The sequence below is a fragment of the Cryptomeria japonica genome, chromosome 2 (genome assembly GCF_030272615.1).
Source record: "Cryptomeria japonica chromosome 2, Sugi_1.0, whole genome shotgun sequence".
NCBI lineage: Eukaryota > Viridiplantae > Streptophyta > Pinopsida > Cupressales > Cupressaceae > Cryptomeria > Cryptomeria japonica.
In genome coordinates, this window is record NC_081406.1 from 385,816,347 (window position 1) to 385,888,435 (window position 72,089).

Here is a 72,089-nt window from a genome sequence, read left to right on the forward strand (position 1 = left end):
TTCACAGACGCGATTCGGGATCACAGACGCGACTTTCGGAAACCTGCAAAAATAGAAAATGACAGAAACACAGACGTGATAAAAGATGTCACAGACGCCTCTGAAATACAAAAACGTGATCCGAACACTCGCAGACGCGAAAAAAAAAACCTAAAATGTCGTCGAAATCGTCCGATCTGCAACTTCAAAAATGCAAAATCTGCAACAAAATGTTAAATGCAAAGGGACAAGAGTCCCACCGGGCGTGCCAAAATGTATATGGTGAAAATGGATAGCAATAAACAACAATATTGAAAGACTAAAATGGATTCAACCACCAAACCCTAGCCTAACAATGAACAAAGATCCACCATAACATATGAAGATAACCTAAGACAATGCAAAATAACTCAAAAAATCACAAAGATTATACCATCACATGTCCACTAGGGTTTTTGATCTCCATTCTTCCTATCTCCATTGATCTTGTTTGATATGCTTGCTCTCAGATTTTTGTATGCACAAGAGCTCAACAAAGAATGGAATGTGGTTGCAAGTAGGATCGTAGTGTAGCCAAGTCCTCCAAAATTAGTCATTAGGGTTTTGGTAATGAAGAAAGCATCTCCTTAAATAGAAGACACAATAGAAAATGGAGGGTTAAGATTGAGAGGTGTAAAAAGAGAGGTCGGCTAGGATTAGAGGGTAGGTATAAGAAATACCAAAATAATGAAAGGGGTAGGTAGTGTAGGAAATAAGAGATGAATGACATGTGTCATGTGTAGAAAAGGTTAATGAATTAATTAAATAAATAAAGATTTATTTAATTAATAGAAGAAGTAGGGCAATTAAATAAATAAAATATTTATTTAATTTAGGAAAGGGATAATTTAAATAAATAACTGTATTTATTTAAATGAGAAATAAGGCTAGAAGAGGATAAATGAATTAATTAAATAAATAAAGATTTATTTAATTAATAGAAGAATTAAGCTAAAGTAATTAAATAAATAAAATATTTATTTAATTAGACATGACAATTTTAGGTGTCTACAGTACTATTTTCTCATCATTGAGTTATCACACTTCACTTGCTTGTTCATATCCTTTTCATGATCCTATCTGTGTTTACTCAAACTACATATACTTCATCCGGTTTGGCAACCAGACACTCAACTGAAAATTTTCCAACTCTGAAACTAAACAACTCATCAACCTTATAAACAAATCAATTAGGTCGGTAACACAACAAAAGCATAATTCACATAGAGATTAGAAACAAGTCAGTTCAAGTATGATCATTGGATTACATAACAATCTCTACACATCATTCAAGAAAGCCTCAACTGCTCCTTGATCACCGCTTCATCAAACTTAGTAACTCATCATGTGCCTTGCATTACATGCAATATACTTGCTCATTCCCAAGACAAAAAAAACATTACCTCAATGTGCCAAAATCACTTTGAAAGTCTCTTCATACAATATGCACACGTGTCATAATCATTACTGTTCATCATTAGATCAAAAAACAATATAACCAATTCACTAGACTTAATTGGTTAAAGTTTATCAAAACAATAGGTAGGGTTTACTAGTTCAACTCTCCAATACTTAGCAATACCGGTTCACTCCACAAACTTACCTACAAGTTATAGTTTCATTCACTTAGCTCTTTGTACCGGTTACAAAACAACATTATAGCAATATCGTTATCGGTTAAATGACATCAATGAAAACATAGCATCATTAATGCAATCTTCATGCAAATGCCAACAGAATTCACCATTGGTTTTTATGAGGTTGATGAATGGTGTGTTCAGAACCTACTTGGATAGATTGTGCTAGTATTTATGGATGATATTTTGGTGTTCTCAAGATCAATTGAGGAGCATGAGGACCATTTGATACATGTTTTGTAGTGCCTATAGGAGAATTATTTGTACACCAATATACCGAAGTTAGTTCTTCTAGTCAGAGGTTTGGTATCTTGGTCATGTGATTTCAGGAGAGGGTATCATAGTTAATCCCTCTAAGATTCAGGCAATTGTTGATTGGCTAGAACCTACTAATGTGGGTGAGGTTCATAGCTTTATGGGTTTTGCAAGATATTATCACAAGTTTGTTCAGGATTTCAGGATAGCCCATCCTATCACTTCTCTTCAGAGGAAAGGGAACAATTTTGTTTGGATAGAGAAGTGTGAGACAACATTTCAGATTGTTAAGGAGTGTTTGACTAGTGCACCTATTCTAGCAGTGCCAGATCCTTTGGGAGATTTTGTGGTGTGTACAGATGCTTCTTTGGAGGGTCTAGGAGCAGTGTTAATGCAAAATGGTCATGTGCTTCCATATTGTTGGCTTGATGATGATTGTAATGGATGACTTCATGTGCTATCATTGATGGCACATGTATACACACACATATGTTCACATTGTCTTAGTCATCTTAGTTAAGACAAACCGGCATTACTCCTAAGTATTTGTATTGAAAAATTGGTATTATATGTATAGTGAGGTTCAATCAGTTTTGAAGGTGTCTAACCGATATATATAGAGAATCAGTATATGCAGGAATGCAATGAAGATCATCAAAGAAGCAATTATAGGACAATCAGTCTATGAGTTGGAAGAGGTTAACTCTTAACCGGTATCGATGTTCCAATCAGTTTCATTGATTGTGTGATGAGTTATCACTAGTCATGATTTGTTATCCCTAATCGACATATTTGGTGACAATCTATGATAAGTTATGTTAGATTGTCTAGATACACAACACCTAGGAAATTGTGATGAAGTTCCTAAGATGACATGAAATCTAATGTCTATATAATGACATTGTCATGAATTATTTTTATGATGCAAGATATAAGTGTTAATTTGTTGTGATTTACTAAAGGCATTGCAGAGTATGTTGGTGATGCAATTTTGAGTGAGCATAAGAGGATTTATTCAAGCAAGTTGTGCTACTTCTAGATCTCACCACCTATTATTTTTTTATCACTACAATATTTAAATCCCCTAACAGGGTAAAGCTCTAACAAGGTGGTCCATTAGTTTGGGTTTGAAATCCTCTACCGAGGTTACTCCTAATAGGGTACTACCTTTAATAGGGTATAGCTCCTAATGGGGCTTTGGGATCTTTAATAGGATTCGCTCCTAGCAGAGCACTTTGTAGACCCTAACTGGTCAGTTACCTATTAGTGCAAATAGTTAACTTATGAGTCCCATCTCATCGTGGTTTTTCCTGGTTGGTTTTTCCACATAAAAATACTTGTGCTATGGTGGATGTTTTACTTGTTGTGGATGCTTTAATATCATTTTGGATTGCATGCATAGTATTAAGTAAACTAGTTAATTGTCTTTACCGGTCTGTGTTTAAAGTGGTACTGTTTTTTATGTCACTGATTCACCCCCCCTCTCAGTGCTTTATAATTCTATCAATTGGTATCAGAGCTAAACTTCCTTGAGTCTTAATTGCTCGGAAGGAAACCCTAAAGTCACCATGGGGGATACGAGTTATTCAGAGATGGCTAGAGTGCTTGATGCAACCAAGGAAGAGATTGAAAGCCTAAAGGTCATATTTAAAGCTTCACAAGTCAAAAGGAGAGAGCTGACTGAGCAACAATTGGAGATATCTAACAATAGTTATTCAGATGAGGCTGAAATTGATGCATTAGCTGAAGAAGTTGAAAAACTGAATGGTGAAAAGCTAAATCTGAGGAAAGAGCTAGAAGCCCTAACAATTCGTATGAGCCAAGAGATTGAAGCAAGAAGGGCAACTTAAGACCTAATCAAAGAAATAGATCATGAGATTGTTAAGATCAAACAAGAGAATGCAACTTTGCATGAGCATTAGCATGAAGAGAAGGAAGAGAAGGAGGCTTTGCAACTAGATCTTGAAATGGAAACATCTCTAAGAGATACCCTGACAAAACACAATGAAGATCTTACCAGAGAGCTCACTGAAGCTAATAGAAAGCTTGAAAAGTTCAATTAGAGTTCTTCTATGCTAGATGAGCATATCCAATCTCAAAGGATGAAAGGTGACACATCCAGACTAGGTTTTAGTACATCTAAGAAAGGAGAATCTTCTGGTACAAAGAGCAATATACAAAAAGGTAAAATTGTTCCTAAGGCTAACAAGCCTACTGGTAAGAAATCTTTTAAACCCATTTTCTTTATCTGTCACAAACCTGGACATACTACTAATGTGTGTAGAAGCAGACCTAATGAGAAATGTTATAATTCAAATGCTAGGTATGTGTCTAGGAGATTTGAAGGTCATTATTTCACATGCAACATGTATAGACATAGATCAGTTGAATGCAGATATGGAGCAAACAATCCGGCATCTCACATGAATCCAATAGCTAATGGTGACTGGAGAAGAACCTATGACAATCGGGGAAACATGAACTGGCAGAAACCCTATGTCAACCGGTTTAGTCTATATGAAATAGAAAAGGTAACTAATGTGGTTTGCACCATTTGTAATAATTATGGTCATGTGGCTATGAACTCTAGAAGCAGAAATGGAAGAGGTAATGCAAGACATTGGAGATCATCTGGGATGGCTTGCTATCATTGTCACAAACTGGGACACATGGAAAAGTTCTATAGAATCAGGAAGAACAAATCGGTTAACAACTTTGAAGATCAAAATGGTAAGAAGAAGGTCGATGTTGAGGAAACCAGAGCAAAAATGAATAGACTCCAGAAGAAGAAGAGTGAGGACAAGCCTGGAGAAGAATATAACCATTCACCTAGTGTGGAGAATCCTGCACCAGTGAATTAAGCCTTTCAATAGGACTAAGGGGAGCATAGTAGTAAATCTACTTCTGGACCCCTTGAAGAATGTGTGGAAAGAGATTTTTGCATTTTGAGTTATATTGTGAGAATTCTTGATATCATTGTCTATCGGTTTTTCAAAAAATTGTCAACCGGCTATATACCTATCAGTATTGGAAAATTTTTGTTAAGTGGTATACACGGGTTTGTTACGCTATCGATTAAGTAATTAATGTAGTGGGTAAGTTTATAACAGCAATTTTTACTATGTTATTTTTACCCTAATTGCATTCGAAAGAGAGTTTTCGAGCACCTGCAGAGCAAAAAATGAGAATCGCTAGTTGATTGTAGACAGATTTGTGTTGTGGATCTAAATATTGAATTGCATTCAAAGATCAGAGAAGGTAAAATGGGTATACATTCAAGAGATCAACTAGAAACCTTTCCAACACAGAGTAATTTAGGTATTCTTTTGTTAATCTCTCTCAAATCGAGTTTATCCAGAATGGCATTGTCGTCTAAGAAAGTAGAGAGACTTATGATTACTATTGAACCTATGGAGTCTATGGAGTCAAACAAAATAGTATCATATAATGCATTGTCTCAAGTTCCTGATGGTGTTATGATCAAAGGTGATTTATCCAGTTACATTGACTATAAAATTGAAGATTTAGGATCATTTTCAATTCATTCTCAACTCAAATCCTTGTGTGATAAAAGTGGCAAAATCAAATATGAGTACATTAGGGTTTATGAAAAGGGTTTTCATAATGCGACATATTTCCTTGAATATTTTGAAGAAGAGCATGTTAGGATAATTCTTATTTGTATACATGGAGAGAATATGTATCTTGACAGGTCACACACAGTCACGAAGGAAGCAATTCATGTAGTGACTAGTTTTTGGCAAATTGATGAAGTTCCAAATCTGAGGAAAATATCAAAAGAGACTGTGGTTACACTAACTCAAACCACCTCTGACGATCATTCATTTTCAGTCAACAACATTAAAGACCCAATAGTTAGACTTGCAACTATGATCATTGGTTATAGGATATTTTATTCCAGCAAGATGAACAATGTGCCATCTGCTGCTATGCATGCAACTTAAAGGATTATTGTTGAGAATGTAGATTATGACTTATGTGAGGCAATAAGGAGCCAATTGATGTTGAACTTGCAATCAATTAAGAAATACAATAGTCAAAATTTCAAATTTGGTCAACTATTGATTGGTCTATTCTTCTATTTTCAAAATTTCCTACTGAGAATTGGGGGCATTCAATGGTCAAAGGACATACCAATAAATGCTCAAATCAAGAACAACATTAAGGTTGTAAAGAACACATTCTCTGCTGCTATGAACAAATATCTTAATGAGTTCCAAAAGAAGATCAGAATGAGGTTAAGGCTACCTGAAGATGTAGTGAAACACTTTGCAAAAGACATCTATTTCACAGTTACCACATATTTTTGTCTTATGGAGGCCGTAGAACCCAGGAAAGATGAGATGGATGAAATGAGTTATGAATTCAAGTATGACTTATTAATCGGATATGCCAACAACCTTTTGGCATCTCCCAAGGATAAGAAGAAGAAAAGACTAGGAACATACCAGGAAAGAAATGTACCTGCTAAACCTAGTACTGCCAAAGAGAAGAAGAAGAAAGTTGAGCAAGAACCTTCAGTGACTACCACTACAAGGGTGACAAGAAGTGTTCAATTAAAAAAAGGAACCAGAACCCAAAGTATATGCTAGGAAGAAAACAGCAACGAAGAAAAGATATAGGCAACTCATTCTTTGAGCATAATCTGAGGATACTGACACTGAAGAGGAACCAAAGAAGATGAAAGCAATTGGTAAGAAAGCCAAACCAGTAGGAGACACTTCAAAGCATAGTATTCCTATTAATGCTTTATCTTACAAACCTATGACTAATTTTGAGAGAACTGTAAAAACATTAAAGAGGAATAGGTTTGATAATGTGAAAAAATGTTTTGATTCAATTGATGATGATCAGAAGCAACAAATTGTTCAAGAGGTAATCAACCACTTGTGTCAATACAATTGGTTGCCTCAAGATATTGAAAAGGATATTTTCGATTATTTGTATTCTATTCTTGCAAATAAATGGAAAATGGTTGTAGAACAAGATCAACAAATTATTGATAGTATTTTGATTTAATATTTTCTTAAATTAACTCGAGATGAATTATTAGAATTGCTTGATAATTTCAAAGGACAGTTTCATTCTAAGGCAAGAAGATTTAAGTTATTGAGTGGAAAGGTTCAATCTGTTGAAGTTGAAACTCATCAAGTATCTAGAAATATTCAAAGGATGCATTAGTAGATGAAGTCTCATAAAACTGATCAAATAGAGACTGGAGCACAACCAGAGTTAGATGAAGAAGAAATTATTGCACCAGATATTGTCTATCCTATTAAGCATAAGAATGACACTACTTCTCTACCGGTTATTTTTGTAGATGATATTGATGAAATCCAGGACACTATTGATACAACTAGAAATATCATTGAACTAGTTATGGAACCTTTAAAGCAACTGATCATTACTGTTACACAGGAAGAAGTTAAAGAACCAGTCATTGAACCTAGTGTGGATATTCAACCACCACCAGAAAAAGAACACCAAGTGGAAAATCAACTACCACCGGTTACAACAGATACAAAGGAGAAATAAACAAAGACAGAAATAGAGAAAGAGAAATCTGAGAAAGAAGTTGAAGTGAAAGAAAATCAAAAGAGAAAGGAGGAAGAGAAAGAGAAAACAAAGGAGAAGATAACAGATGAAAAGGAAAAAGAAAAGATAAAGCAACAAATTGATGATGAGGATGATTCAATAGGAATCAAAGGGCCTATAGATGTAGACAATATGAGTGCATCTGAACTCATGGAGATTGCTACAATGATGCAATCAAGGGCTCAAAAGAAAAGATGGAAAGAGTAGAGAAAGGAAGCAGAAACAATTCAAACTCACATGAGTGCAACTGTGGATCAAGTTAGGGTCCAACCACTATCTCTTACACTCCCATCAGACACATAAGGTATGCTCAAACCTGTAAAACCAGGTGGAGTTGATACCTCGTACCTACCTGGTACTTGTACCTACAATGTCCTGCATCAACAAACCACACATGCATATAGATGAATATATAATCAGACATGACACACACATCGATGAAGGAGAATCTTGACATTCCCTGTCTCGCCAAAGTGAGTGAAGGAAAATCATCCCCTCGCATCCCATACACTTGAAAACATGCAACATATAAATAACACATCACATATGTAAGGTAAAAGTGTCAGTCCATGACAATAATCCATAAAAATAGCATTTATCATAAGTACTGAAATACTGCATGAAAGCATACATCACATATCCATTTAAAGCATAAAATAACATCGCATAAAGTCTGAATCAATATACAATAATGTATCCACGGAATAGTCAATTGAAGTCAAACATAAGTCCAAAAAGAGTCTGATCGAGGAGGGGTACTATAGTTTATATTTAATGTACATGGAAAAGTTAAAATAATATAGGAAAAATTCTGAAAAATGTATATGCCCTCCATATTGGTGTCCACGTTTCAACAAAAATAATAATTTGGACACATATAAAACAATTATGCACTATGAAATAATATTATTTATTATGATTAATTAGAATTAAAATTTAATAATACATAAAATATACAACAAAAATGATAAAAATTTCAAGTTGGCTACCTCTACAAATCCTTTCTCAGACCATGGGATGAAGTCAATTTCTACTCAATAAAGTATTTCTTCTTGGAGGGGAGATACAAGTGTGTTATTTTGTATTGTTCCACACTCAACCATTTCAAGCACCAATGGTTGGTAAGCTTCCCTTTCTACTTACTAATGCCAGTTTAATAATCTAGTTTTTATGTTTGGTTTAAAAAAGTGGAGCTATCACTCCACCAAAGGGCTTATTTATCTTCTCTATCAACCATCTAAAGCTAAAATTGTGCCTTTGTAAATCCTTCCTTAGTGATTTTAATCGAATGAAACCAAACTAACAAGCCTATTTTTTACCCAAAAGTGGTTTGGATATTACCTCCCTAACTTTGTTACTATTAAGACACTTAGGGTGAACCTCCTATCAAGAGACCTTCCACAATGGATATTTTAAAGGGGGCCTCGAATAGCCACTAGGGGTTCCTTAAGGGATAAGGGTAAGGGTAAGGGAATTATATGATGATTTTCTCTCTTGGATCCACCACCCAAGATTCCAAAGTCTATCAAAGGAATAAAATTGAAATATCAGTAGTTGGGTACATAATCAGGATGACACTAAAAATGGATTCCCTGTAACGCTCCACCAAGAAACCCTAAAGGATTAAACTAAAACACTTAAAAAAGAGTGCAAATAATTTTTTTTTTTAAACATTACTAATCTAAAAGGTGCATTAAGATAAACATTGCATTTAATTTGCAGAAACAAAAGACTTAACTTAAACTCATAAAGGGTTTCCCAACATGGTTTACATAATTAAACTAAACATTGCTTAAGGTTAATTAAGCCACTTAAGATAAATTTAAACATTAAGAACTTAATTACACTAAAAAATGATTGTTCCATACAATTGCATGTGATATCATTAACATTACTATGATTCATTCATGATAATACATTTATTCAAATTACATCAATAATTATAATAAAAGGTATAAATCCTACAATCTAATTCTTGTCATAATACATTGCTTTACATTGCAAGATTAAAATAATATTGCATTGCATTTTAAGCACCAAGTCTCATAAGAATACATAATCAATACATTAAAATTACATCTTGCCATGAAGGCATACATAAGAAAATCATACAACTAACTATATAAGGTCCACAAACCACAAGAATGATCCGAGAAGAACAAATAGGATCCAACTAGAAATAAGAGAAGCTCGAATCCAAAAGAGCAATTAGAACACCTATGAAGCCAACTCTCACAGGAAGGAATGAATGAACACCTGATGGAAAGTGGCATTGTTGGTGCCTGTTGGGACTTGTTAAATTTGAGTGAATTTAAGAGGCCTATTTCGAAAAAATTCTCTGCATTTCCAAATGATCATAAAATGAGTCAGTTTGAATGGCCTAGTTAGAGAGAGGGTAAAATGGAGCCAATTGATTTTCGAAAGGTAAGGCTTGGGAAGTGTGTCCTACACCTTTCATTTGGCCTATGCAAAGATGTGAAATTTTTAGTTTTCAGTTTGGATTTTTTTATCAGGTACCCATGTCAAGGGGTGAGCTGAAAGTGCATTTTAGGTGCAACTGCATATTTTACCAAGTAGCCTACTTTGAGTGCTTATATCTTTTTCCTTATTGATCGTCATGGTAAAATTCAAAATGGATTCAATTTTATGCATAAATGTGAGTCAACATGCAAATTTTCAAGTCTTTATGAATCCATTTGCTCAGTTTTCAAAGCTCAATATGTTTGCAGTTGGTGTTGTTTGACAAGTCCCTGTTTTAGCTGCTAGTCGGAGCCCTGTTTTGCATAAGTGTAAAAGATGCCTCGGTGAATTTCATGTCAGAATGTTTGTTTCAGGCTATTATTGGTATGAATGACAAGCTATGTTTCCAGTTTCAAGCTCCTGCCAATCCGTTTAATCGGTTTTCAAAAGGGTCTCTTAGGCCATCTTTTTCAGTGATCCGTACTTTCATTGCCGCATCAGTTAAAGTCGCTATTTTCATGAGCACACCATTTGCACTCACTTAGAATTTTGGTCAAAATGAGTATTCAAATATTTGATATGTATTTCAAGGTACCTATGCCTCAAATTTGAGGGTCTACGGAGGTCGTTTGATATTTTTAAGAAAGGCATCATGTGTTGCCTACACATTGACTTCATCAGGTCCGTAGTGTCGACAAAGCCAGTTGGTCATTTTTGACAGTTAATATCTCTTCACTTGGGATTTGTCTTGAGAAACTGCTTAGTAGAGTTCATGCTTGTATATTAGAGTACATGCCTGTTAGATGGTGAGGTCTAGAAAAGTGTTTTGACCGGTTTGAAAATTACGTCTTTGTGATTAAATGCGAAAATATGACGCAAGTGCCTTAAAGTTGCAAAACTCAGTCCGATGATTTGAAAATGGTGTCGATCGATTCCAGAGGTACATTCAAGGTGTCTGAGGCATTTCAAAGGTCCACTGAATGAAAATGAAAAAAAATTTAGTCGGACCCACTTTGGGGCCAGACTTGACCTGTAGTTTCACGATGTTTTTTGAATCAAGGTTTAACAATATAGCTCAAATGAAGGAGATCATTGTCATATAGATTTTTCATAGTCTATAAAGACATGAATGATGTGTATTGGATGCTCCCTATTATCATAGTTTCACTTCTACCTGGGGTTTTGAACCCTAGATTTGCATTGTGTGAGGCCCTACCCCGACCCATCCTATCTCTTCAGTTATTTTCATATTGGAACTATTATGGATGCTAGTTTTGACACACTATGGATATAGAACTTTATATGGTCCCATGATTTTGGTAATATTGATAGATATTGATGCTTCATTTCTATGCCTTGTGGTTATAGAATATTATATGATTCTAGATTAGGGTAACATTGTGATGATGTATGTTATTATCTGAATTTTAGGATTTGTTATAATGCTAGAAATATGTTTGCATATCTTGTAGATGGATCAAATTTTGAGGATTATGATGAATTGCTTTGATTTGTGACAAATCGTATTTTATAATGACAAGTCTTTGCAGAATGAATGTATTGTATTCTAATTATGTGTTTTATATTATATGAGGCTATTGGGAAGTACTAATGTTTAAATTGAGATGTGCAGGAAATTATCCATGTGACCATGGAAATATTATGGAGAATCAAGCCTAGGCCTATGTGCGTTCGTAAAACCAGGGGTTGTCTATTTGGAGAGGCAACACCCCATATGTATTGTGCTTTATTCGTAAATGTAAAATGTTGCATGAGTGTAAATTGTATTTATTGAATTGTTTAAATCATTTAAGGGACAATTGCCACGTGTGTATTATGATGTGGAATTATTTTGTAGTGTCAATTGACACCTATGTAGTATGTTGTGTTGTCATGTCACCTTTTTGGAGAGTTTTATTTTTGTTAATTGTTATATCTCCTAATTATCCTTGAAGGAACCAAGAAATCTAGGTTAGTGAGCCACAAGGAGGGTCAACTCAAAGTTGACCCGTAAGTTAACTTTAGGTGGACTTTCTGAGGGTCAAATCAACTCCTAGAGTCAATTTTAGAGCATTTCTATTAGGCCTCATGGGGTACCTATGGGTGAAGGTCAAAATTGGCCATGTGTCCTTCCCTTAGGACTTGTTTAACCACCCAAAAAAGTGGTTTTCCCAAGATGGACGAATTCCATCTACAGGAGTGTCATCCTTGGTAGGATAACCTTCTTGATGGGAGTAATCCCTCTTCCCCATTCCATTTTCCTTCTCTAGGTACCTAGGTTTGGGAGTGTGTAAGACCTAGGGAAGACCAATCCAATGGGGGATCCCTCACTCTATCCAAGAGGTTGGAAGGAGTGAGAGAGGCCTTCTTAGGCTAGGAATGGAAGCTTAGTGAGCTAATCACCCACTCTCCATCCTTGGAGATTTTTGGAAAAATTTTGGAGGAAAACCAGTTTTTAGGGATAGTAAATTGGGGCTAAGGAATTGCAGAAAAAGATTGAGGATTGGGCAGCTCTTCATCAAGCTTTCCCCTAGATTTTCCTTGGCAGGTCAAGGTTGGTGTTACTTTTCCCTCTTATGTAAATGCAAAAATGTTCTAGAATGCTTGAATGGAAATTGTTGTATTTCTATATTTGTGTTGTACTTGTTAAAATCTATGTGATTTCTTGCTTATTTCTATTTTATGTATTGTTGGGTTTGGGGAGTGTTCAAGACCATCCTTTCCTTGGGAGGAAAGATTGGTCTTGGGGGTGGAAGGAGCTTGACAACCCTTAGGGTGAGAGGCTCTCATTATGAGAGTGATCTCAAGGGTCTGTCTATGAGACCCTTGCTTCTTTCTTTTGTGTTATTTCACTTGGGGGTCATAAGGGGGAGCAAATATGGCATGTTTGCCTTTTTGGGGGTCATAAGGGTGTAGGGATTAAGGATGATTGTTGGTTATGCTTTCATGGATGCCATGAGTTGGCTGTAAGTTCTATCTAGCAGAACTCTCCCCTAGGGTACTTGGTCCACTTCCACCCTAGTAAGACATCACATTTTGTGATGGAGTTTCAGCTTGGGAAGGGATGTGTCTGTTGTGTTGATTTTCCCCTTTGCTTGTTGTGTTGCTTGGTTGTAACCCCGTCTAGGTCTTGATTCTCCAAGCTCGGGGGTGGCTTTTGGTAAGCCTAGGCTGGGAGGTGAGCACCCCATGGTCACATCCCTAAAATTATGTATGCAGGTTGCTTGGAAAGGAGACTAGGAGTTGCAGATTTGTTTGGTTGCAAATTTTTATTTCGATATAGATTTTTATTCAGATGCAGAAAAGCAAAAAGGAATGATACCATGTTTTGTTGCAGAAAAATATTATAAAGAGCCTTGTGTTGTTTTCTTTCATTCTCTGTATAAAGAAATGTATTATTGTACTTGAGTCCTCATTATTGGAATGAGGGAATCAGTTGGGTTATTCCCTCCCATTGTAATAGATGATTTTGTATTTGAAATTACTATGAGAAGAGTGCATTTTATAAATTTCTGAAATCTACAATGTTGTTGTAAATAAATTTAATTCTGTTTCATAATGAGTTCTATATTCAGTTTATTTCTGCAATTTTAAGTAAAGAAATATGTATTGAAAAAAAAGAGAAGATGGGAGAAATGAAATGTGTGAATAAGTAAATTTCTGTAGTATTTGAATACTGTTATTTTGTTACTTTAATCTCTATTTAGGCATAGCTGAAAACTAGTATTTAAACAAAGCAGATAGTTGTAGAAAACATGTTGCATAACTGTTTTTAAAAAAAAAGAGATATCTTCTAAATGTTGCACATTAAAATAATACACACCTAGGAAATGAAATATTCAGTCAAAGCATAAGCTGACATTATTTTAACCCTTCCTGTAAAGTTTTTAAATATAAAAAGAAAAGTAAGACTTATACATATTGCTGTTAAAAGACTAAGGTTTGCATGCTTATGTGTTAAAATTATTCAAAATAAGCTCCCTAACCCTATTAAGTTGATATATATATATATATATATCCCTGCATCTAAAAACATACTCAATGGATACTTAAAAAAAAATATATGTATGTATTCTGGTCATGGCAGTGAATATATATATATATATATATATATATATATATAAATATACATACATATATATATATATATATATATATATATATATATACATACATACATATATATATATATATATATATACTTTTATATTAAAAAAATATATATTATATAAAAAAAAAACTAAGAAAAAAAAAAGGAGGAACTCGGGGGTACCGACCGAGCCACTGTGTTAACACAGTGGATAGCTCACGGCAGAGCCACTGTGTTTACACACAGTGGGCAGTGCAGGAGGCACCGCACTGTGTGTAGACACAGTGGAACGGTCGCGGCCGCCACTGTGCTACACACAATGAGCGGCACCTCGCCACTGTATGTATACACAGTGGGCGGCAGTAATGTCATCCACCACTATGTGTGCACATAGTGGGTGGCGCTGCCCGCCACTGTGTGTACACACAGTGGCATCCGGGGGAGCCCACGCCACTACCTCCGCTCCTTCCCTCTTCGAAACCCCTCCGCTGTCCATGGCCACCGTGCCCTAATCCATCCCCGTACTTGCAATCACACACACACACACACACTCTAAACAAAAAAATGTGGTATAATAAACCCTAACCCATTTCGGGTTAGGGTATAAATTATTAAGAAATAAAACAAAGTGGGTAATAAATAGAAATGCAACCCTAATCCCAATTTCGGGTTAGGGTTAGCATTTTATGAATAAGGGATTTCCTTATTTAAAAGAATTTTGGAATTTGAATTTGAGTTTTAATATTTTAACTAATAATTAGGGTTATTTAAATAATTGAATTATTATATGCTTATATTCCTTAGAGAATTAAAATTTTAATATAGTTATTTCAAAGGGGTTTAAAATGAAGAGATAATGTAGTTGGATACACTATACACTTAATCAAATTAATATATTTAATTAGTCGATAGATTTTCCTCGATTTAATTGTGGGCATTAGGTTATATTGTAAATGGGGAAAATTTAATAGGGGAGATTGTAAATTACTTTTATGAACCATAAGCTTTTGAGACCGGCATTGGCCGGATTAATTAAATCGTCAAAATTAAGGGTTTAGGGAAATTAGAACTGGCTTTAGCTTAATATTGGTTTTAGTGGGCAAATGGCATTATAGGAATTCGAACCCTTATCAATTGGATTTAAATAATAAATTTGCATGTGCATCAATTAATTTATAACATTATCATTTTATGGTCGAGAATGATTTAATACATTTAGATAACCAATTAACCCTCATTTTTAATTAGCGACAACTTAATTAAGGTAATTGAGCTAGCTAACTAATCTGTGACACTAATTAATCTCCACCAAATAAAGTCGCTCGTTCGAGTTGGTTAATTAACCCAACCTTAGTAAACAATTTTATTTACATCCTAGATAAGACAAAACTGTAATAAAGTTATTATAATGTAGGATATGTTGCGAGTTCATGTTGTCAAAAAAAAAAATTGTTGTTCCGTTTTTTGCCCAAAAGTTTGGGCACGACACATTGTATGTATTCCATTGATCATGTCTTATATCTTTACAAGCCCTTCATGGTCCCTAAGAACCATCAAATATAAGCTATAATATACAGAGATAGTGAAGTCAAAACTACAAAGTCATTTACACAACAACACAAAAGCAAATCAGAAATGGAATGAGTTTGAAAGTCTAATGATTGTTGAGAATGTATAGCAGTTGGATGAGGCATCCATGCTTGACAAAGGTTTATGAGGAACAGTAGAAAATTTCAAACAAATGCAATTGGTAGTGTTAAAAGGAAATCACCAAATGCTCTTACGTAGCATGATGTAGCTGCATGGTGGAAGGAGTTGAAAGAGGCGTGGAGAATGAGGAAAAGAAATGAATTTCCAAGCAAAAGTAAACTCCAAGCAACCTTCCCTGCATGGTGGGTGAGATGGAACGTGGAGTGGAGTTGAAGGGGCTATAGAAACTTTCAGAACACTAAAGAAAACCAGCATTTTCCCCCCTCCCACGTGGAACAGACAAGGAAGGCTACAAAAGCTTTTAGAAACGTAGCAAACACCAAATGCAAAATGGGAGCCCTGCGTGGATGATGAAGAGGGCAGCGTTGAAATCTTGAATCAAATAGCAAATTCACATGGTTGAAGGGGTTGTAGAAACTTTCAGCAAATGCAAACAAGGTGCAGATCCTCTCTCTCATGTGCACCCCATGTTCTCCCCTGCCATGTGTTCTACGTGGTGGGTATAAACCCCCCAGTTCCCCTGTCATGGTAGTAAGGAAGGCATGAAATAAGTCTTCAATAAATTGTACATTAGCAAGCATAAAGCTCTGCGTGGTGGGTGAGATGAGGTGTAGGAAGCTTGATAGGCATTGAAACTTAGCAAACACCAGTTCAGCCCCTGCATGGAGAGTAAAACTGAATCAATGCAATTGTTGGGCACTCAGCCATATTCCCTCCTCTTGCATGGAATGTGGAGTGAGGAAAGGCATTGAAACTCCAAAATCCTCCCTTTTCGTGGCTGGTAAGAGGGTTTGGTAAAGCATTTTAGCAAATGCACATGGCAGGCATAGTGCCAATTGCATCACCTTCATCATCTCTTCCTTCTACGTGTGGTATGGAGAGCACAGAAACATGAGGTAAAAGGAAATAAACCCCAAAGCAATAGAAAGCTCAAGCACATGCATTTGGCACCATTAAAACTCAAGTGAAAAGATCAGAAAAATGTTACCAGGCTAAAATTTATTATCCCACATTTGCTGGGGAATGAAAAGTTTTGATATTTATAAGCAAGACTCCACACTACCATAGTGTCAAAGCCTTGGAGGCTTTTGATGGATGGTGTCGGTTGGGCACCCAAGCAGACCCCATGTGCATGGACACACTTCCTGAGGTGACCAAGGAGGCTGAGTGGCGACCACATGGACCCCATGTAGGCACGGATCCTGAGGAAGGCGAGTTTTGCAGAGAAAGGGCGATTTAACTAGCGAGAAAGTTGCAGGAGATCTATGGTGCGCGTTGATTTGTGAAGGGAAGATGCTCGAAGAATACCCTTCACGAAATGGCAAAAATCTCAGGCAAAAAAAAAAAAAGTGTTAAAAACCCTGCAGGTTCAAGAAGATCCGACGGCTCACGTGATTTCGGAACCCAAAGATGCACGTTGGTTAAACCCTACGAAATGGCGAAAAGATCAGGGGGCAAATCAAAGGTTAAAGATCGAGCATGTTCAACAAGATCGATGGCCAACATGATTTCGTGAGCCGAAGATGCGTTTTGCAGAGAAAGGGCGACTTAACTAGCGAGCAAGTTGTAGGAGATCTACAATGCGTGTTGATTCACAAAGGGAAGATGCTTGAAGAATACCCTTCGCAAAATGGCGAAAAGGTCAGACGAAAAAAAAACAGTGTTAAAGACCCTGCAAGTTCAAGAAGATCCTACGGCTTGCATGATTTCAGAACCTGAAGATGCACGTTGGTTAAACCCTATGAAATGACGAAAAGATTAGGCGGCAAATCAAAGGTTAAAGATTGAGCATGTTTAGCAAGATCAATGACCATCACAATTTCGTGAGCTAAAGATGCACGTTTGTTAGCCATTGCAAAATGGTGAAAGACACATGGCGCACAGGTGGTAGGTCCAGCTCACGGGTCCGGCTGACATGGCAATGACGTGGAATTGAGGTGGCAACAATGTGGTCGACAAGCAAGCAGACAGGTGGCGTACATGTGGTAGTGATGTGGCAAATTGATGAGGTGTCATCCAAGGTGGCACCTAGTGGACACTATCAGTGAATCAAAGGCTACCATGTGGCACGGCATCAGGCCAAAAAATGGATGAAAAATCAAAATTAAATATATAGTGCAGACTATGTACAAAAATTGAAAAATTTAAACGATGTCCACATATGAAGGATTTAATTCACCTAGAGTCTCATTGTTGCCCGAAATATCAAGTATTATATACTGTTGGAAAGCTCTTGGGATGAGAAATGTAGTAGTAGAGGTAGTTTCAAAAAATTTAGGATATTTTGAGAGTAGTTTCCATGGGAAAGAGAAAGGAAAATGAAATTCAGTTGAAAAAAAAGACACTTGGCAAATTCTGATGAATTCTAATATTTTTCCCTCCTCTTCTTATTCCCATTTTCTTCTCATTGTAATGGTTCCAAAATTTTTGGAGGAAATGCTCCAAATTTCATGGCTTCCAATTCCGAGTCCTCTTCAAGATTGTACAAGGTAGTGCTTTTCTTTCAGTAATAGAGTATCTTATTGCTATAAATGTTTTCTGTTGTAGGTCATGTATATGTAAGGCATATATATAGTTTATTGGATTGTCTCTAAGCATTCTCTATTTTCAATAAATCCAGTCTTCAAGGGAGTTTGGGTTTGTCCTCTCAAAGTGGGAGTGTAAGGGTTGTTTTCAGGTACTCTTCAAGGAAGAGTTTAAATTATATGAGCAATCATTTTGGATTCAGGATAAGTTCTGGATATGTATAATCCTCTGTTTGAGTTTAGAATGTATTAATGTCAGGCATTAATATAGGGATATCTTTCTTAATAAATTGGATTTGCAATAAAGGTTTTCATTTTTCAATTTGATGTATGACTCTATTGCCCTTGGATAAGGCACTGATCTTGCACATTTAGGGGTTTTCTCAGAGATTTAAAATCAAAAATCAGAATGTATACCTTTATTTTATGTTCTGTGGGAATGTTTCATCCATCTCATGCTTCAACTTAGTTGAGATGTCAATGTGGATCTAGCCCATCTACAGTAAACTCCTAGTTGTTTTAGCCTTGTGAGATCTATCTGCTTTGTTGATGTTGTAATAGGTCTGTAATAGGTTTAATTTTAAGCATCAAAGGTATACTCGCCTAGGTTTTGCAGAGCCTGAAGAGTAGAAGGATTCATATCCTTGTCATGTTATCCAAACCCTGAGGCTCTTCATAGATTGAATTGCCTACTTCATAGATCAATTGCAGGTGTACTTGGGTTAATCAGTTTTGATGAACAACAGTGCGCAAAACCACAGATTGGAAAACTTAAGAGTTTGCCAAATCCTCAACTAATCCAACTAGCTTTCGCTAATGAATAGGGATGGTCGAAGACCAAATCCATCTGCACTTAAGGCTCCACTGACCCTAGGTGGGTATACCTCTCCCTCTCAAGCACAAAAAAAGTTATTTAAAGTGGATTTAAACTTTATGGTTAGCAAATGCAAAACTGGCAAATGATTTTTTTGCAATTGTGCTTTATTATGTGCTTTAAGTAAATGCCTTTGAAAAGAAAAGAAAATGATTATGATAGTATATTAAAAATAAGAATTCTTTCAAGACTTCAAAGAAATATGCAAAGATTAGTTCATATAGAGTTTGGGAAGAATGTTTCTCTATCAAGGACCTTAGATGCATGGCCAACTAGGAATTTAAAAGATAAATAAGAGACCGGTGCCTCTATCCAGGGATATTTATGACACTTTGTGGACCAAAGATCTTATCAACTACTGTGACAATATTACTCATCAACTATGAAGGTTTCAGTATGTGTTACACAAACAATGAAAACCCACTCTCATATTTAATGTAACAACATGTGATGGCACATCATAGAAAATCAAATGACAGATTAATCAAGAGGACAAAGACAACTCATCAACACAAAAGTATGCACAATATTTAGAGAAAGAAACAATGAACCTTGTATATTAATCCTTAGGAAATGATTGCATACATAAGCTACACTTGAAAATACTCCATTATAGTCTGTTTGCACAAAAAGATACTTCTTCCTCCTATAGACTTCCCTAATACATATAACTTGCAGTCCTTCCAGGCAGTATATTTTTCCCCCTGAATCCTCTATCAAAGATTGAACAAAAAATTTCATAAATACATCTTCATGAGGAATCTCAAATTCCTTGATGATATTTTTTACATTAACTACATGGTGCTCTATTGAATCAACTTCATTTCCTGATAATTTGGGGATTGCTAATCTTAAATCATTAGTGATCTGATTTGGATAACCAACAAAACCAGTGAAATCCAACTGTGTATATCTTTCAATGATTAAGGGTTGTGTGCCAATATGATGGTTGCTTTGATTTTTCATAATTCCTCTATTGAATCCACCATTGTTGCCATGATTTATGTTGTTCCCATTGTTTCCACCACCATTGTTATTGCCATTATTATTACTATTATTATTGTTTCTACCTCCACCATTGCCACTTCCATACTTGCCACTGTTACCTCTATTATGTCCATTATTTTGATTGTTGCCATATCCATTATTTCCTACATGGTTATCCCTATTTGTGTTAATCCAGTTTCCATCATTTCCCCTATCTCCATTCCTTCTTCCATCCTCCTACCTCTCTTCACTTTGATCCCTATGCACATCCCTCCATCTTCTACTTTCATTTACCAATGGGTTATCATAGGTTACAAAAGGCTGGTCCATTCTTCTCATATGAGGGAGACTATATTTTGGAACTACTTGTCTACTTGTTTCATCTCTCTCTTCTCCTACCTTGTTTGTCTTGGGGCTTGAAATATTATTTCTCTCTATTCTGAGTTTTTGTAACACCTAATGTGGTTGCCTTTTAAGTGCCCTCGCCATCTTGACTTCATCGACATTCATATCAGCCATCCTAAGAATAAGTTCATCTCACTGTTTTGCTTCTTGTTCCTTATCAATCATGATCTCATCATGGCTATGTCTATTATCCTTTGCATTTATTTTATAAAAAGGATTTTCCTCTCTATCCTCAAATTTTCCAGCAAATGAAGAATCTTCATCCCTACTAGGAAATCTCTTATATCCTTCAAATGCCATGTTTGATTTTTTCCCTTTGTTCCTTTTCTTGGGACTCAACTAAACAAAATCTTCTTGTCCATTGTGCAGAGACCTCCTCCCCTGCATAAATCTTATTGACAAATTCCTAGGGGTTTCTCTTATTTTCTCAACATACCAATTATTATTCATGTATTAAATGTAGATTCACCACCTCCTAAGAGGAAGTATTACCAATTTAACTGATCTTTTGGGATCTCCCCTTGAGTAGAATTTGAAACAAACTACCAAAGATTCTGAAAACTTCGCATGAACAACTCCCCAGCAAAGTTGCCAATCTGTTGTGTGACTTGGATGGGGAGAACAAAACTTATCAAATCTTCAATGAAAAAATACCAGAGCTTCTAGGTGAATGTCAAACTATGTATGACAACTCCCTAGTAGAGTCACCAATCTGTTGGTGCCCAAAACCACAGATTGGAAAACTTAATGGTTTTCCAAATCCTCAACTAATCCAACTAGCTTTGGTCAAAGAACAGGGATGGTTGAAGACAAAATCCCTCTGCACTTAAGGCTCCATTGAACCTAGGTGGGTATATGATGTGGAGCTTCAAAGGACCCAACTCAAACTTAACAATACAAGACTATTTGATGATCAAGTTGACACAAATGGTTTCATAATACTCAACCAAGAGAAACACGACCCTTTGGGACTTTACAAACTACCTCAATGCATTGACAAAGAAAAATCATTGCAAAACTACCACCTTGCTGCCATATTGATAGACCCTTACACAGTCACCCATAACTTTTGCAACTGAACAAATTTATTCAATCTCTCTAGTGAATTTATTTGTAACTTGGTTATACAAAACATATCCAAAAATCAGAAAAATCCAACAGTGGAAATGTAAGATATGGCCCCCGTATTAGGACTGTATTTTCTGCAACATTCAACCCCTAAAATTTCAGACCTTTACTCCCACAATGCACATGCCATCTTGTGCATGGCCTCCTGAAACCAAAAATTATGAAAATATACAATATAATACACCATAATACCCATTTTTGGGGTTATATCAATCTAGAAATAAAATATTAAACATTTTCATGCTCACTATTAACCCTAGGGCAGGGATATTACTATTTTCACAAGAAATTAGACATCTTCACCAAAACAAAACCAAATCACTTCAAACCAAAGCCAAAATAAACTTAGTTAATTATAGAAACATCTCCAACCATGAAGGAATGAAAACTAATTCATAAAAGCACTCAAAACAATGGAAAATCAGACTGTTCTACGTGGAAACCTGGAAAATACACATGAAAATTAGATTTTTATTGCTTCAAAACTCCAAACCCGATCAAAACACCTTTACCAAAAACCAAAAAATGATTCAATTTCATCCATTTATAACCCTCAAGGCCTTCTAGGCCTAAATCTAACCTAAAACCAACTTATAACTAACTTATGACAACTTTTTACATTCTTGACAACTTTTTGAAAACAAAAAGTTGCTCCAAAGTTGTCAAGTTTGACAACTATGTATGTCAACTTGCCAAACCTATATCTAAACCTTCTAAAACATTACAATGGTAATTATATGACCTTATAAACATATTTTATCCACCTAAACACACTTCTACCCCATTAACCCAATTTTAGCCTTTTCTAGGCCTAATTGCTCAAAATGGCAATTTCACTTTTTGACCATTACATTGCATTTCACTACATTTTATGGCTCACATGGCCATGTTATATCATTTAAAGACCTTATAGGTCTTGTTTGTCTTCATTTTTCATCAAATCATCCATAGGGCCTATCAGTGACCCTGCTCCACCTTGTCTTCCTGGGTGCTCCTGAACCATACTCCCGAGGATAAAAAGAATGCAAGGTCCCCTTGCATGGCTGCCACCTCTTCCTGGTTTTCCAATTCATTAGAAATTGCATTGTATTCCCTACAAAAAATTGTACATGCTTTGGCAACTCATGGCACCTCCTCTCAAAATAATGGTACTCAAGGTAAGCACCTCCAACATGATCATCCTTGTAAACACTCAGCAAACCTGCATACAAGACATTAGGATAAACAAAAACATCTTCTTCATTGATTACAATATCATCTTTTTCCAGAAAACCCATTGAAATCTATTCATATTTAAAATGCCATTCTCCTTGGCATGTCACCATAACCTCACCCATCATCAAAGCTTCATCATGAGCCTTCTTCTTTGTTGCAACTAGCCTCTTCACAAGCCAAACTACCTTCTTGTGTACCATCAAGTGCCAAGTCTTTGTCGTACCCTCTAGGTTTTCCAATTTAAACTTCATTTGTGCTTCCCTAAGTTCATCTTCCTTTCTCTTTTTCTCTAGTTCCTCTTTAAGCTCCCTCAATCTTGCTTTATTTGCTTCTAAAGCCCTTCTTAAACTTCTCAACTCATCTCATTTCTTTTCTTCTTCTTCTCTCTTCATTATTTCTACTTCTTGTTTCTTCAACTCTTCTTTCCACCAAACATTAGTTCTTTGCACTTCTTGTAAGAACCTACTATCTCTTTCTTAGATTTTGTTAACTCCATCTTCACCCCTATATCCCAGACCTTTCGCTTGCTCTGATACCACTTTGATGCGGAGCTTCAAAGGACCCAACTCAAACTTAACAATAAAAGACTATTTGATGATAAATTTGACACAAATTGTGTCATAATACTCAACCAAGAGAAACACAACCCTTTGGGACTTTACAAATTGCCTCAATGCATTGACAAAGAAAAATCATTGCAAAACTACCACCTTGCTGCCATATTGATAGACCCTTACATAGTCACCCATAACTTTTTCAAATGAAAAAATTTATTTGATCACTCCAATGAAATTCTTTGTAACTTGGTTATACAAATCATATTAAAAACTCAGAAAAATCCAATGGTGGAAATGTGAGATATGGCCCCCATATTAGAACTGTATTTTCTGCAACAATCAGCCCCTAAAATTTCAGACCTTTACTCCCACAATGCACATGCCATCTTGTGCATGGCCTCCTGAAACCAAAAATTATGAAAATATAAAATATAATACACCATAATACCCATTTGTGGGGTTAGATCAATCTAGAAACAAAATATTAAACATTTTCATGCCACTATTAACCCTAGGGCAGGGATATGACTGTTTTCACAAGAAATTAGACATCTTCACCAAAACAAAACCAAATCACTTCAAATAAAATCCAAAATAAACTTATTTCATTATAGAAACATCTCCAACCATGAAGGAATGAAAACTAATTCATAAAAGCACTCAAAACAATGGAAAAACAGACTGTTCTACCTGGAAACTTGGAAAATACACTTGAAAATTAGATTTTTATTGCTTCAAAACTCAAAACCCGATCAAAAAACCTTTACCAACAACCAAAAAATGATTCTATTTCATCCATTTATAACCCTCAAGGCCTTCTAGGCTGAAATCCAACCTAAAACCAACTTATAACTAACTTATGACAACTTTTTGCATTCTTGACAACTTTTTGTTTTCAAAAAGTTGCTCCAAAGTTGTCAAGTTTGACAACTATGTATGTCAACTTGCCAAACCTATATCTGAACCTTCTAAAACATTAAAATGGTCATTAGATGACCTTATAAACATATTTTATCCACCTAAACACACTTCTACCCCAAAAACCCAATTTTAGCCTTTTCTAGGCCTAATTGCTCAAAATGGCAATTTTACACTTTTTGACCATTACATTGCATTTCACTACATTTTATGGCTCACTTGGCCATGTTACATCATTTAAAGACCTTATAGGTCTTGTTTGTCTTCATTTTTCATCAAATCCTCCATAGGGCCTATCAGTGACCCTGCTTCACCTTGTCTTCCTGGGTGCTCCTACACCAGTATACCTCTCCATCTCAAGCACAAAAAAAGTTATTTAAAGTGGATTTAAACTTTATGGTTAGCAAATGCAAAACAGGAAAGTGATTGTTCTGCAATTGTGCTTTATTATGTGCTTTAAGTGAATGCCTTTGAAAAGAAAAGAAAATGATTATGATAGTATATTAAAAATAAGAATGCTTTCAGGAGTTAAAAGAAATATGCAAAGATCAGTTCATATAGAGTTTGCGAAGAATGTTTTTCTATCAAGGACCTTAGATGCATGACCAACTAGGACTTTAAAAGATAAATAAGAGACCAGTGCCTCTATCCAGGGATATTTGTGACACTTTGTGGACCAAAGATCTTATCAACTCCTGAGACAATATTACTCATAAACTATGAAGGTTTCCATATGTGTTACACAATAGATGAAAACCCACTCTCATATTTAATGTAACAACATGTGATGACACATCATAGAAAATCAAATGACGGATTTATCAAGAGGACAAAGATAACTCATCAACACAAAAGTATGCACAATATTTAGAAAAAGAAACAATGAACCTTGTATATTAATCCTTAGGAAATGATTGCATACATAAGCTGCACTTGAAAATACTCCATTACAACCTATTTTCACAAAAAGATACTTCTTCCTCCTATAGACTTCCCTAATACATATAAGTTGCAATCCTTCTAGGTAGTATATTTTCCCCCCTGAATCCTCTATCTCATTTATATACAAAATGACTCATTACAAATACACATGCTAAGAGAAACGAATGAAAGGACACACCCTTTCATTATCCTAAACAACTAACTAAACAACAACTAAACAACCTAACTAAAACATCAATTGCACTACAAACATAAAACTAAACAATTAACTAAGATTTTCGATCCAATCGCTATCCGCACTTCTGAATGTGTCGCAAATAAACCACATCTTTATAGGTTGTAGCATTGAATACTGCATCCCTGGTTGCGTTCTCGATCACTAAAGTTCTCGAACTGATCGGCCGTATCATTCATATCAAGAATATCCATCTTGACAATGGCTTGGGTTACACTAAGTAAAGACTTACACTCAGAAATCCTTATAGTCTTATCCTTAATTGCACCTGCATCATCTACCAAACTAGGAACCCCATGCTAAACAATTTGCTGGCACTCGTCAAATTCAGATTTCAATTCCTTCATAAATTCATCATGTGTGACAAGAAAAACCTGAACCTTTTTCTTCACCTTTTCCCTAGTCGATGCATCTTGTAACGAGAGGTTGAGTCTATCTCAAATTCTGGTATTAGAAACCATATTGCCCATGTTCCTCTGATATACATCCCAGAATTCATCCAATGCCTTCTACATGTTATCATATCTTTTAATCATCAATACACAAGCAGTATCAGCCCTGATGCTCTTCATCTCCCTCTTCAACTTAGTGTTCTCATAAGCTATTTTTTCAAATATCTTCTTCCAATGGCCTCTTGAATCAGTAATTTGAGGGATTGGATGCCCACTCCTCTTACGGGTTTCCTCATATAAGGCCTTATATTTATTTTTCCCTGCTATCTTGTGTTTCATCTGAGCCTTATTGAATTTTGAGATATTAATACCTATGTCAGTAGTGACCATAGGATCTACCTCTCCAACTTTCAGGGTCATCATGTGACCAAAAGCTTTATCCACATCTATGATTTTTGGCATTTTATTTGGGGGGTACAATGCCCATAACCACATTGCTTGTTCATCTGAATCATACCTCGATCCAATAAATATATCATTAACCCCTTTGACATTCAACTTGAAGTCCTTATTGTCTGCATGTAATAAACTATCAAAAATGAATGATGCACTCAAATCCCATCCTAGGAAAAGAATAATACTTGCCTCCATTAGCAACTGCCTTCTTCTCTGAGGGATCATTGTCTCCATTTCTACATCAATATCAGCTTTAAGCTTCTACAACATTTCCTCCTCATTCTCTGGTGTGATATTTGGCATTGCTTCCCTCAACTTCTTCCCTTTGAAGTGGTATAAGAAGGATTTAAACTCTTTAGACTTGATAAATTGATCATCTGAAACAAATGAAGTGTGCTCTGTCATCCTTTCATCTGTTTCTTCATTTAGTGCAATGAGGAGCTTATCTTGTGCTTCTGGCTCCTTCTCTTTCTCTGGTGCACGGATCTTGGAAACTACTTTGTTCTCCCCTAAATCACTTTGATCTGGGTCTCCCTCCATGTTTTTTAGTCTCTGTCTCTTCTTTCTTGAGTGGATGTAGCCCTCAGGATCATAATGCATTCTAGATATGTGCTGGAACAGGTTGTATTCATCCACCAACTTCCTGTCAATAGCCTCATATGCTCTAGTAGATACAATTTTAAAATCCAGGAAATGAAGTGTGCTAGGGAGGAAGGCTTGCTTGAGTGCACCTCAAAAATATTTGGCATTAGAGACACTTAATTGCCTTACAATTTCCAAAAAAGCAATCCTATCTGGTGCAGGCTTTAGTAGCACATAGGGGTAACCTTCAAATCCATAGCATTGAACAAAAGTGAAGTTTTGACATGAGTACCAATCACCCCAATTGTGATTAACCTTCAGATTTTTGTGCTCATGAGGCCTAAGAAACTTCTTTACATACTCAAAAAATGATCCCTACAAAGGCTCACCAAAGAGCAAGAAAATTGTCTTAACAAAGAATTCCTCAAATTTGAGGTAATGAGAATTTACATATCTGTAATCCCAAAGAGAAACCCATAACTACACTGGTTGATCCTATCCATTCTTCCCAAGTGTATTTACATTCAAATCTTCTAGCCATAACCCTCTAAATCTCCCATAAAATAAAATAATATGCATTAATAGCGAATAATGCTTGAGATGCTTGTCTGGATTTTCTTTCAAGTTCAGGAAGCCTTCATGAAGTCTATCCACCAGGTATGAAGCAAAATCAAAAGCTCTAGGCTCATGTCTCTAAATATCTGCTGCTAAAACCAATGGTCCTATGTTTGCCACATCAAGAGATTCAACTCCTCCAACCTGACCACATACCATATATGTATACTATAAATATTTCTTGAAAATAGTGATATCATAAAGAGGACCATCTTCCTCTGTAAGCCGCCCCTTCTTTTCTTTGTGGATAGCGAGGTTCCAACCCTGGTATGTAGTATCCATTTTTTTGTATTCCTCTTCCAAATCCAAAAAAGATAAGGGCGCATTCGCCTCCAGATCTACTGCAAAAAATTTCTGAATTGTGGCTACTGCAAAGTGAACTAAAGTAGTCCCATCGGGCAACAAAATGCATCGCTTGTTTGTATCTGTAGACATCTAAAAATGGTCAACGCTTGCAGAGTCATACTTTAACATCTGCGCATTGCCTTATTTTAGGGTTCTTGCATTGCATTAACATTTCTTCTATGTTGCACACTTGGTCTTTATCATTTGCGAGCATCAAGTCCTTCTTCTGCATTCCACATTTTCATCACTTTCAAATTAGGTCTTGTTGATAGCAATCTTCAATCATGATTTTGGTCGATCTTATCCTATTGCATCATGGTGCGTGCTCATTTATCATCATTTTGGACATCGTCAATCCTAATCGATGATAGAATTAGGGTTTTGTCCTCTTGTCAATCTTTCGATCATCTTTAGCTTGTGAGTAATCATTTGCGATTATCAACTTGTCAATCTCGTCATCTTGAGATTGATTCGTCATCGATCCTCATCCTTGTCAATCTTGTCATTTTGCGATCGATTCGTCATCAATCCTTGTCCTGGTCAATCTTGTCATTTTGTGATCGATTTGTCATCGATCGTTGTCCTTTTCAATCATGTCAATTTGGATCAATTAGTCATTGTTCCTCATCAATTGGCACCTATCAATTTGATCTCTTTGTCAATCTTGGTCAATTTGTCAACCAATCTCAATTGTTTATCAACATTGGTCCTTTGTCAGTCAGAATCATGATCGAACCTACATTAATTTCTTGTTGTCTTGACCTAATTCCTTGTCCTCTTATTTCTAGGGTTTTATGATTTGATCATTTAATCCTTTTCTTCTTCTTTGAGGGTTAAATAAATCTATTTATTTAGTCCTAGGTCTCTTTCATGAATTAATTAATGGATGAAAACCTATTAATTAATTCACCTAATTTCTATTTCATCTTTTTCCTCAATTTTCCAATTTACTAATTTCTCCTAATTCCTAATTTTCTATTTCTCCTATTTTCTTCAATTTTTCTAATATTTCCCCTAATTTCATGGGAATGGCATTTCAATTTTGTCATAATTTGTCATAATTTGTCATAATTTGTCAATCAATCAATCTTGCATGTCAATTTTGTCATAATTTGTCAATCAATCAATCTTGCATGTCAATTTTGTCATAATTTGTCAATCAATCAATCTTGCATAGAAAATGTCAATCTTGTCATAATTTGTCATAATTGTCATCCTTGATTTGAAATTTTATTTCAAATCTCTTCATGCTAATCTTGTCATCTCTCCAATTTGTCTATAAATTGGATGACTTTCTTCAATCAAAGTGAATCAATCATGCTTCTAGTATCCTTACGCTGCCATTTCATCTTGTCAATCTTGCTTTCATACTATGTTTTTGCACTTGTAGGTGAGATCCACAAACAAAGTATTTTGAAGGAGAAATAAGGACAATGGAGAATTATGGAGGAGATATTCGCGTTTGTAATGGTTTGCATTTGGTTTGATTATCTTGTCTTCATATCTCTATTGATTGTAATTAGGATTTCTTATCATTGCAATCTAGTTTTTGTGGTTGAACTAGTTTAAAGTTGCTTTTGATGCATTCCATTTTCCTATCTACATTTTCTAGTGAACTCGATGTGAATCTTAACCCCTTAACCATGTTTTTGAGTGCTTTTGAGCTGATTTGCAGGTGAAAAACTCAAAAAATAGGGTGACTCAGAGCTTTCTGGACATTTCTGCACCTGTGTCAAAGCATTTTGCGCCTATGTCAGGGCATCTTGCGCCTGTGTCAAAGAGATCTGCACCTGTCTCAAAGAGATCTGTCCCTGTGTCAAGGAATTTTGTGCCTGTGTCAAGGCATTCTGTGCCTATGTTGAGAAATTTTGTGCCTGTGTAAGGCCAGAAACAGAGGTGAAGCCAGTATTTTTACTTGCAAATTACTTTGTTTTCATTTTTTTTTTATATTCTGGTTTTTCTTTGGTGCTAATTCTCTGTGCAACACCTTGGCGTTAGGTGTGATGAAGACTAAAAATAAAACTACTAACGAATCTTATGCAGGACGCATTCAAAGATTCTCACTAAAACATCTTGATTTCAAATTTTTAAAGTAGTTGCACATTTAATTTCTTAAAGGTTAATGAACACCATGCATGCTCTGTTTGCTTTTAGTTTGATTGCATGTTTTAACCCTTAGAATTGGGCCTGCCTCCTGATCTGCCTGGCACTTCGCATAGGCATTGGTGAGAGGGAATGACCCAAAGTGGTGACGGCCTAAAGCCAAGCTCTTCCGAACCACTCTAAATAACTGTGGATGCAATGAAAGTTGTAGACAACGGGTGCTGGAATGGTATTGTGATGATTTATTTGCCGGATCAATACCCACTCGAATGGATGCCCTTACTAGAATCTCTTGTTTTTAGAGGCCAAAATCCTTCTATCTATTGGCTCAGGCATTGTGATACGTGCATGTCGAAGACACCTCTCATGTACTCCTTAGTTAGAGATAGAAAGTTCTTGGGAAGTGATGCCCCTTGAACTCGAAGCTTGGTATGCCCGAGAAGTGAGTGCACTGTAAGGGGGAGCCAGTGCTACCAAGCATCTAGCTATCCGGCTGAGTGTTGTATTTTGGTTAGAGGATTCAATAGATATTGCCCTTGCCAGCCATAGGATTTGTTGTGAATGTGCTTGATTGTCTTGAGTCAAAGTCAAACAAACATTTTTGTCTTTCGTGATTGTCAAAAGTTAAATCAAAAACAAACTTTCAAAAGTGCTCATAATCAACTTGGGTTTTCAAAATCAACAACCTTCAATTCAAAACAAAATCCAAACAAAAGTCCAAATTTGTCCAAGTATTCATCCAACATTTGAACATGGCTTGTCAAGACATTGAATATCTTTGTTTCAAAATTCATGTCACTTTAGGCTAGGTTTTGCATAGTCCAACTTAGGTCCTAGGACATATTGTCATCTCCCTTCATTGTAGTCCTTTTCATTGCAAGCATCCTCATTTTGCACTTAGGTTCAAGATCATTTTCCCTAAGTCTACATTTCATTGTCATATCGAAGATAGATTTCCATTTAGGTCACATTCCTACATTATCCTTGTCATGCTAAAATTAGGTCTTGCCTAGGTTGCATTTTGCATATTCCAAGTCATTGGTCTTCGCATATCCTTATCATTATATTGTCATCTTGTCTTGGCTTCATCTTGTCATATCATATCCTTAGATCATTTTCATGTCATATCCTAAGTCATTGTCATAATCATTGCCTTCTTGCATTTAGTCTCAAAAATTTGGTTTGTCAAACTTGCAAAATCAAAACTTTGGATGATACCCTAAGTTGTTGTTAAGGAGTCTTGACCTTGTCTAAAATTTGTCCTTTCATTAATATCATTTTTGTCAAACCTAGCTTAGTATCCAAGCATATAGGTGAGACATTGTCAATTTTCCCTATTGTCATTTGGTCCTTTGTCCTTTAAGGTCTTGACTTCATTTCAATTTCCCAAGGTTGTGTCTTTAGCTTTGTATTTCAAAAGTTTGTCTCCAAAAATTCAAAAAGTCCAAAAACATTTAGTTGCATTGTCATCCTTTTAGGTTGCATTTGTCAATCCCATTAATTTCATTGCATAGTGACATGTTTGTTGAAATGAGGTCTCAACCTTCTTACAAAGCCATGTCATCACAATTGAGAAATCAATCATGTCAATCCAATCTCTACATGTCTCAGAACTTGGATCAAACTTATCATGATGATGTAAATGTCCAAATACAAAAACTAGAGGAGAAACTAGCTCAAGAAAAAGAGATTTTGTGTAATGCCCCGCCAGGAAACCCCTAAGGGTTTAAGTTAAAAACACTCAATTAGAGTGCAAAATTTTATTTTCTTTTAAATAATAATTAAGAGCGTTAATGCAAAGTTACAACATTAAGATAGATTGAAGTTAACTCAATTCATAATTAGGCACGACATTAAAATACATTGGAGTTATCTGTCAACTTAGATATCACAGCGGAAGGCTCAAACAATCCTAAGGAGTTTCCCAACGCGATTACATAACCTTACACCTAACTCAACTTGCGTCATTAGATCCATTAAACTGGATATCTTAATTACGGGGTAATGCATAGATCTTGATTTAATATGTGTTCAATGTTTTGACAACTTATAACTTTAGGAAGTGTTCATTTACTTTAGTGGTTAGGAGGCCATCGAGGAGTTATTTATTCAATGCACTTAATTTCATAATTACATTAAGAGGTCCCCAAAAGGGTTCATGCGTTTTAAATATAACAAAGTTCATTCATTAGAGTTTTAAAATAACCATCCACACTTGACATCATCCTTTAATGCTATAAATATGCTTAACAAGTTTCATTCGTTTAGGGTTAAACTAAGATTAGTAGAACGAGGATTCCTTCAATTGATTTTAAAATATTCACCCACATTTGATATATATTTCTTAAATATTAAAAGATATGGTTGATAAGAAAAATTCATTCCTTAAAGGTTAACTACAATTAATAGAGTGAGGTCTCTTCATTTGGTTTCATGCATAGCCAACTGATGAGTTGAAGTTCTTTTATGAAGGTAAAATGTGAGTAGCCATAGGATACATTTGAAGTTTTAATAATGCAAAGAGATGGACTAACTTCATTAAGATGGATATGCATTAGGACAAATGGAAGCATTCTTTAAATCAAAGTATCGTTAACTAGATGACATTCATCTTTTCAAGATTTGAATAATCAGACCATAGTGATGTTCTTCTATTAGGATTAAAATACAATTATCTTTTTGCATATCTCTTTTTATAAACAAAGTTAATATGAGATGGTACATATATTAAGATTAAGGTTTAAATAACTATACCAAAACTTCCCTTTTTAGTCCCATTTCAGCATTCATAAGGGATTCTTTATTTAAGGTTACAAATATAGATACTAGTTGAGTTCACTCTTGTATGAAATTAACCTGATAAAGAATATTTGTTAGGATTAAAATGTAAACAACTAAGTAAATTCATTTGATAAAGTGAATTACAATTAACATGGCGATGTTCATTTACAAGGGTAAGAAGGTAATTGCCTAAATGAGATTCATCCTTTAGATTTCACTTAGAGTTTATAACATTAATTCAACTTTGTTTCCCATTTCTCATTTGATCAACTTACATGCTTATTAACAAGTTAATCCATTGATGTAACCTAGCAAGAATCTTTCCATTTTTTACTATGTTTAATTAACCTTATCAAAATACTCCTTTCCACAACTTTAATTACAATATCTTAAATATTTTGCCATAATCATAATTCACAATGTTTTATAAATCTAAATCACTACATTCCTCAAGATGTCTGATTTTGTGCATTTGACTTAAATTCGTTAATTTTCCACCATACACTTATGGAATGCAACCATACATGATAATTTAAAACATAAAACAAAGTACGCTAAAACATCGCATAACACAGGTATGATCTCGGAGTTCACCCCGGATGGGCTACATCTCCGGGTCTGCTCAACTGCAAGACCCCTCTGGCATTTAATACAGTTAAGGTTACATAATTACATGTCTTACAACTCTGCCTTTTAGGCGAACACATACACAATTCAACTTCTACCTCGATAGATTATTACATAGTGATCCCTTTTAAAAGCGGGTCAAATTGAATCATAACAAATAAAAACAAACAAACCTAGATCCTCTTGTTTGACGGTAGCCTAACTGGGGGTTTGACCGACTTATGACCAAAACTAGCATATCAAGTCTTACTACAAACTAACCAACTTAATTGCAGCACTTTAAACTGCAAGGACATCACCCGGAAGAGGCATTCGTTTATCCATATCATTTCTGTCCATTAATGTCGATCAAGTTTATGGTTTTGTCATATTATCTCTTATTTAAAACTTCACATTAATCCATCATTAATACTTAACTCATGTTAGTAATGTGTAATACCCGAGCATGACAAAACCAAAAAAGTCAATAACCATAAAAGAAGTATAAATTTACCAAGAGAGGGGGTTACCTAAATCCAAATATTATTTGCTAATCTGGAATTAAATAATATAGTGGAAAGCTGAATTTAAAATTAGATAATATAAGAGCGAACTGTATTTAAAACTTCTTATCCAAATTTAACTCCTCTCATTAAGTTAACTTCACTTATTAATTTATAATAAACTAATATAAAATAAAACTAATATAAAATAAAACTAATATAAAATTAAATGTCAATTAACATATGTAATAAAATAAGCTAATATAAAATAAAACTTTTTTTTTTAATTTCAAAATAACAAAAAAGGGAGGGAAGACCACGTGGGCCCCCCCCTTGGGCAGCCCCTAGCTACCATTGGTAGCGCTGCTACCAAATGGTAGCAGAGCGCTACCTTTGGTAGCGTTGCTACCATTTGGTAGCAGTTCGCTACCTCTGGTAGCGCTGCTACCAGCTGGTAGCAGCTACCATGGGGTTCAAAAACCTCTCTTTTTTTTTTTTTAATTTTTTTTTTAAAATTTGTTTTGTTACAGCAATTCATAAAAACACAGTTGTTTTTTTTTTCTTTTAAAAGAAATCAACAAATCTTCTGTGCACCCACACAGCCAGAGACGGGAAAAAGGAGAATAAGTTCCAGCAAACCCATTCCATTTTTATATCCATATATATTTTGTTTTTTATTTTTATTTTTCAGAACTAAATAGAATAAGGAAACAATACAAAGAGATATGTGAATATCTCTCCAAAACAACAGCCTGAAAACACAAAACTCAAGTATTTTCCAGCAACCTCCCTGTTTTCATATATATTTTTTTTGAATATCATGAACAAAACACCCAAAATGAAAATGTAAACAAAATAAAATCCCATTTTGCAGTCATAAAATAAATTTCCAGATTTATACCAAAATCTCCATTATGGGAGAAAATTTTCCTAACAAGTTTAAAATTACAAAATCCTTCAAGAACGAGGGTTTGTTTCAAGAACAACCAAGATTGGGAGAAAACTGAAACTAAGCCTCAAAACATTCATGGGAGACACTATTTTTTTGTATTCAACAAACAAATAAAGGAGTAGATTCGAATCCTACCTCATAATGCAAAATCCGGACATGAATCTTGATGAAGAACTTCCCCATTCTGCTGCTTCAATGCATAATCCCTCATTTTTCTCCAAAAAAACTCCCCAGCCAAAAGAACCCCCAAAATGCTTACAAAACTAGGTTAAAAAGAGAACCCTAATTTTGCCCTAACTTTAAATTTCGAATTTAGGCATTTATTTCTAAAATAAAATAAATGAAAATCCAAATGGGAATCATTCATTCCCTCCTTATTCATTTTTCTTTTAAAATTTAAAAACTTTCATTTCTTATTCAACTCTAATTTTTAAATTTTCTTTATATCACTTTAGTCAACACTTTATATTTTGACTAATTTAATTTTCTAAAAATCGAACTTTTATACCATATCAGCTATACGAGTAAAAAGGAAATAATTTCTTTTAAATAATAATAATTTACCCTTTTTCTTCCAAAATGCGAAAAATGAGTAATTTATTTCTATCTCCCAAATGACTTTAAAATTTTTCCTTTCTAAAACGCATAACTCAATAAATTCGTTATTTTAAAATTAGCTATTAAATTAACTCGCTATAACATAATAAAGCGGCATTTTTAAATAAATGACTAATCTAATGCAAGAGTCTTATTTCTTCAAATTTCTCAACTACAAATGCATAAATGTTACAAATGCATAAATGAGCACTCTAACCCCAGTTAAATACTTTAAACTTGCTACAATAATAATTTAAAGCAATCTCTTAAATTAATGATTTATCATACAAAGGAAGCTACCCATTTAAATTTCTAAATTTCTAATGTGCTCGTCTACTCATAAATTTGAATTTAATACTTAGGATCACAAACCTCACTTACCTCGCGCATGGCACACAAAACGAGGGAGTCCTCCAATCTCTCGACACGCATCCCAATGAAAAGCAAGTCCCACGAATCCACACACGATGCTCACCTAACCATGGCTAAGGCAAGATGAGAGTTATATGACCACTAAATCCGAATTCAAAAGATGAAGGAGCATACTCAACCTTGCAAATTCCAAAGGAGATGGACCTTGCCCTAAGCGGTGTTGTACCTGCAATCTCCTGCACCCATGAATTCATACAAGCACGCATATACATATACATATTCAATGAAGGCGTTAGCTCAAGATTTATCTCAAGGGTTAGGAAACAACTACATTTACACGAAAATCGATGCAAAAGCACAATAATAAGTATGCACAATTTATTTATATTATCTAAACTACACATTGCATATCGGTTAATCTACCATTCAAGAATGCCACAAAGGAAGTCAATCAAGGTTAAATGGGTTTTAAAAGTCCGACTAGGGTATGGGCATTACATTTTGGAACAAAAAGTGAAAAACATTGCGAAGAATAGATCACAAATGTCCAAAATATTTAAAAAATTTCTAGGTCAAAATCCAAATATTGAGCCAATTGATGTAAGATCTCTTATTGAATGATCAGACATACCAGCTCTCCTCTCACAAATAGAGATGATGAAACAATTTCAAGAAAAGAGACAACAACATTATGTGCCTCCACAACAAGAACAAGGTGTTTACTATCAATCAGATTTTCAACCATCACAACCAATTGTTCAACAGTTCAAACATTTTCAACAGACACAACCAATGGTCCAACATATTCAACCAGCACAACCAATGGTCCACTTTCAACAATATGTCTAGCCAACTATACAATGTCCACAAATAGTTCAAACAATGGTGGAATATCAACAAGTTCAATCAACAATACAATGTCAACAACTACAACCAAACATTCAAAAACAAAGGTTGCAACATGCACCAAGCCAAATTTTGAACATGTCAAACCAATTTGATCAACATCTAGTTTGAAATCAAAACATGACATCAAACCAGAACCAACTCCTTTCCAAACAAGTTCAAATTCCAGATACAACTATGTCAAAACCTTAAAAGAAAGGTAGCCTTATTGCAAGGATTTTAAGGAAATTACCAAGTGAGTTCTTTGAGGAAGATCAAGATAATACACTTATGTCTAGCAATGCCTCATCCCCCCACAAACAAATTGACTCTCTAATGGCATCTATCCCTACACCTTTAGAAGTTTCACAAGAACCTTCCATATTGTCCTCATCAAATAATACACCCAAGGATGAAATTATCCAAGGGCTATCCATAATTGATTGCCAAGATAATCCAATTCATGATGCACATCCTTGTCATGTTTCAGAAATACAAGACCCAATGCAACCATGCACTTTATTGCCATTACCTATTTTAGAGGACCCCATTCGAAGTCCCTCTTCCTCATGTTCAAGCATTGATTCCTTGCCAAAATCCATCACAAATGTTCAAAGTGCATTTCCTTCATGCCAAAGCATTAATCCCTTGCCAAAATCCCCCATGCATATCCAAAGTCCAAACCCATGTCAAGAGGATAATTTAGAGCATGAAGAAGTGTGTCTTGAAACAAATCAAGATCAAGATCCTGAAACCTTATCATCCCATCCAATTGTTGACCAAGGCCCCATTTCCCCAGACACTCGCAATGATTCCATTATTCCTGTCCATTCTATCCAAGAACACAATATCCTTTCAAATCCCATTGGCATTCCACCTCCTAAGAAAGATCAAGATATCCCTTCCATCCTTTCCGATGATCCCATTAAAAGTCAAGAGAAAAGCACCTTTAAAGAGGATTCCAATGATCTTCCTCCTTGTCAAGATCAAATTATTCTTTTAAATCCTCCACAAGATCCTTTTGTTCCTCCATCTCCTTGTCTTAATGCTCCATATACACTCCAAGATCTCATTCCATCTCTTGAAGAGCCTGTCATTGAACCATGTCCACTACACAATCCTAGTCCCCCTCATGATCCTAATCCCCCTCATGATTCTAACATGTTAGTGCAAGATGTTCATGAACCCTCGACATGCATAATGGGTTCTTCCACTTTGGTGCAATCTGATCCACTTCAAGATCTAATTATTTCTCTCATATCATATCCACCTCATAATGGACTCGCGTCTTCTTCCCAAAGAAAAGAGTATCCTACAAGTCAAGATATTCATAAAGGCAAAGGAGTAGATCTCCATAAGAAAGCATCCCTTCATGTTAAATAAAATATTAAGGGTCATGGCCTCAGTGAAATTCCTCGAGACGTGGGTACCCCTACTAAATCCAACATCCCTCCATCAAAATCAAAACATACACCTTCCCCATCTTAGGTCCTTATATCCCTTCTTCCTATATGCAAGGTCAGCCAAGGCACACATCCTTGAGTAAATTTCATCAATCCAAAAGAACTCCACTTCATTCCTATCCATCCATGCATTCCTTTCCCCCTCCAAGCAATTTGGATGCCAAGCATAAAAGTCATAAGTCTAGCAATCCACATGTATTCAAGGATCAACATGTCTAATCTAATCAACATGTCAAAGCAAAGAAAAATTTGATCTATAAAGAAAAGGAAAAATCCAAAAGGTCACAAAGGCCCATTTCTCAAAATCAAAAGTCAAAATATATATGGGTTCCTAAATCCCTTGTGTTGGCAATGCACTCCAAGGAACCACAAAAGCATGAAAAATCAAAAACCATGTGGATCCCTAAGCGGCTCCTTGAAGCACAAAAGCCTAAAGAAACATCCAACTTGGCATCCAAATTTGCTATTCCTCCATCCAACCCTCTCAAATTTGTTCCTCCATCACCTTCTTCATCCATTTTGGGCCCTTATGTCCCAAAATCCCAAGCTATTCCTCCATCCAAATCTCACAATCTGAGATCCATTTTTCCTCCATCAATCCACCACCCGTCAAGGTGTGTTCCAATGTTGATCTTGCCTTCATTTCCATCCATCAAAGCCCAATTCTTCCAATACCCTATCCATTATCCAATGCATATTTTCCATCCTTCGATCCCTTTGATCCCATCCTTTGCATAAATCCTTGCCTTAGTTTCATCTTATTTTCCATGTCCTTATCCTACCAACGTCTTTGAGCATACTTTTAAAGGTCATGGTCCATTTTTTTCAAGGCTACTATCCAAACAAAAAGATGTTTGAGTCCTTCTTCCATCCCCTATCATGTGTCCATTTTCGACAAAAATGTCAAAATCAAAAAAAAAAAAAAAGTAAAGCAAAAATAATTCGTCCACTAGTGAAAACCTAGCAAACAGGCACCTTGGGAAAGTACCGTGATGAAAACCTGGCAAACAGGTATCATGCGTAATCTATGAACTTCTTGCATACCATACTTGGGGATAGGTTTTATCCTATCATATCCTTTTGTCCTATTACCCTTCATTATCCTATTACCCTTCATTATCCAGTCATATCCTATTACCCTTCATTATCCTGTCATATCCTATTACACTTCATTATCCTATCATGTCCTATTACCCTTCATATCCTATTGTCCCCCATGCACATATCCCATTTTCCACCTTTGATCTTGACAAGGCTGACGATCTTCATGAGCATCATGCATCTTGTTTGCAGCTTTTAGTCTATCATAGCTTTTGGTCTTTATCCATTTGCTTATTATAACTTTTCATCCATATTCCCTAGCTTATTGCAACCTTCTGCCACTATCCCTTAGCCAATCCCGACCTTCAGTCCATGTCCCTTATCCATTCTTGGTCATGCTTATCCTTTCCATATCTTATCACTATCCATACACTCTTTCTATCCCTTGATCTTGATCTGACATAAGGACGTGAAATACAAAACATATTTTTCAAAAACCTCTTGACATGTCTCTCATGCCATGTCATTGCTTTACATTGTCATATCCAATCTCTTGTCCCATCACACCATAGAACTTGAAAATTGCATCTGTATTGTCTCCATGATAAAAGGCCTTTGTCTTCCCTCTATCCACCATCATTTTAGAAAGCCTATTTATTCACCTGTCATATTCCTTGCCTTGCTAGACACTGGGGGTAAACTCATAAAAATTGAAAAAAATCCTGAAAACATTCAAAAACATCAAAAAAATCATGTGTTCATTTTCAGCTAAAATGTCATTAAAAATCCCTAAAAAATAATCAAATAACGTCCTGAAATAATCCAAAAAAATCAAATAACGTCCTAAAATAAATCCCTAAAAATCATATAATGTCCTGAAAAAATCCCTAAAACAATCAAATAATGTCCTAAAAAAAATCCCTAAAAAGTCAAATAAAGTCCTAAAAAACGAACAAATTTTTTTTCAAAACATCAAAATCCAAAAACAATTCCTTTGGCATTTTGCATTTTGTCAATAAATGGTACCCTCTATGCATAGACAGATCACTGAGCATACATCCAACGACAAATCGATCAAACATTTGTGTAGACAACAAACAGATAACATGTTACAACATTGTGCTTTAATGAAATCATGCATTAACAGATGAACTTTTCAATCAAACTAGACATGCAAACTGATCTAAATTGTCATATCAATCAATCAACATCATTACCATTGGTCCTTGTCAACATTATCATGGGTCTTATATAGGGTGTGGTATACTCGAAACCAGACTATGTCCTATCTTCGACGGGGTACCGCATTCCCTAAAACCAGACAGCATGATCATTCTTGTTTTCCACTTTTGACAATGACGATCAGACTATTTGTTTGACTGGGTTGAATTTGTGCATCTTATCTTCTTACTGATTTATCTTTGGCTTCGATCATGTTCCTATGTTGCTCGATGATGTCACTGAGTGATTTAGAGTGACCGGGATGGTTCATGGTCCCTTTCCTTTTTTTGTTGTGTTTGCTGTTTGTGGAATGTTTGTCACAAACAGGGGCAACTATATCATTGGGTGTCTGTGATAAGTACATTCTCTTTGTGAACACCACACATACCTCGACCCTTGATGTATGCACCCTAGGATGCTTCACTCATTCCTTGTGTGCGATGTGTCTATCTTTTGCAAAAGGGGTTGCTTTCCAGCTCTGGCCTTCAATGCCATGATGCTCTGCATCCACTTTGCTACATTAAATAAAGGTTCTCACCTACTTATGTGCATTTGTGAAAGCAAGTTTTCCTTCATCTCTAACTGTCCTCTGTCTAATTTCTTCTTACTAACATTTCTTCCATCAGTCTTGGTAGTCCGTTCGAACCTATCATCTTTTGTCATTCTTATCGATCAATTGGCCTCTTTTCTTGATTTTTCCAGCCAATTCCTCGAGGGGGCATGCATATGTCATTATTATTGTCTGGGGCATTTTCATTATTCTTCTTTCAAACAATGCTTAGAATTGCATTGTCTCAAAGAGGGGCAAAATGTAGACGTCTAAAAATGGTCAACGCTTGCGAAGTCATACTTTAACATCTGCGCATTGCCTTATTTTAGGGTTCTTGTGTCGCATTAACATTTCTTCTATGTTGCGCACTTAGTCTTTATCATTTGCAAGCATCGAGTCCTTCTTCTGCATTCCTCATTTTCATCACTTTCGAATTAGGTCTTGTCGATAGCAATCTTCAGTCATGATTTTGGTTGATCTTATCCTGTCGCATCATGGTGCGTGCTCATTTATCATCATTTTGGACATTGTCAATCCTAATCGATGATAGAATTAGGGTTTTGTCCTCTTGTCAATCTTTCGATCATCTTTAGCTTGTTAGTAATCATTTACGATTATCAACTTGTCAATCTCATCATCTTGTGATCAATTTGTCATTGATCCTCGTCCTTCTCAATCTTGTCATTTTGCAATCGATTCGTCATCGATCCTTGTCCTGGTCAATCTTGTCATTTTGCGATTGATTTGTCATCGATCGTTGTCCTTTTCAATAATGTCAATTTGGATCAATTAGTCATTGTTCCTCGTCAATTGGCACCTATCAATTTGATCTCTTTGTCAATCTTGGTCAATTTGTCAACCAATCTCAATTGTTTATCAACATTGGTCCTTTGTCAGTCAGAATCATGATCAAACCTACATTAATTTCTTGTTGTCTTGACCTAATTCCTTGTCCTCTTATTTCTAGGGTTTTATGATTTGATCATTTAATCCTTTTCTTCTTCTTTGAGGGTTAAATAAATCTATTTATTTAGTCCTAGGTCTCTTTCATGAATTAATTAATGGATGAAAACCTATTAATTAATTCACCTAATTTCTATTTCATCTTTTTCCTCAATTTTCCAATTTACTAATTTCTCCTAATTCCTAATTTTCTATTTCTCCTATTTTCTTCAATTTTTCTAATATTTCCCCTAATTTCATGGGAATGGCATTTCAATTTTGTCATAATTTGTCAATCAATCAATCTTACATGTCAATTTTGTCATTATTTATCAATCAATCAATCTTGCATAGAAAATGTCAATCTTGTCATAATTTGTCATATTTGTCATCCTTGATTTGAAATTTCCTTTCAAATCTCTTCATGCTAATCTTGTCATCTCTCCAATTTGTCTATAAATTGGATGACTTTCTTCAATCAAAGTGAATCAATCATGCTTCTAGTATCCTTACGCTACCATTTCATCTTGTCAATCTTGCTTTCATACTATGTTTTTGCACTTGTAGGTGAGATCCACAAACAAAGTAATTTGAAGGAGAAAGAAGGACAATGGAGAATTATGGAGGAGATATTCATGTTTGTAATGGTTTGTATTTGGTTTGATTATCTTGTCTTCATATCTCTATTGATTGTAATTAGGATTTCTTATCATTGCAATCTAGTTTTTGTGGTTGAACTAGTTTAAAGTTGCTTTTGATGCATTCCATTTTCCTATCTACAGTATCATAATGTCTTACCAGGAGCTTCACTAAATCAATATTTACAAATATATTAGGTACCTCGAGTTTACTTATACTAGTACTCCACGGGGTTGAAATTGGCATGGGCTCAACCCTGCAGAGGTAATAAAGAGATAGTTCATGCCCTCGCACTATTGTGAATACATCTCCAATTTCTCTGTATTTGTCTTCCAACTAGTCGCAAATAGGCAAATCCGCCTTAGCTCTGCGTGACCTAGCTCCTGGAGAGCCCATCTGATCTATCATGTGTTGATTTAATTTCCTTCCAGCCTCACTGACTTCACCCTTCAATTTTTTTGACGTGCTACTAGATATTTCAACAACCTTCTGCTTCCCTTTTGATTTTGACCCTTCCATCTCTGCAAATTCTTCTACTCTATGCTCAGCAACTCAAAATATTTCTTAATGAACACCTGATAACTTTCTGCAATAACTTTGTGCGAAATGTTGTTATGCAACACTAGCTATATATCCCCAAAGAGTCCAATCTTGTACTTAATTACTACAATCTTGATGGATCTGCTTCATGTGGTATCAGACCTACTCAATGGATGAATTTAATAGAAGCTATTTTGTTAGTTTTTCAAATCAAGACCTTCAACGGCTAATTGGCAAGACTTTTCCCGATGATTCAATTTTTTGGTGCCGTTTGTTATGAGTTTACTGCTTCTTACCTTCTGATCGACACAATCTATCCCGACTAACTTATCGAGTCTTCAGATAGCAATTTTTCTCCTATCTCGATGGTTCACTTTATCCCGATGGGCACTCCTTCAGTTTCAGCTTTGCTTTTTTTTTCACGATCCATTGGCATAACTCTCCCCGATGCGTCTGCCTTCGGTTTTATTTTACTTAACCCATCGGGTATCGACATAGTTCATTTTATGTCCCTCCGATGCCCCGATGATCTCAATATATCAGTTCGCATTCTAACTAAGCTCCCTACATTATTGACATAACTCACCCCGAATAACTCCTTGCAACTCACCATCTGCCCTAACAGTCCTATCGAGATTCGGAATAGCATAAAATTTCTTCTTTCGATGTCCTGATGAGTCCTCACTTAATGTTTACTTTATCAGTATAATTTACACTGATATCCCTACAGGTGCTTTTATCTTCATCGGGGTCATAATAGCCTATTTCTATTCCTCCCGAAGTCCCGATGAGTCTCCGATGCACTTTTATGCTTTATACTTCCGAGTCTGTTTTATCAGTATAGGTAATACCGATGGTTCCGCCTTCCGATTCTCGATGTCATCGGGGATCGGCCTAATTATTTTTGCACTATTGTGATATGGTCCTTTTCTCTGATGGGCCCACCTTTAGTTCCCTTTAGTTATCAGGTATCAGAATAGAGTTGTTTCATTATTTCCGATAAGTCGATACATGCCGATAGAAAATACCAACCTTCTGCTTCATCGGAACAAGCTATCCCGATGATATGATTTTCCAAGAGCGCACACCGTGCTGCATATTACTTAAGTACCCCAATGAATTCACCCTCTGATTTATTGGTATATGTCATGCCGATAATCCTTCTTTTGCTTGCCAATGTTGTTTCATCGGGACTACTTATTTTGATAATTGAAATTTTGCAATTTTGAACAAATGAGCCATCCACCTTGAATATTAGTGATCCCAACTATCCCACAAGGTTTGATACATAATAAAAAACAATCTTAGATTATACCATAATGACTTCTCCACTGATAAATGCTTCCATGCTGGATTCCTTGTGCAGTCTATACTCAGTGCATGCCCTTAGTGTGCCCAAGTGATACCTTGACATTCCTGAAACAGTCAATCCTTAGAGAAGTTTACTCATGCTAATAAGGTTATTGCACATGCAAACTAGCAATAAATTCTCATATGATAAAACAAAAGGCCTCCATATAGCACAAAATATATTGTAAAAATATGTGCTAACAGGAACTACCACCTAGCCATGTGGCTCAAAAAGAACCACCCCACCATGCTAGGAGATAGCAATAAGACCCACTAGCAACCTACAATGAATGCACACATGGTCTAAACATGACATCGAGTAATCTCACATAAAAAAAAATACTCACTATTGTTCATCAAAACTGATTAACCCAAGTACACTTGCAATTGATCAATGAAGTAGCTAGTTCAATCTATGAAGAACCTCAAGGCTTGGACAACATGACAAGGATATGAATCCTTCTACTCTTCAGGCTCTACAAAACCTAGGCAGGTATACCTTTGATGCTTAAAATTCAAACTCATTACCCACATATGACAACATCAATAAAGCAGATAGATGTCATAAACGGTTCAAAAACAAGGAGGGTACTGTAGATAGGCTAAATCTACATTGACAACTCAACAATGTTTGAATCATGAGATGGAGGGACACTTCCACATAACATAAAAAAAATATTCTGAATTGATTTTTAAAAGATGTTTTGACAACCCTTCAATGTTACAAAAGACCAGTGCCTTATCTAGGCCACAGAGTCATGCATAAAACTGAAAGAGAGATCTCAGTTAGTAGTTATTTTGCATATTAAATTCTCATGTATTAATTCCTTACACTAACACAATCCTCTGCTCTGTCACAAAACCATACTCATACATATCCAATTTACACACTCAAAATCACTAATGCGGGATTTCAGGATTTAAATCCTTCCTTGAAGAATACCCAAAAACACACATTACACTCTCAGAGAAGACAGAAAGAAACAAATCCAAATTACCCTTGATAAAATGAAATCATACGAACTTGAATGGTATTTTGGAGACAATTTTGTGGGAACTCACACATGCCTTGCATATGTGTAAACCTGCAAACTGAAACCAAACTCATAGCAAAGACAACACTGAAAACCTTGAAGAACACACTATCATTTGCAAAAATAAAAAGATGCTATCACTGGAACCTGTAACTTTGGATTTCTCCCTTGGAGAAAATCTCTCAAAAACTAGAACCGCTACAAATGAGAAGAATTGAGAATAAGAAGAGGAGGGAAAGATCAGATCTGCATAACACACTGCCAAGTGTCCTTTTTCCTAACTGAATTTCAATCTCTTTCTCTTTTCCATGGAAACTTCTCTCAAAATATCTTATCTTTGTTGAAAAAAACTTCATAACTACATTCCTCATCTCAAGAGCTTTCTGGTGATATATAATACTTGGCATTTTGAGTAAAAATAGAGCCCTGGGCGAATTAATCACTCATGTGTGCACTATCATTTAAATTTTTCATTTTTTAATATAGTTTGAACCATATATTTAATCTGAATTTAACTTTGATTTTTGGCTTTGATTTTGGCCTGACGCCCTACCACGTGGTGGTCTCTGATTGGTCGATGGGGTCCACCGGGCGCCATTTGGGATGACACCTCGTCACTGCCATGTGTACGCCACATCACTGCCACCTATCTGCTTGCTTGTTGGCCACATCATCGCCACCTATACACCACGTCATCGCCACCTATGCGCCACTGAGACGGGACTTGCCTACTGGACCGCCAACTGGGCCTGCCACCTAGCTTTCGCCATTTTGCGATAGGTAACTAGCGTGCATCTTCGGGCTCCGAAATCACGCGAGCCATTGGATCTTTCCGGACTTGATCGATCTTTATCCCCTTTCGCTGAGCCTAGGCTTTTTGCCATTTCACAACCCTTAACTAGTGAGCATCTCCACCCTGCGAAATCGCGAGCACCAGTGATCCTCTTCGAACTTGCTCACTAGTTAAGCCATCTATTTCCTGCAAAACTCATCTGCCTCAGGATCTGTGCCTACGTGGGGTCCACCTTAGTCATTGCTCAGCCTTCTCAGTCACCTTGGGATCCATGCCCACGCACGTGGGGTCTGCTTGGGCACCCATGAGTACCATCTGTCAAAATCCTTGAGGCTTTGACATTATACATTAGTGGAGATTTACTTATAAACATCAAAAAGTTCCCCTCCACAGTGAATGTGGGATAATGTTATTTTGCCTCGGACTATGTTTTTCTTTCTAGCTTTAATGGCGCCTTGCCATTTTTCTTAAAACTTTCAATAACTTTCCACCACTATACCATGCAGGGGGGTGTTGGACAATGCATCTTGTTCACACATGGAAGATTGGCCAGTTTCATTTGTTGTTTGTATTTACTTGAAAAAAACCTTTTACTTTACCCTTGCCCATACCACGCACAGTAGGGAGGGATTAACATAGTTATGCCTGCCAAATTTTATAATTGTTGCTTGCTTTTGACTGTTGCCCCTTCTCCACCACATGAACATTGGAGATGGGAATTTTGTTTGCTGCCCCCTTCTTCAACTTCACATCCAACACCTTCTTCTGCCCCTCCTCCATCACCACATACAGCAGGGAAGATAGAAAGGAGGGCATGTGAGGGAAAAGTAGGTACCAACAATTTGTTTGCAGCACTTACTTTGCAATTTAATGCATGTTGAAAGCTTCTTCAGCCACCACGTTGGGGAAGGATGCTGGCATGACACCTTTGCATTTATAATACACTAAAAAATGCCTCTCCATAGCTTGCAGCAAATTCATCTGATTGGAAAACACACACCACACTCCATACCACGCTGGGAGGAGGGAAGTCTTTGGTTGTAGCAGTTTGAAAGTTTAAAAATTGTTCCTCAAAACCACATAGAGGGGGAGATTCTGCACCATTTGTATTTGGTGAAAGTTTTCCTACATTGTCCCCTCCAACATACCACATGAAGGGATGATGCTTGCCAATGCACATTCGCTGGGAGTTCATTTCCTCTTTTAAATGCTGCACCAGTCGCCAAAACACATTTGGCTGAATGTTTCAAAAGGCCTTCTCAAAACACATTCCATTTACTTTGCACTCACATGCCAATTGCATTATAAGATATACTTGGCCTAATAGAACCAAACTTTCTTGCCTCCAACTACAAATAGCTCACACATTAGCATGAATTTAAGACTATTTTGCCATAGAATTTAACACACAGGCATTTATCTAGGTCGGGCCCCAAAGTGGGTCCGGCTAAAAAAATTTTTTTTTTCATGCAACTGACCTCTGAAATACCTTAGGAACCTCAAACATACCTCTGGAATCGATCGGCACCATTTTTGGATCATAAAATTGAATTTTAAAACTTTCAGGCACTTATGCCACATTTTTGCATTTAATCACGAAGACATATTTTCAAACATGTCAAAACAACTTTCTGGAACTCGCCATCTAACAGGCGTGTACTCTGATATACAAGGATGAATTGTACCAAATGGTTTTTCAAGAAGAATCCTGAGCAAAGAGATATTAATTGGCAAAAATGACCAACTGGCTTTGTCGACACTGCGGACCTGATGAAGTCAATGTTCTGGCAACACATGATGCCTTTCTCAAAAATATCAAATGACCTCCATAGACCCTCAAATTTGAAACATAGGTACCTTGAAGTACATATTAAATCTTTGAATTCTCAGTTCGATCAAAAGACTGACTAGGTGCAAATGGTGTGCTTGTGAAAACAACCACAATCTATTGATACGGCAACAAAAGTACGGAAGATTGAAAAAGATGCCCAATAAACCCTTTTGAAAACTAATCAAACGGATTGGTAGGAGCTTGAAATTTGAAACATAGCTTGATTTTTATATCAACAATAGCCCAAAATAAAAATTTTGATATGACATTCACTGAGGCATTTTTACACTTTAGCAAAAAAGGGCTCTGGCTAGCAGCTGAGACAGGGACTTTTCAAACCATACAAATTGCAAACATATTGAGCTTTGACAACTGAGCAAATGAATTCATGAAGACTTGAAATTTTGCATGGAGGCACACTTTTATGCATAGAATTCATTCCATTTTGAAATTATTCATGAAAATCAACAGGGCAAAAGATATAAGCACTCAAAGTAGGCTACTCAATAAAATCTGCATTTGTGCCTAAAATGCACTTTCAGCTCACCCCTCGAAATGGGTACCTGGTAAACTTATCCAACTTGAATTTTGTAAGTTGCACATCATTGAATAGGGAAAATGAAAGGTGTAGGACACATTTCCCGAGCCTTACCCTTTGAAAATCAACCGGCTCCATTTTGCCCTCTCTCTAACTAGGCCATTCAAACAGACTCATTTGGAAATGCAACAAAAATTTGAATTGGGCCTCAAAACTTGACTCAAATTTAATGAGTCCCAGCAGTGGCTCTGACTGGGGATGGTTGATTACAAGATCAACACAAGAATTCAGAATCTATGGCAGAGCAGACCACCCAAAAACGGAATACATCTCTTCTCAAAAATAGGGCTTCCTTATTCTACCCAAACAACAGGGCACTTTATTGAAAACCACACAACTGAAGCAAAGCAACTGTACAAAATATACAACTTATAAATAGCCCCGGGCCATCAAAACTGAAATCAATTCTTACCTCTATCAAACACATGATTTTCATTTCCACAAACTGGAGGTAAGCTGAAAGTTTCATTATCATCTGCTTGATCAATCACACTTCCATTTCTAATTAGCTGATCACATAAAACATAATCAGTAGCATGTTCATAATCATAAATCCTTGAAAACCAAACAAATGCTGAAAGGGCTGATCACTAGGTGACATAAGAATGCCATACTCTTTACCATTCTTTCCCAGCTGAAATGAAAAGTGGCCTAACTTATTCTGAGAGTTGAAAACATTAGGCACATCTTTATTGCTAGTTTTCTCAAATGATGAACACTCTTCCACAATGATAGCTTGCAAACTAGAGAGGAAAACTTCCTCATAACATGACTGCAATTCATCTTCATGCTGATCACAATTTCTATCAGCCTCTTGCACAAGTAAAAACACATGATCATCACTCATCAATGGTTCATTTCCCACTTGAAAATCTGAGAAAACTACTTCAAATCTATCATTTTCTTTAACAGCAAGATCCATACAATGCATACCAAAATCTGAGTTCATATCAACATATGAATCTACATTATCACACCTATCAAGCGTATATGCATCTTCATCTTGTCCATCACTCAAATCAAAAATAGGGAAAGAATCACTAGCATATGTATCATACTTCACACCCTCAAAAACATCATCAGTATCATAAGATGTACTGGCTAGGTATGAGAGATTGGGCACATGTTTGGATGCATACCTCTGAAAATCAGCAGCTAGGAGCTCTGAAATTTGTTCACTACTTAGTGAACCTTCTTCATTTCCATTTTCCTTGGCTTCATCCTCTGAGCTATAAACATTGTCCCAATCTGATAAAGGTATTAAATCAGTAGTGCTCATGTCTCTATGCATATTTGTTTCATCATTACAACAACTCATATCCGCATCATAACCTTTATCATGCTGCTCATAAAGTGCTGCTATATGTTGCAACATAGTTTCATAACTTTGATTGCAAATATTTTGTGGATTGAACTTAACAACAAGGTGATCCTTATCATTAAAATCTGAAACTTCAACGAGCTCATGATTACTCAAACAATTACTTATGTTCTCACAAATTTCTTCTTGCTCTGAATACAAATCTAAATTGTCATGCTGAGAATAATAATCACCTTCAGCATCATAGGAGGCATATCCACTCACAGATTCATCTCCCTCACTGTCCTCAATCTTGTGTACATTTTCAGATTTCATTCTTTCAATCTCATCTATCCATTCTTTTATACATGCAACACTCTCTTCTCTCAAGGTAGTAGACCAATTAACTAAGTTAGGCTCATCAAGCTCTAAGAATAACTCAATCCAAATAGACTCATGGGGTCTTGCATTAGCTAAAAGCTCATTCAGTGCAGCTATAAATCTTTTATAAAAAACATTTGATGACTCTTCTTTTCTTTTCCCTAATTTCCTTCTTAAAAACCAAACAAACTTCTCTTGGATCTTTTGAAGACATACTTTAATTTCTCTATCAATCTCTTTCAGATTTGATAAAGGATTTTCAGATCTAGGAACTACATCTAGATCCATCAGTTTTAAAACATCTATTGAACCATTATCATGCTGATGCATTTTACTGTTTCATAAATTCTTTTCAAAACATTGCAGTCATTAATTTTCAGAATTATACACACTCCTCCCATCACTTACCTAAAATTTATTTCAAAACATGAAGCATGCATACTGCAAATTTCTTTTCCTTTCAATGGTGACTATTTCACCTTATAAGGAACATAATTATTTCATAAAAACTTTGAGGAATACCTGGTAAAAAAAATTGTTGCTGCTGTTCACTTTACTTCTGACTAGAAATTTGAAGAACTCCTCCAAATCTCAGGTTCATTCTTACAGAATCGCCACCTCCCTGAAGAGGAATAAAACTTAACCATTGATCTTCACTCTGAACACTTACAGATTTCTGGGTCTCACCACACAGCAGAGTCACACAATATTTTCAAATTTCTTAGCAACAAAAATTTTCGAGGTATACACTTCCAAATCTGAAAATCACTTTCAGATTTCTAAACTTCTAAGACTCTTCCCCAAATGTATTTTGGCTAGACTCATGGGATTTGATTCAACATGAATTATTACAACACTTCCCCAGCATAGTCGCCATTTTTGTTGTTCATCAAAACTGATTAACCCAATTACACCTGTAATTGATCTATGAAGTAGCCAATTAAATCTATGAAGAATCTCAAGGCTTGGACAACATGACAAGGATATGAGTCCTTCTACTCTTCAGGCTCTACAAAACCTAGGTGGGTATAACTTTGATGCTTAAAATTTAGACTCATTACCCACATATGACAGCATTAATAAAGCAGATAGATCTCATAAATGGTTCAAAAACAAGGAGGGTACTGTAGATAGGCTAAATCTACATTGACAACTCAACAATGTTTGGATCATGAGATGGAGGGACACTTCCACATAACATAAAACATAAAAAGATATTCTGATTTGATTTTTAAATGATGTTCTGACAACCCTTCAATGTTACAAAAGACTAGTGCCTTATCTAGGCCACAGAGTCATGCATAAAATTGAAAGAGAGATCTCAGTTACTAGTTATTTTCCATATTAAATTCTCATGTATTAATGCCTTACACTAACACAATCCTCTGCTGTGTCACAAAACCATACTCATACATATCCAATTTACACACTCAAAATCACTAATGCGATATTTCAGGATTTAAATCCTTCCTTGAAGAATACCCAAAAACACACATTACACTCTCAGAGAAGACAGAAAGAAACAAATCCAAATTACCCCTGGTAAAATGAAATCGTATGAACTTGAATGGTATTTTGGAGACAATTTCATGGGAACTCACACATGCCTTGCATATGTGTAAACCTGCAAACTGAAACCAAACTTATAGAAAAGACAACATTGAAAACCTTGAAGAACACACTGTCATTTGCAAAAATAAAAAGATGTCATCACTGGAACCTACAATTTTGGATTTCTCCCATGGAGAAAATCTCTCAAAAATTGGAACCCCTACAAATGAGAAGAATTGAGAATAAGAAGAGGAAGGAAAGATCAGATCTACATAACACACTGCCAAGTGTCCTTTTTCCTAATTGAATTTCAATCCCTTTCTCTTTCACATGGAAATTTCTCTCAAAATATATAATCTTTGTTGAAACAAACCTCATACCTGCATTCCTCATCTCGAGGGCTTTCCGGTGATATATAATACTTGGCATTTTCAATAAAAATAGAGCCCTGGACGAATTAATCACTCATGTGTGCACAATCATTTAAATTTTTCATTTTTTAATATAGTTTGAATTATATATTTAATCTAAATTTAACTTTAATTTTTGGCTCTGATTTTGGCCTAACACCCTGCCACGTGGTGGTCTCTGATTGGTCAATGGGGTCCACTAGCTGCCATTTGGGATGACACCTCATCACTGCCATGTGTATGCCACATCACTGCCACATGTCTGCTTGCTGGTTGGCCACATCATTGCCACCTATGCGTCAAGTCACCACCACCTATGTGCCACTGGGATGAGACCCGCCTGCTGGACCAGCAACTAGACCTACCACCTGGCTTTTTCCATTTCGCTATAGGTAACTGGCCTGCATCTTCGGGCTCCGAAATCATGCGAGCCATTGGATCTTTCCGGACTTGCTCGCTCTTTAACCCCTTTCGCTCAGTCTGGGTTTTTCGCCATTTCGCAAACCTTAACTGGTGAGCATCTCCACCCTGTGAAATCATGAGCACCATCGATCCTCTCCAAACTTGCTCACTAGTTAAGCCATCTGTTTCCTGTAAAACTCACCTACATTGGGATGTGTGCCTACGTGGGGTCCACCTTAGTCATCGCTCAGCCTTCTCGATCGCCTTGGGATCTATGCCCACACATGTGGGGTCTGCTTGGGCACCCATGAGCACCATCCGTCAAAACCCTTGAGGCTTTGACATTATACATTGGTGGAGATTTACTTATAAACATCAAAAAGTTCCCCTCCATAGTGAATGTGGGATAATGTTATTTTACCTGGGACTGTGTTTTTCTTTCTAGCTTTAATGGCACCTTGCCATTTTTCTTAAAACTTTCAATACATTTCCACCACTATACCACGCAGGGGGGTGTTGGACAGTACATCTTGTTCACACATGGAAGAATGGCCAATTTCATTTGTTGTTTGTATTTACTTGAAAAAAACTTTTTAACTTTACCATTGCCCATACCACACACAGCAGGGAGGGATTAACATAGTTATGCCTGCCAAATTTACAATTGTTGCTTGCTTCTGACTGTCGCCCCTTCTCCACCACGTGAACATTGGAGATGGGAATTTTGTTTGCTGCCCCCTTCTTCAACTTCACGTCCAGCACCTTCTTCTGCCCCTTCTCCATCACCACATCTAGTAGGGACGATAGAAAGGAGGGCACATGAGGGAAAAGTAGGTACCAACAGTTTGTTTGCAACACTTACTTTGCAATTTAGTGCATGTTGAAAGCTTCTTCAGCCACCACGTTGGGGAAGGATGCTGGTATGACATCTTTGCATTTATATTACACTGAAAAATACCTCTCCATAGCTTGTAGCAGATTCATCTGATTGGAAAACTCACACCACACTCCATACCACGTTGGGAGGAGGGAAGTCTTTGGTTGTAGCAGTTTGAAAGTTTAAAAATTGTTCCTCAAAACCACATAGAGGGGGAGATTCTGCACCATTTGTATTTGCTGAAAGTTTTCCTACAATGTCCCCTCCAACATACCACGTGAAGGGAGGATGCTTGCCAATGCACATTCTTTGGGAGTTCATTTCGTCTTTTAAACGTTGCACTAGTCGCCAAAACACATTTGGCTAAATGTTTCAAAAGGCCTTCTCAAAACACATTCCATTTACTTTGCACTCACATGCCAATTGCATTATAAGATATACTTGGCCTAATAGAACCAAATATTCTTGCATCCAACTACAAATAGCTCACACATTAGCATGAATTTAAGACCATTTCACCATAAAATTTAACACACAGGCATTTATCCAGGTTGGGCCCCAAAGTGGGTCTAGCTAAATTTTTTTTGTTTTCATGCAACTGACCTCTGAAATACCTTAAGAACCTCAGACATACCTCTGGAAGGCTACAAACCTATCCATGTTGTATGCCTTCATGATGCCTGCCTTGAAGAGGGACCAAGCCTTCTACATCTTCTTCTTTCTCCCTTCTGTCTGCAGATAGAAGTGTCCCAACATACACCCATCTTTAGGTTTGGAGACAATCCCATCCATATCTTTCGACACCTCTAAATAAATCCCCTCCTCCACCATCCTATGCACTATACCGTTCACTGACAGAGCATGCCCCAACACCTGAATGATAGGCTGGAACAAATCTTCTACCAGCCTTCCATCGTGCACATGTCCCCCAGACGAGTATTTGGGTCCAAGAATATCGACCACAGTTTCTTTCTCCTTTTCATTTGCCTTTTTGAAGAGGTTCTCAACCTACTCCTCAGGCGTTTCCTCCAAAATAGTCACCTTACTACACTTACAAAAAATGAGGCCAAGTTTAGGTCCATAAATAGAATTCTCCTCTGATCTACCATCAACAACACCCAAAACTAGAAAGCTTGGGACCATCTGACTGTCAGTCGACTTGTTCCCAAGCGTACTCCCTTGTTTGAAAAGCATACCAAACATACCACATGTCCTCATTATCAATTAGTCTCCAATCTGGGATTTCATCACCCTCTGCCATCACCATCAAAAGCTACTAAACCATCCAATTCCAGACCTTGGGATTGACACCATGTCAAGTGAAATGATCTCCTTTAGTCCAATCGGTATCATATCATCCCTGCCAAATTCTCTGGTAGAACCCTCCTCAATCCCCATGTTCACCAAATAGTTTGCTGCTTTGTTGCCTTCCCGAAACATATGTTGAATGTGATATTCACCTAGTAAGTTCAAAAGCATATTAATCCTCGGGATCCAACACTTCAACCGCCAGTTCTAGAATACGGATTTGGTCACACCGTTGAGGATGACTTGAGAATCTCCTTCAATTATGAGTTTGACAACCCCATTATTAACACACCACTAAAGCCCTGCCTCCATCGCGGAAATCTCTACCACATTGTTGGTAGCTACTCCAACCAGACCCAATATAGAACACACCACATCACCAACTTCATTTCTGATGATAGCTCCCACACCACTCCAACCTAGATTGCCTCTAATTTCACAATCAAAGTTTAATTTCATCCAGCCTGACGGTGGGGCCTGCCACATAGCATTTTTTCTTTTTTCTTTTCTATCATTTAATCTGTGATCACAACTTTTCTTTAAGGCCCAATATTTCTCCATTTCAAAGTCCCACTTTGATAGAAATTTGTAATTCATCCCTTGAATTCTGTCATTGACAACTTCCTCTATCACACTTTTTATCTTGGCCTTAAGGAAATGAGCCTCCATTGCTTCTTCCTTGAAAATCCTTCTATCGCATTCCTTCCAAATATGCTAGACTAACAGAGAGGGACACACAATCCAAACTAATCCCCATTTAGAATATCTACCTTTAATCGACCAGGATAGGAGAAAATCCTTTAAAGTTTGATTTTTGGTAGTGAACCATTGCAACATATCTAGAAGCCAATCCCAACATTTACTGACATATGGGCACCAATAGAGAAGGTGATCAGCCAATTCCTCCTCCTGCTTGCACATGATACACCAATTTGGCCCTGAAATCCTGATTGTTTTCAATCTGTTTCCAGTGAGAATCTTGCCATGAATCACAATCCAAAGGAAAGCCCCGACTTTCGGTAGAGGCTACTTACCCCAACACAAGATCGAGGGATAATTATTACTCCTCTCTCTTCCTCTGAAGCTCGTAGCCTAGAATGACTCTATAATCCCCCGATTTGGACGCACTCCAAAGAAGGTTGTCTTCCTCGTCCAAGGGGAATACCTTTTTTCTCTGGAGAACTTCTGAAAGTTGTCAACCATAAACACATTTGAATCACATACATGTGTATGTGTGTATATATATATACATAAATATATTAAAAAATCATATATATTTAACTCTGATATTTTTTTTTTATAAAATATTTTTTTTTATTTCTTATTTTCCCAAAAATAATTTCCAAACATATAAATATATATACATATATATATATATATACAAATATATATATATACATATATATATATATATATACAAATATATATATATATATATATATATATATAATAACTTAAATTAAAAAAAAACATTTAATAAGCCATGTGGGGGAAAGCATGTGGGTCGCCACGGTTGTGGCTACCCACAGTCATGGGATCCTCAAGACATGTGGGAGAGCCACTACTGTGACTCCCCACAGCCGTTTGTGCCACAACTGTGGGGAAGCCACAGTTGTGGCTCCCCACAAGGACCCCCCCTCCCCCCCCCCCCGAAAAAAAAATTTTATTTTATATTTTCTTTTTAAAATAGTAACTTAAAAAAAATAAACCTACCTAGAAATATAAACAGCCAAAATTTTAACAACAAACTCCTAGGTTTGCTAAATACACAGAGTATAATTTACTCCCCTAAATTTCTTTTAAAAAATAAAACAAAAATTAAACAATAACAATAAAGAAAACAGATTCATAATTCTGATAAAAACACAAAAAAATGGACAGCATAACCCCCCATTTGAGAATTATCGAATAAAATTTTACTTTCTTTCAAAGCTTGATAACACAAAATTTAAAAACAATTTCATGAAATCACAAAGTTGTATATAAACGACAACCATATATTTTTTGAAATTTCAAACCCCCAATTTGAAATTGATAATTAAATTTAAGAATTCTTTCATAAAAAAAAAATACAAGAAGGCATTTTAGACACAAAATAAACCCTAGATTCATAATAAGAACACAAAGGTTTCCTCATCAGCACAAAAAATTCTAAAAGATAGAGGTTTTAAATCCAACCTGATAAGCTTTGCTAGATGAAATTTTGGAGAAGACCACACCAATCCCTTCCAAACACAAGAGTTTTTCCACACGGAGTAAGATTTTCCAAAACCAAAACCTCCAACAAAACCACTTCCAAACATAGAGAGCCAATTTTTTTCCCCAAATGCAAAGACCCATAATTTGGAAAAATTTCCCAATTATAAAGGATTTTGCCTCAAAAATATCATTTAGGGCAAAATTCTTTTCCTTAAGAAAATTTCCCCTTTTTAAAATGAAATTTAGATTCTTTTCTCCAAAAAAATACATTTGCATTTATTTTCTTAAATTTGAATTCATTTTTCTCACACACTAAAAAGTCCATTTAGATATTTTAAATTACAAAAGGGTAAAAATGACTTTCTTTCTTTTTTCTTTTTAAACAAATGAACAAAGCAAACTATAATTTCCACTACTAAATAAAACCATCAATTTAACTAACAATTAAGAATAATTAATTTATTTGTTTAGCCATAAAAAGATGCCTATAATACTTTTTCCTTAATTTAATTTAATAAACACAATACACATTAATTATTAATAACCACAAGGTATTAATAACTAATTCTCATTAAATACATAAGAAGGGAGTAATTAAAATCATAAAATGCATAACACACAACTCAACTAAACAAAGAAAAGACACGACCCACATACCAACATAGGGAAGGTTGATAGATGAATGACAATGCTCACTATCGAACAAGGCTAGGGATAAAATTTAGGGCCTTAAGACTATCTCCTCCACTTCCATCAGATTAATTAGGTACACTTGGCCCTATGGAACCAAGAGAAGTCAGTACCTTGTACCTGCAATTCCTATATCACTGTGTAATGCCCTGCCAAGAAACTCTAAATGAAACAACTACAAACACTCGAAAAGAGTGCAAAAAATATTTTTTTATAAATAATTAGAACACATTAACGTAAAAGATAAACATTGCAATGCAGTTGCACAAGCGAAAGACTTAACTCAAACTCCTAAAGGGTTTCCCAACATGAATTACTTAATTAAATTAATCTTTACTTAACATCAATTAACCACTTAATAATTTTATTTATCCATTAGGAAGTTAGTTACACTAAAAAATAATTTTTTCCATACTTTGCATGTGATGACAATAACATTACTATACTTCATTCATGATAACACATTCAATTACATTACAACAATGATTTAATTAAAGATAAAATTCCTAACATCTAACTTACATCATAGTACATTTCCTTTACATTGAAAATATAACTTAGTATTACAATTGCACTTATTACAAGTCTCATAAAATATTACATAATAATTACATCAAATTACAACTGCTACAAAGTCATACATACAATATATGATACAACCGACCACATATGGGTCCAAGAGATACAAATATGATCTAAGGAAACAAAGAGGATCCAACTGGTACAATGGAATAAAATGAATCCAAGAGAAACATCTAGAGCACCTACAATGCTAATCCATCGCAAGAAGGCACAAACAAGATACCCAATGGAAAGTGGCACTACCACCCAACCATGTGGTCCAAAAAGGAACCACCACTCCATGCTAGGAGATAGTACTAAGGCCCTCAAGAAAGCCACAACAAAACATCACATGGTATTACATGTATATCAAGTACTTACACAAGACAAAGCATACAAATATGACTCTCATAAGAGTGCTCCAAGTAAATCCAACACATGACTACACACTAGTGAACATAAGGGAAGAGTGTCATCGCATAGTTGGTATGGGTTATCCTGGAAGGCCTCCATAGGCCCTAGCCCCCATCCTGGGTTATCCTAGTAGCCTCTCCTGAACCCCCAGCCCCCATCCATGACTCATGCGGACCCAACAAAACTTTCGTGAGGACAAGGTAGTTGGTTTGCCATTCCAAGCCTTCCCACAATTATTTGTTTAGTGTTTAATATTTTATTTGGGTATTTAATTATTTTATGAGCTTATATTTATTTAATTATTAATTCCCCTTTTTATTATTTAAATTAAATGATTATATCCTATGGTTTGATTATTTATATAGCTTTCTTAATAATAATTTGGGGTGTGTAATATACTTTAGTTTATTAAAATAATATGACCCCACTCATATAATTATAATATGTTTATATTTTTTTCTACCTACCTTTTATTCTCATTGGTGGAATTCAAATGGGAAATAATATTTTAAACTATGTTGGGTAGGTCAAATATATTTCAAAATGGAATATTTTGATTGGTCAAGAATGTGGCTAGAGTTTTTGGTTTTTCATGGCTTTTTATTTTCAAGACTGTGATTGTTCATAGGTTGTTTCTCTTTTTCGCTTTCTCTGCAAAATTTGGTTTTGGCATTTTGGATTTGCAGATTTTGTTGTTGGAGCTTGCTGGAGTGTGTGGGCTCTTCTTCAGCTACCTTCCATCACATCGGGTGCAGGTTGGAGCTTCTTTTTCCTTTGTTTTTTTTTGGTTTTCAGGTTTTCATGGCTGTATGCTCCATGTCTACAATTTTTTGGGAAGCTTGGGAATAAAATCTATTTCCATTTCATATAGTTTATGGGAGAAAATTTATGAGTGTATAGCTTTATTATAAAGTTTTAATTTTGGAATATCGGTTATATTCATTCCTTCTTTTGGGTTTGGTTGTTTTGAAAATGTTTATGGATTTTGTCTTATTGTTTTGGAGATTGAACCCTTTATTTGAGGTTTCATTGTACATTTTAGGATCTGGGTGAGTTTGAGCTTCTTGTGTGCATCCCCATCTAGCATTATCGTAAGGGAGACTCACATAACCTCTCCTTCCCATGATTGTTTTATGTAATGTTTATTGAATGAATTCTTGAGCTTGTATGGTATTCTAGTAGCTTATGTGAAGGTTTTATGAAAACTATTTGAGTGGTATTGATCTTTTGAGAGTTCTGGGAGTAGTCTTGACTCCATGGCTATGTAAGGTTTCTCTGGTAAGATCTTTTGCCTTGATTTATATTCTTTCAAATCGATTTCACTTTTGAAAGGTATTGTCCAAGTGTCATTTCTTTGTCTGGTTTTGGGATTTAGTTATTTTTCTGTGATTTTTAATTTGAAATCGTAATTCTGGCTTTTTCATGTTTTTTCTAGATCTTATGTATTTACAACAAGAGCTTGGGAACTTCCTATCACAAATCTGAGTCTTCTGTATTTGCGATAGGAGCTTGGGAACTTCCTACCACAAATCTGAGTCTTTTGTATGTGCAACAAGAGCTTCAGAATTTCCTGTCACTATTCTATGTTCTGCTCAGTTCGCTTGCTTGTGATGTACTTCCTAGATCTATCCTTGTACCAGATGCATTTTTAAGGGCTTGCTGTTGATTTCTAGTGTTGGATGGATTGGTTTTGATGTCCGCTTATGGTTTCCTTTATGTTTTGATATCATTTATGCTTGTTGTTATTGAATACGCTCTCTTTCATGTTGATGTGTCATGCTAGAGAGGTGCTAGTATTATTGTTCTTGAACCAGCAAGTGAGAAGGAATTGTTGTGGTTTTTATAATTTTTTCATGACATATTTGATGGCCTAATGGTGGCCCTTGATGCATTATTATGCCAAGAGGCTCATTTTGTTGTAATTCTTGTTGTGGCCGTTTGTATGTTCTTGTACATGAGTAAAGGTTATTGGCGACATGACAATTGATTATGATTTCAGATTTGCATATGGATTCTGAGCCTCTTGTTTTTATTTATTGTTGGGTCCATGTTAAGGGAAGTGGGCTTCCTTATCATGGTTGGGGTTATGAGAGATAGACTTGCATGAGGATCCTTGTAAGGATGGATGTAGTCTAGACCATTAAGGGCACATTGGAGGTTTACCATGTTTTGTAAATAAGTGATAACATAATAATGAACTCATGGGATGGGTAGTTAGATTCATTAATCAAGATAATAAATTGATGTGAGGCTCATTATTTGATCCTAGGGAGGATGTTTAAGGATAGGCATGAGAAGGCCATTGTAATGGCAAGTCAATCTCCCTTGATCTCTCATAGGTTGATATGGCTCCACATGTCCATCAGGATAGTGCCTTGTGTTATTGTATATGTTATGAGGATGGCATGTGATGAAACTCCACCCCTACATGTGTCCCCTGGTTTATTTTTAATTATGTCTTGTTGTTTTTATAAGCCTCTAGGAGTTTCTTATTGTGATTTCTTATGATTGGTTTATGCTTCAAAAAAATTGTTATGTTTTGTGTCTCTAGTTGTTAAGTGTCAACTTAGGTCTAGAGTGTGTGTTGTGATATTGGGTCATCTCCTAGCATGGGGGGTGGTTTCTTTGTTTCCACATGGTCGAGTGGTTGGTGCTTTTCAACCATTGGGATATTCTCTTGAATTCCTCATGCGTGGATGTGGATTCTTCTCTTTGTAGCAGCTTATGGATGTTTCTTATAACAGATTTATGTAATGAATATCTTAGAGTCATATAATGTATTATCATGTAAAGATGTGGATGGATTAGGAAGAGCCATTTTCACGATGTATTATTCATAAGATTTAAGTTGTAATTGTATTTTAGTTGATATCTTAGGATTAGGACCTGATTTGTAATAATGAGACTATTAGATGTATGGTGATGATATTGCATAATGAAATAAAATGGTTTCATGTACTTAGATGTATGTAATAGATTTATGTTTAAAATAGAATGGATTCATGTGATGGGTTATTTGTATTAGTTTAGATTCCATGGTTATCATCTAGGATGTAGATTAATATATGATAGAATCTTAAGTAAATGGAAAGAAGGTAATATAGGAATTGTGGTTATTAATTAATACCATGGTAGGTAAATGACATCATTCATGTGATTGCATTGGAAGTATAGGAAATTATGCATGGCATGTATCTAAGGAAATCATTAATATTATTTCATTATGAAATTGGGATTAATGTTAAATAAAATGATCATGCTAGGAATATAGATGGATGAGTGGCATGGAAAAGATGATTATGTTTATGCATTAAGAATTGCATTATCATTAGAGATGGATAGAGAGCATGAAGATAGGAAATGGTTAAGGGTTTAAGAACATTTGGATTTGGTTTATAAAATGAACTTAGAAAAGTGATTTGTCTTGCATTGAAAGAGTAAGCATATCGTGTTAGTTATATGATAGAGTAGAGGGCATCTCATAATGGTTAAATAAACAAGTAGATTGCATATTGTAATGAAAGGAAGTATATAAGTTGCATTTGTTTAAGAATAAGGATTAATTGACGATAAGTGTGGTAATCAAGTGAGTAGAATGTTATTACTTACATTAGTTGTAATAAGTAATGATGTTAAGGTACCCTACAGAGATAGTAGTTATGATTGTGATGTTTTTCCACTTGTGTAATTATTTAGTGTGTTTATAATTCATGTTCATAATAGTTAATGTTAGTGGATGTAAGTGTAGACAAAGTTAAGTGCTGCATTAGTTGTGAATTAAAAAAATTATCTCCATTTACTATGTCAGAATCTTAGTTTCTCTAAGGTATTTTTGATGATTAGACCTTCTCTATTAGATAATAATATTAAAGTACATATTCACAAAAAAAGGTTGGGGATACAAGATCACCCCGTGAGAGTCAAACAACAAGAAGACAGAGCCAAAAAATAAAGCTATTCATCAAAAAAATCTTCCTCAAGCAGCCAAAGCAGTGGCAATCAAGGGGAGAGGATATTGATAATTTATCTTGCCCCATACATCAGCGGAGCCAAGAGTCAGGTCCGACATGGACCATCCATCTTTTGGGTCTTTTTCTTCTTCTCCTTCTTCCCACCTAGGAGGCAAAATTGCTAGAGCCAAAGGAGGCAATTTAGAGGTGGTGGCAACAGGCCACCTACAACCATCACTGACAGTAGGAGCCAAAGTAATAGGAGCAGTAGAAGGCCACCTTGAGGTAGAGCCACAACATGGAGAAGAATTCGAGTGGTGTCTCCATGCGTCGTCTCCCCCACCAGAGGAGCAGCGAGGAACCTGGGAGTGTGGGGTCTAAGAGCGTCAGGCAGAGGAGCTTTGGCCATGGTGGTGGCCATGAGGTAGAGTGTGATTGGCAGAAACAAAATCTGGTGGCACTTTGGCAACCGCACAAGGGCAATTGCCCCAATGCTGAAGGAGCTCTTGAAAGTGGCCCACTTCAAGAGCCACTTTATCAACTTGTACCTGAATCTGCATTAATACATTATTATGAATGTAATTTTTAGCATAGAGTGAGACATTAGTATCCAAAGAGATGTGAGTGAAAAGAATAGTATTTCTATCTTTCCAAAGAGTAAATAGGATCTCCATTCTGAAATCATGCCATATCTAGGAGAATTTGAAGGGGATTCTAGGTGAATCACCCAGAAGAGCAATATGCCAAGAAAAGGGCTTAGGCCAAAAAGTTTGAAAGAAATCATGGATCCAGCTCCAATATTATTGATCTCTTCTATAGAACCAAAAAATATGCATAAAAGTTTTTGGATGTCCACAAAAAGGGCACCGGGGATCAGGAACCCCCAAATGTTTAAGTCTAGAACCCAAAGGCAACCCTTGAAAAAGAACACACCAAGCAAAGTGTGCAATCTTGGGTTCAGTGGTGGCAGACCAAACAGAAAGAAATCTGAGTCTCCAGGATTTTTGAGAAGACTACAAATGCCACCGTTGGTTAAGAATATGGACCATAAGCAAATGGGGCACCAACCAGAGATAACCCATTTTGGGTTTGTAGATGGTGAAAGAAGTCCAAGGACACCACTTCCAATCCTTCTAGCAAGGTTTGACAGACTGAATGCCAAGCTTATGTAACATATGTGAGGGTAAGGCCAAAACTAGAAGGTAATAAGTCTTTCGATCAGGTCGAGATAGACAAAATTGGACCTGGAGGTCATCCCATGACTGAAGACTCATAGAAACTCTAGAAAATAGGTCCTTAGGTGTTTGAATATTGCATTTATGAAAACGCAGAGCACCAACACCTTGGATTTTGGCCAGTGTAACCCTTGCATCTGAAAAAGAGGTGACCACCAGAGGTTGTGTTGATTCATGGAGATCCCATCATGAAAACCATCACCCACCCACCAAAGCCAAGACTTAATAGATTCCCAAGCACACCAGATGCTTTTAACAACAAAAGTATCCTGGATCTGAATTGGGTCTTTCATAATGAGAAGGGTTTGAATACCAATCCCCTTCCAATCCGGTCTATTGGTTGGAAAACCCAAAGAAATGCAATGCCAAAGAAGGATTTTTCAAGCCTCATCCCCAGATAAGGCTCTAATGATCCATTTATCACATAAAGAAAGCCCTTGTTTCTAGGTAGAAATAAGATCGAGCCCTCCAGACTCCTTGGGAAGGCAACAATACTCCCAAGCAACTCTGTGAAAACCTTGATGGTCAGAACTAGAGGCCTAAAGAAAAGCCCACAAAATTATTTCCAAATTCATGTAAGAGGCCTTGGAAGGAGCCAAACATGAAGAGTAATAGACATGAGTTGCAGCCAAAACCTTCAAACAAATTTGAAATTTGCTAGCCAGAGAGAGGCTTGGTTATCCAATAGGCTAATTTTTTCTCAATCCTGGCTAAAAGAACATTCCAAAGATCCACAGGAAAAGCTTGAAAGGCAAAAGGAAACCCTAGAAAATGAAAAGTTTTTCCATGATGAAGCCATTTCCAGCCATATTGAAGTATCCAAGGCAGGTCGGGAAGAAAAGACTACCTATAACATTGTGTCTTATGTCATTGAATGGCTGAGCTGGAAGCCAAGAAAAAAGTGTCCAGACATTGAAGAGAAGCCTGAACATTATCTTCTTCCTTAATGAGAGTGAGAAAAGAGTCATCCACAAAATGGCCATTTACAAGTTGAGAAGGTGAATCAGGTAGGGAGATTCCACGGACACGTCCAGCAGAAATGGCGTTAGCAAGAAAGTACCCAAAACCCTCTGCTACAAGAACATATAAGGTAGGAGCCAGAGGATATCCTTGGTGAACGGATATGAAAAGAAAAAAAGTGTCAGACTGACAACCATTGATGGTGATGCAGGTCGAGACATCTCCAAATAACATTTGGATAGATTGAATGAATCTAGGGACAAAGCCAAGAGCTTTGAGCATAGCCAAAATAAATGGTGACTCAATGCGATCATACATTTTAGCAAAGTCAATCTTAAGGAAGATTGCCCGCTGTTTGGAGAGTCAGACCCATTCCATCCCTTCCCAAATAGAAATAATATTATCAATAATAAACCTGGACTTGATAAATCCAATCTGCTCCAGACAAACAATCAAAGATAGGAAATGATGAATCTTGAGAGCCAAGGCTTTGGAAATGATCTTATACAAGACATTGAGAAAGGTAATAGGTCTCCAATTGCAAATGTCCTTTGGATCCCCAGCCTTAGGATTGAACTTGATGTTACCTCAGTTAGTCATCTTTCCCAGGGATTGGGAATGAAAAGCTTCATGTTAAACCTTATGTAGGTCAGGACCAACACAAGGCCAAAGGGATTTGTATAACTTGCAAGGGAAACAACCACACCTTGGGGAATTATCATTTTCCATAGAAAAAATAGCATCCTTGAGATCATCAATGGCCAGTAAGAGATCACAAAAGGTCTGTTGAGACTCAAAAAGCCTTTTGGGAACAACAACTAAGAAAACTTGCAAATCTTGGGCTCTGGCCATAGAGTTTCCCTGTGCTGTGAACACCTTCTCATAATGACGGACAAAATCTTGCAGAATATCAGACAGCTTGGTGAGAACAACATGCCCCTCTTTGATTTTATTAATCCCTACAGAGGTATGAGGGGCACGCAAAGTGAGGAAAAATTATTTGGAGGCTCTGTCACCCACCTTAAGCTAGTGTAACTTGGCATTGATTTGAGCTCCTCTAGCAGAGTAATTATCTGCAACTTGTTTCTGATGACGAAGCTAGGCTAATCGAAGTTGCAAGTTAGAATCAAAAGGATTCGAGGCCAGAGCTTCTATGGCAGCACAAAGATCCTTGGTGGTTGCATCATATGAGTGTCTGCGATACATGACAAGTTTTCTACCATAAATGCGCAAAAACCTTGCAAAGTGGGTAATGGCATCATTCCACCATGCAATCCAACTAGTGTGATGATGAGGCCTTGGTTCCAAATTCCAAACCCCTCGAATGTGGGCCATCGTGGCCTGATGATGCAAGAGAGACGTGTTGAGGTAGAACTGCATCTTGGAAGGATGCGACCTAGCTAGTTGCCATTAAATGCTAAAATTTATGGGGAAGTGATCAGACAACGTCACATCAATGAGAGGAGAGACGGGCAGATCTTGATCTTCAGAAAAAGAAGAAAAAGATTATGCAGTTATCATAGCATGATCAAGCTATTTAAAAATTCTATCCAAGCTAGCTCTAAAATTAGACCAAGTGTGCCAGACCCCACCTAGGCAGTAGTGGTTGGTATTAGGGTCGAAAAGACCCAACTTATTATGCATATAGTACCAGGCTTCCCTCTAGTTAGTTTTCCATGGAAAAGGCAAAATCCCATCCTTATCGGTCACCACCTCAACCATATTAAAGTCACCACACATGACCCAAGTTGCAGGTGGAAAAGTATCAACAATCCAGCACCATAAGCGTGATCTATCAACCACATCATTGAGAGCATAAATATTAACAATCCCAACGGAATGATTATCGATTGATAGAAAAACCCATACAGCGCGCTACATGGGATTAGAACCTTGAAAAATAACTGCAGAAAGCCAACGAAGTGAAAGGAGAGTGGAAACTTCACCTTGACCAGCCTCATACTAGGAAGCAAAAACTAGGCTATCTGACCAAATAACACGACATGCAACAGAAAGCATGAAACCAACAATTTTAACTTCCTAGAGGCAGAGAACATCCAGGCCTAAAACATGTTGATGAACGTCTCTAACAAAATACTTTATAGCGAGGTCTGTGAGACCTCGAACATTCCATGAGATGTAATTCATTAAATATCTTGCATGTCATCCTCATCCCCAAGAGAGGAGAAGCTATAGCTCAAAAAATCCAAACTGAGACCGGGAAGAGAATCCCCATCAGAAATAACTCTTCATTTTCTTTGAACGACCATCTGCAACCTCAACACGCCCAGAAGATTTGTGAGAGTGGTAAAGAGAGTGTGGAGAAGAAATTGTAGATGCATCCTAAGGAGTGAAAACCCAAGGGGGTCGAGCAACACCCTTAGAAGAATCCTTCCCCTACTGTCTAGGGTTTGAAACTGAAGTAGATGATGTAGAGACCACTTAGGTAGATGGTTCCTACGTAGAAGACTTTGTTTGTTGGTTCAGAACTTGATCCGACGGGTGGCTTTTGGGTAGAAGTCACATAGTTCTTTCCTTTGCAAACCACAGTGGTCCATTCATCCTTCTTTGCTCCCTCCACAGGTTGAGAGCCATTCTCCTTAACAGGGGGTTTCATTTTCGGTAAAACCAAAGGACAATCCTTGATTTTGTGCTCCGTCGATTGGCACCGATAGCAAGTGTTGGGAAGGTTCAAATAAAGAACCTTCTGGGTGAAGGTATTTCCACCCACTTCAACATCAATAGTTTCTTTTAGGTCATGAGAAAGGTCGACCTCAATGCAAACCCTCTTTTGAGGGTGAGCATTAAAAAACCAGTCTAGTTCAAGACAAATAACTTTTCTAAGAAACTGAGCAATAGTTTTCATGAAAGGCCAACAAGGTAAAGGAAGACCAGGGAACTCAACCCAAACCGGGACTCTCAACTTTTTATCATCTGAGATAGAAAAGTCTCGAGAGCAATGCTGGAAAACCAGAAGGGAAGACCGAACGGTCCATGGCCCATGAGAGAGGATAGCCTCAACATGGGAAGGGTTCAAGAAGAGAAATAAAAAGAAACCCTTGGTGAGGCTTTCGACACCATCAAGTTGGAATCCATGAGGAGACCAGGCTTTGATGACCCAATCACGAAGCATGATTTCAAAAGGGACCCTACCCACAAAATAACCTATCAAAGTGCATTTTTCAAGTCATTCATAGACATTATCAAAATCTTGACTATGAAGCACAACATCAGGCAAGGACATACCTCATGAAACACTTTCAAAACAAATTTGTGAGGGCATTTTTTCTGAGGCCCCATGAGGATATGTCGTAGAAACTCCAGCACCAACATCAATTGCTGGGCTAAAGTTGGCCAGAGCCATAATAAACTCTAGAATCCCACAGTAAATGTAGTACACAACCTCAAACCCTAGCAGTATATATAAATAATATATATAAATATAAATTATGTGTATATGTACATGGGTATTATACCCATATGCATTCACATACCTACATATTATATGTTGATGATGTTTATTTTGGATATATGATTATATTTCATTCTTGATTTCATAGAACCCATATATGCATGTATATATATATATAGTATGTTATTTTTTTAATGAGTATTGATTTTTTTCTTTCCAATAACTACAAAAATACATTAAAGAAAATGATTAGAAAAGTTCTAAATCTTGAGAAAATCTTACATTTAAAGGTTTTACATAAATATTTTAAAGGGTTGTTATATATTTTTTTCTTTAAATGTGATCAACAATGTGTATGCTAACTTCTTGTTACCATGCATGTATTAATTTTAAGTGATGATTAATTGTTTAATTTTATTATGATATGTAAGTATGATAAAATGTTTAGATTTGGAAAATATTATATTCTTGTTTGTTTGTGAAATGTTTACCTTTTTAGATGGATGTTGAATATGGGCTAAAAGGGGAGTGTAGGCACTACATTTCTAGTTCTACTTTATTTTACCATATATCGGTTGTTATGCTTGGCCAAGATATGTGGACTGTAGACACCTAAAATTGTCCTGCACCTACATATGCCAATTTTACTAATTATTCTTCTTTCTTAGTTAAATAGTTTTAATTATTTAATTAATTTAACTTTTTCCTTCCACACTAATTTTTTGAATTCTTTCCATAATCATTTAACCAATTAATCAACTCCCTCCTAATGTTAATTAAATGATATTATTTAATTATTAATTAATATTTAATATTTACTTTAGTTAGCAATCTTTAATGTTTAATTATATTCAATTTTTATATTCTCATAGTTACTTCAAATTATTTTATCTAATGATGTCTTCTCAAATTAAATAAATTCCTAAATCTATTTTATTTCAATAAACCTTCATTTTGAATAAATTTCATTTCCCTCCAAATTCAAATCAACTTAATTTCCCTCTCATTCCAAATTCAATTTCATGTTTTTTAAAGACCCAGATCTCCTCCAAATGACATTAACATAACACCGAAGGAAAGTAATATCTAGACTTCTTCAGTATGGAGTTTCTCTGATGATAACATAACGAGAGGATTGATGGATAAATTTCCTTCTTTGGTTGTTAGATAGGTCAAGGGGAAGAGTTTGATCATGTAGGTTATTGTAAAAGTCTTGATACCAAGGGGAATTAGGACCATCAATTTCACACATGAGTTCAATATGTGGAACTTCAACATCTGACATGAGTACATGTTCCACTATAATCTAACAATGAGGGACATTTGGTGACATGTCCAAGAGGAATCCAATTGTAGCCATAACATCAGTTGCCTTGTTATTTTCTTGGGGAATCTACTCAAATTATATGAAAGAAAAATACAGCTTGAAATCATCAACCATTCTCTTGTAGGAGATAAGTTTTTTATCCTTTGTAAGACACTCATTATTCACTTACTTTATGATTAACTATGATTCCCTATAGACACATGAAGGTCCTAAATGTTCCATTGCACAAAATTAATTAATCCGGTGATCAAAGATTCATATTCCACAATATTGTTGGTACAAGGAAACGCCAAAAGGTAAGCCTTAGGAATACAATCTCTCTATTGTGTGATGAATAACACTTTGGATTCAAATCCATGATGATTGAACTATCCATAAAAATATAATTTCCATTGCATTGATGATGTCATTGTGAAAACTGATTCATCCAAAAATTTTGATAGTAATGGATGGTCTAAGACCATTGGTGAATCTGCTAGTTGGTCAGCTATGACTTGTCCTTCGATTACTTTTATTTCTATATATTCAATGTCAAAATCATGGAGGGTCATGACCCACTTAGATAATCATCATGTGACTATAGCTTTACTCAATAAGTATTTTATAGGATCAATCTTTGGAATGAGATTTGTTTTGATGACTTAACATATAGTATCAGAGTTTATGGGTAGCAAAAAAATTGCTAAGCAAGCTCTCTTAATAGGTGTCTAATTGAGCTCATATTTGACCAAGGTACAACTAATGTAATAAATGGCTCTCTTCTTTCTAGAATAATCATCTTGTGATAAGAGAGCTCCTAATGTTGATGATGTTGTTGATATGTACAAGAGCAATGGTTTCCCATCAATAGGAGGCATCAAAATTGGTGATGACATTAAATAATCTTTCAATTGTTGAAAAGCTTCTTGACATTTTGCATCCCATATAAATGTGACACCTTTATGTAACAATTGCTAGAATTATTGACATTGATTTATCAGTTGTGCAATAAATCTCCTAATAGACTGTAATTTTCCTTGTATATTGTGTAATTGAGACAAACTAGTAGGAGGAATTTCTATGATTGCTTTAACCTTCATGGGATCAACTTCTATGCCTCTACATGAAACAATGTATGCAAGCAACTCTCTTGATGTCATGCCAAAGTCACACTTTTTTGGATTTAATCTGACTTTGTAATTTTCCAACTTGGTAAATGTTTTGTCTAGCACATTAAAATGATCTTCTCTTGTGGTAGGTTTACCCAAGCCATCAACATAATACTATATTAAGGTATGCATCATATCATGAAATATTATAGTCATAATCTTGTGTTAAGTAGCTCCAACATTCTTAAGACCAAAATGATAGTTCTGATACTTAATGTAAGTACAGATGCCAATAACTAACAAGATGAGAGGGGGGGGTGAATCATACAAACTTAATCTTCCATAAAAACAACAGATTCAACCTCGGTAACTTATACTTCAGCAATATAACCAAAACTGATAAACATGCAAACTCATAAGCATATAATCATCATAACACTCATCACACTAGATTTAATGTGGAAACCCAAATAGGGAAAAACCACTGTGGGATTTTGGACCCACTAAGAAATATACTCTTCTAGAGTATGCTCAGTTAAAAGAAAATCCTATTAAAGATTACAAACACATTGCTAGATGTGACCTGGTTAAGGGATTTCCCTCAGATCTGTTAGGATCTTCACTTTGTTGGAAGTGACCTTGTCAAAGGATTTTAAACACTCATTTAGAATGTTACCTTGCTAGAGGGTTTACATATAAGACTGTTAAGTCCACTCAATTAAGAGATTTTCTGTCACTTACAAAATAACAGTAATACAAGTCTACCTACAACTTCAGATCTGAAATGCTAAATCAGATTCTTATTTGCTCAAAACAATCTAGTCATAGGACTTATCGTGTCCCTTTGCTGGGATCTCTACTCTATTATTCAAACAGGTCTTCAAGCTTCTGTGCTCGGTAATCACTATGTAGCATCCCTATGCATACACTTGCTCGCATATATTGTTTATCAATAATTTCTTATTTATAAACAATTGCTAACCATTCAATCACCTTGATCATATTTCCCATGATCAATCTTAGCCATTAGATCTTCAAACTTGACCAGGTTCAATATATCCTTTGATCTGAAAATGTTTTACCTAACCTCGAGACTTGCAATCCTTTCTTGGAACTTGCACAAGGTTATTGCGGTTCAATCTACACTGTAGATCTTCCTGCCAATTTTCCTTTTGCCATAGATCCTTAACAAACTTCATGCATGACATTACAATCATTTATACATTTCCAACTAATCATTGTCCTTCATTAAATAATGATT